General features: G+C 41.1%; 3 protein-coding genes across 3 annotated transcripts; 2 read left to right on the top strand and 1 right to left on the bottom strand.

Moving 5' to 3' along the window:
* Nucleotides 1-24,597: 24,597 nt before the first annotated feature.
* On the bottom strand, nucleotides 24,598-27,027 carry rbis (ribosomal biogenesis factor). The gene is made up of 4 exons (XM_079181489.1): nucleotides 26,973-27,027; nucleotides 25,614-25,729; nucleotides 25,401-25,517; nucleotides 24,598-25,304 (listed from the first exon to the last, which is right to left on the bottom strand). Exons 2-4 carry the CDS (start codon nucleotides 25,722-25,724, stop codon nucleotides 25,236-25,238), a joined length of 297 nt encoding a protein of 98 aa, XP_079037615.1. The 5' UTR covers nucleotides 25,725-25,729; nucleotides 26,973-27,027; the 3' UTR covers nucleotides 24,598-25,235.
* Nucleotides 27,028-27,090: 63 nt separating this feature from the next.
* rad51b (RAD51 paralog B) lies at nucleotides 27,091-28,259 on the top strand (the record flags this gene model as incomplete). The annotated part of the gene is made up of 1 exon (XM_079181486.1): nucleotides 27,091-28,259. Exon 1 carries the CDS (start codon nucleotides 27,168-27,170, stop codon nucleotides 28,257-28,259), a length of 1,092 nt encoding a protein of 363 aa, XP_079037612.1. The 5' UTR covers nucleotides 27,091-27,167.
* A 2,266-nt stretch (nucleotides 28,260-30,525) lies between these two features.
* LOC306712280 (carbonic anhydrase 1) lies at nucleotides 30,526-37,032 on the top strand. Its single transcript, XM_079181488.1, has 7 exons — nucleotides 30,526-30,666; nucleotides 30,932-31,129; nucleotides 32,868-32,986; nucleotides 33,300-33,392; nucleotides 33,518-33,580; nucleotides 33,675-33,830; nucleotides 35,461-37,032. The coding sequence occupies exons 1-7, from the start codon at nucleotides 30,633-30,635 to the stop codon at nucleotides 35,578-35,580; spliced, it is 783 nt and encodes a 260-aa protein (XP_079037614.1). The 5' UTR covers nucleotides 30,526-30,632; the 3' UTR covers nucleotides 35,581-37,032.
* Nucleotides 37,033-60,948: the final 23,916 nt, after the last annotated feature.

Below are 60,948 nucleotides of genomic sequence, written 5' to 3'. Positions count from 1 at the left end.
CTCTGGGAGATGCTCACATGCTCTGTAGACATTTGGATAGAAAAATGGATCCCGTCCAAAATGTGGATTAATAACCTGGATAATGGTGTTTTGTTTATGTGTAATTGTTCAACGTTTCGAACACAATGAACAGAAGTCTATTCACCCTTATTATCACAAAAGCTGGGCAAATGAAACCAAACCAGCAGGGGTCATTAAGGAAATATTGTTTTGCGATTTGGTTGGAATGACCCTTTAAACCGAGAATTAATTAAATGTGAAGGAAAGGTCGCCTTGCACAATTTCATGAACACAACAATCAAACCCGGCAGTTCTGCCTGAAAAAAAATGAAATAAAAAGTCTGTCCAGCAGCTCCTTCAACATAAGTGTCTGGTGAATGATGATGATGTGTAATATTTAGCACTATTTTTGTACACAAAAACATGTTTAAGGGAAATGGCTCTGCTACATGTTTATCTTTTTTGCTGGTAGCCTGTTATTTAATAAGGTGATGTGTCAAATATTCTAAAAAGAAACCCTCATTGCTTTTAACTGTTGTAATTTATCTGGGTCACTTTAAAACATTTCTGGCTCGACATTCACTTTTAGTTTGCCCTGTAAATAGTCCTCATGTTTATTTCAAACACTAATCGACTGAAAGAGACGTTTAAAACAAAGCGGGAAAAAAGGTATACTGACAGTTTGTTGGGGTCGTTGCAGGTTTTAACCACAATTGTAGTGCAACTGACAACTGTTGTATAGAAATGTACATTTTTTTGTAAAGATATTTTTATCAAAAGGCATGTTTACTGTAACTTTGTATTTTCAGTTCATGTATAAAAAAAACCCGGTATATTCCAAAACTGTTGTAAGGCTAGAAAACCCATCGTCATTGTAGATAAATATTTGTGTTCTTATCAATCAATAAAATGTTTGTGTCATATGTTTAACTAGTCAAATGTTTCAATGACCAACACTTTATTTTACAAATAAATATGAACTGAAGGACAAAGAAACCTTTTGGCTTCATTGTAAAGTACATAAAGAGCAGACGTGATAACTGCTCGCAGGTTGTTGACAGACGTATGTGTAAATGTTTGGTGCGTCATTAAGGCGTGCCTCGTAAAAAATCCATCCTCTCCTCTCATTACCAGGCATCTTCTGTCAACACAGACTGCTGATTTAATTATGATTTATATAGTTTAGCATGCAGGGCGCTTGCCATCAAGATGACACGTTAACAAGTTACACGGCAGAGTGTTTGAAAGCACGTCAAATTAACGTCAGTCAGCAGGGAAGTGGACACCATAACGGCAGCTTGTCATCTGGCTTTTTTTCCCACTAATGGCACCGGTCTCACTGGCTGCCACTTGATATCACTGTGTGCTTTTAACTGCGAGTCTTTTTCTAATACGATGTGTGCAGCATGTCCGGCTGTGGCAGGTCATTCTACACCTGACTGACTGTGGATGATAGGAATACATCAATCAAATCAATCAGTGTCTATCAACTTGCCCTTCTTGGCCAAATGTACATTCAATTGTTTTTGTTAATTGAATTTCCCGTTAACCAGAACAAATGTTTTTGCAGTGCTCTTGAACGAACCTATAAGGGATATTTGCCCCAGTATTTACATGTGTGACAGTGTAGAAGGATTTATGAAATAAAACTAAAAGAAAAACATCAACTATCTTCATGTTGTTGCTAAACCATTATTAGTTCATGTATTTTTTAAATGCACTGAAATGTAGCTTCTTACTGCTAGTGAAGGGATCCCACATGAACCAGACTGTTCATGGCTATACCCATGAAAAGCAATTTGTATTAAACTCACAAAATCATGTTGTATGTATATCATACACACAAATGTTAAGCAGGAATAATAAAGAGCGACAAACTCCATGTAGGGAGGAGGTCGGGGTGGATCCAAAAACACCAGACTATCACCCAGGAGACCATCGTTTGTGTCCCGTGTGAAACCAGAAATCAGTGTTGATTTATTTGTCACGTAACTTTCTTACTTAATGTCATTATTTAAACCCCAAATATGATCTTTTCCAAAACCACACCAAGTACTTTGTTGCCTAATCTCAAAGCTATTCTACAAAGAATTTACATTTTTGTGTTGGCGGTAGTGTTCCGTAAATAAATAATCTAAATGTTTTTTTAGACATTATTAGCGTACTTAGTCATGAACGTTTAATATTAAAACAAAGATTTCAACACAAGTTTTCAGGGGCTTTCACAGGACAACAATAGTCAAACCTTCCACAAAGATTTGCAATCGTGTCTCTCTTGACAGTCAGTACAGTAGTTATGGGGGGAAATGATCGTGGTGTAAATATGTAAATGACGAAGATTTATGAAACCACAAAGTGATCGTTCCTTGACATACAGGCCTTATGAAAATGTTTTTGACAGTTTAACCAAAATGCAGAAAGATTTAAAGTGAGATTTGTATTTATCGTGCACAGAAATACAGTTATTGGTTTCCACCTTTAAAAGAAGATCAGAGTCCAGGATCACCTTCATCACACAAGTGCTGGAGAATCACTGCCACGCTTTATGACCCTTATGCAGGACACACGGGACTTGTCCTCTGGTGGAGCAGCCGTCTCCAAAGTCATTACACTTGCCCTCGGTCCGATTAAGGAACAGTCCAATGCCTGTGCTTCACTTGGGAACACACAACGTGATCGAGAGGCTGATTGTGACCCTGATTCGGCCTTTGCTTTAAAGACCGCGCAGAGTGTGCACTTTACTGTGCAGAAGTCAGCAGAGCAGCGTGCACAATCAGCCGACATTCTCCAGAGCTGTGAATTCAACAGCTGGGACCAACATTGTTCTGGTGAATAGCAACGTCCACTGAAGTCTCTGTTGTGCGAGTCGGTTTGATGTGTGACGCACAGCATTTTCACAGTTGGGTGGATTGTTATGGTCCACGTGGACTCTTCTGTTTTGATTGAGTCTCCTCCTGAAAATCAGTTCTTCACCATTTTGGACAACGCCTTCACTTCATATAAGAAATAGATTTATGCTGGATGTTTTCAAAACATCAGGTGCTTTGCAGAGGATCAAAACCAGAATAAAATCCTAAACTCAACAGCTGCTGCAATAAAAACAAGAACCATTAGGAGACAGGAAGCCAAAAGCAACAATAAAGCTCCTGACTTTAAAGCCAATCCTTTCATAAATGAGGGTTTATAGTGACTTTAAGGAACCAGTCTGAGCTCTGCAGGGTTTTGTGTGTGTTCATTATAGAGACTACAGCATTAATGTCCTTGAAAGGTTTCAGTATGTCACTTCCACTCTGTTAGCCAGTCTGTAAAGGTAGCTGGGCGGCAACAGATGGCAGCTTTAAAGCCACAGTAAAAGGTAACGCAGTAAGGTTAATGAGGGCCAACTACAATGCCACACACAATTAGCCCGCGGTATCAAGTCCGCAGCACCAGTGGCTGGCATGATTGCACACAGCTGTTTCCGTTTGACCCACATATGAGAACACGTTTCACCCCTTTTGCTTAATGCACTGCAGTTTATTCATATATACAGAAATGACTGAAGCTGCTGAAGCGAAGATATTCAGCCGTGATAGTGAGCCCGAGGATGAAAGCGACTACACGATTTCACTTCACACAGGAGCCGTTAAGCCTCTGCAATATTGAATTTTTTAACTTTCACAGCTGTGGAAATAAAAAAATGTATTAAAATGATTGCTGCTGCTGGCCAGTTGGTCATCTCAGTAAATGTGAACATATAAATGTAAACCTTTTTTTCTTTTTTTTTTATTTCAACAAATTTAGACTCAATCTGGCCCACAACCATCAGCTCGCATGTGTTTATAGCAGCTGACAGATTCAATTCACTCATTTCTGCTTGTTTCTCTCCCGGGAAATAATCGATTAGTCAGTTAGCGCTCACACATAGATTTGCATCTTTGAATCATCATATGGATTACTGTGGTGGAAAATAAATAAAATAAACCTCATTTGGAGCCAAATTTACAGCAGAAGCAGCGTTTGGAAATAACTCACGCCCCATCTTAACCATGTATTATAATTTGTATCTCTGTGTGTGTTTCCTCAGTTAAAGTTGAAAAAAAAAAAACACGTACATTTTTAAACACTTATGCTGTATTACATTTCACAAGTTGGAGAGCATTTGCTTTATTGGAAATATTCAAATCCGCAGCTCGCCGCACAAATCTTAATTAACATTTTTATTATATTAGCTCAGGGGCGCAAGATGAGCGTATTTTCCACGTCTGATTTGAAAAATATTTAAATGAATCTACATGTGTTGCCAATAACCTGAGTGTCAAGCTGCAAAATAAGAATGAAGAGTCTCGATTTTCATCTCTGCAGAGGCTTTAATGGAATCGGCAGAGAATTTATGGGTGCAGTGACGGATGGGGTGTTGCAAAGTCATTACGTTCGGTTAGAGGCCAGAAGGCTAATGTTAGCCTTTAGCTCTTCATGGTGAACAATATCAGCCTTTTTTTAGATGGTGTGAAATATGCAGTCGGATTATTAATTTGATGTGGTGATTACACACTCGGATGGTCACAACTATTCTGCTCACCTAACCTAAACAGATATGTACATGCAAGATGTAAATGCAGCTCCTTGGTGAGAGCATTTCAATGCTGCAGTGCAGCTTCCCAAATATTATCAATTAGTAACATTGCCAGTGCAATTGTATGCCTATTGGATGATGACACATTGATTCAGGAGCGGGGGAAGAACAATCCCTCCTCCCGTCCCCGAGCTGCGAATGCCATCAGGTTTTTTAGATGACATCCATCACGTGGCAGTTTAAGATTGAAAACAAGTCACGGTGATGTATATAGGAAGGTAGAGCGGAGAGCAGAGTGATTGTAAAGGTTAATCCTGTTAAATCTCAACCTGAAATAGACAGCCTGACTGCGTGTGGGGTTCGGATTTGCCGTTTCAGCAGAAATTAAATGTCACAAGACTGAAAAGCTGGAAGTTTGAAGGAGTGGAAGTAGTAGGACCTGGAAGCTTCAAGAAAATAGAATATAAACTTTAATCAGTTTTTAAATTCAAACTAAAACCAACATCACATTGAATCAATTTCTTAGAGCAAATGGAACAGAAAACATTCAGCAAATTGGTGATTACTGCAGGGCTACTGTATTTTCTAGACATTTCTGTTTTGTCTGTTTTTGTAAGACACTAGAAAAGGAACTGCAAAGTCGTGCAATATTTCTCTCATCATCACCAGCGACAGCTTTCACATTACATCGACTCATTGTTGGTGCAAAGAAATACAATAATATAGAATATGTTACTGTGTTTACAGTGCTAGTAGTGGAATTCTTAGTCAAACATGAAAGGAAAGTAAAAACTTAAGAAGCCAGGGCAAAAACTGCAAAGAGGATGAAACGCATCTCCTCATGCAGCGGAAGGTCTGACTGCTGGAAACAAGAAGGGAGTAATCCTCGTCACCTCTGCAGCTGTGTGGGCTGAGTTATCCCTTCAGTTCTGCTCTGAATCAACAAAACAGTTTAGTCCAAAAGTAAAGTCACTGTACGGATACGAGAGAGGCGACACATTTATCTCTGTTTTCCAGAGCAACACATTAGGAATCACTGACTTGAGAGAGGGTGAGACAGGCGGGCAGACAGGACGAGATAAAGGGAGAGGATGCATTTTGAGTGATCTCTTTTGAAGCGGCGTGTTCTGTTTTTTTATTTATTTTTTTTGCTACATGCCTTCAAGGTGTCACTTCATAATTGAATCCCCTCTCCTTTGTGATGCTGCAGCCTGAGGACGGCGACGTGAACACCTCCAGGGCCCGCAGGCCATGGTCCCCCCCTCCCCCACCCCCCCCCCCCCCCGCTGATAACACTGCGAGCAGTATCGCCCCCTGATAACTCTCCATGGAGACAGACTCCTAATGGAAAAATAGTTATTATGCATCTCAATGGGGAAATGATAGCACAGTACAGAGAATTGTCACATTATAATTATGAGCGGTGAATGGGTAGAAAAGGAAGCCTTCGGGCTTCGTGACTGAATCCGCTCCTGCTCCAATTACGCTGGGGAGAGGCTGCCGTCCATTCATGCACAGCCACAAATTACTGTCATTTTGGTCCCAACTGTCATAATTATCACTCACGTTGTGTCAAAACTTTAACCCTGCGCTGCACAGATTATGTTTTTTCATTAAACAAAACTATTTCATCCGGGTTTTTTGATGATAGTTTCTGAACATCTATATTGTGAAATACGTGGTTCATTCATTGGCAGTGAGGTTAAAGTGGCTTATTGGCATCCACTTGTACAGCATACAGATTTGACTGCTCTACAATAACGTCAAGGATATCTTTTGACAAGAACTTACTCGAAGAAATGGAGCGGGGACATGATCAGACATCGGGTTGGAGAAGTGAAGGTGTTATCACTCCAGGACTATTTTTATGCATCTCGCACCTGATTCTGATACCTTTCCTTGAAGGTTGCTTCCCTCAAACTCCCTGTCTTCCTGATCAGAGGGTGAGATCGCAACTTTCTGATTTAGCTTTCTTTCATTTACAGAATGAACCTGCAGCCATTCAAGCCGCCAGATGGTTTGTTACACAGAGCCATTTCTCAAATGGCAGGCAAAAAATACATGACAGGTGATTGGATGAACCTTCCGTCTCTCAAACTCAGAAGAGCAAAAACATTGTTTACATCGAGGGACGCCTTCAGTGTCGTTCTTTGCTCTTCTTTCGTTGAGAAACACTCACCAGTTATGATAGAACTGATCGACGCTAAACTCTTCAGGAGCCGCCATTATAGTTTGGATTAAACAGTCGCCTCTCAATGCCTTAGTAGCTCCTCAAAGGACGCTGATTGGTCCGTGCACAAACTGATCACATGTGATACGGGATCCCACAATTGTTGCATGATCTTGTGATATTACAAGTCCTTCATTGAGCACAATACTACTCTGAATAGTAACCTATATGCACAATGTTGCCCTGAATCAGATAAAGAGAAACCTTTTATTTCTCAAGCCTATAAAATGTGCTTCTTCAGAGGTTCATACACATGTACATATTCCTTCTTGTAAAAGCTCTCTCTGTAGCCATGTGGAAGCGTAAGCAGGGCTCATACCAAAACTGCAGTTCACAAAAAAAGCAATCTTACAGTCGTATCTGCTCTGCCAAGATCAGCCATAAACAGCTGATGAATGATTCACTTCTTTATTGTACCAGTCAGGAGAGTTCATCATACCTTTCCTGACTTCTCCAGGCAAAGATGAATTTTCCTTGGTCCATTCCAGCCTCATTCCAAGCCCAAATTGGCTATTGATCTCCGTTTCTTTGTCTATTAAGGGAGAGTCTTGCATGCCAAAATCGGTCTCCGCCGAGACGGCTGCCCATATCTCAATGCTGATTGATTCTGTGCAGGCTGTGGTTGGCCGGGCCAAGCCAAGGTTGATGGGAGAGGGGATGAGGATGATTGTCTGAGGTTGCTGTCGGCCCGGCAGTCGATGCACATGATCAGTAGAGCAGGAATCCAAATGGGCCGATCCTTTTCCCTCGTTTCTTTGGCTCGACGGTACCCGCACCCTCTGTGTTTCTGCCATCAGCTGAAAAAGGAAATGGACACAGAGGGGAAGGTTATTCCATTCATCTGTTTGGAGAGCCTAGATGCAATCAATACTGGCGGAGTGGAATGACGGAGAGGCGGCTTAGGCACTGCAATGACTTAGACTGTGATATTGTAAAAGGAAGCAGAAGAAAGGAAAATCCCCCCACTGCGAGCCAGTGAGAGAACAACAGTCCATTTTCTCTGAGTTTTCAACTGCGCCTTGTGGCTTTCACTGGTTTCAATGAGAGTTGATTGATTTTCCAAAAAACCTCAAAGCTTAAAGCTATTTTTGTTGCTGTTCAAATACAACTAGTTTGGACACATGAAGATTTTCCAAAAATATTTTACAATTATTTTACACAACATATTGCTTTTTAAAAGAAGCTTGGCTCCTGGTAAATTGCAGGTGAAGCTGCAGTCTTAGCAGAACTCCTCCAGCTTTCACGCTCAACAACAACAACAACAACAACAACAACAACCTGATTAATGGTAATGAGAAGAAATCTCATCTCATTCACATTCCTGGTTTGTATTTTATTAATTTCCCGGATACAGAGCCGTGAAAAGGAATCAGCTTCAGTGTTTATTTGATGCACCGGATGATATTGTATAATAACATCAACCTTCAATTTCACTTCACCATTAAAATGTGATGTGTTTTTATCTGGCTGGTTAATGCAATATTCAATGAAATGGTCCTGTGAGGAAAGTGCCTGGTTATCTTACATCTACCATTTTAAGAAACTTCTACTTCACTAAATTCACGAAGAAATATTGTTCTTTTTAATCCAGTAAATCAATAACACAGTAACACATAAATGTTTCAAAAGGAATACGATATTATATGACTTATAGTATAATATACCACTAACAGATGCAGTCTTCAGCATCATACTTGTAATGCTTTAAGAACATTTAAGTGTATTTAGTCTATAATATTTAAAATTGCATTAACAGATAAGCTGTAAATACAACATTGACATATTCGCATTCTTTTTGTTGTATGAGGAACTTTTAACAGAAGCCTGTTTCCACATCCAGCAGACACTCAGCAACAGCATTAGCATCCATTAGCGTTCATTTGGAGTTTCTGACATTCTGATTAATTTAAGTCCAATATTAACTCTTCGTTAGCTCTGTTTTGCTCTCCACCAGCTCCTGAGGGAAGTGTCTGGCTGTAGCTAGTTGGTGTTCTCTGTCTGCTGTTGAGAGTTGATTAGATAGTGTACAGTGGATCCATCAGGCATCAGGAAACAACGCTCACGATAGCCATGAGATTAAATCAAAATGACAAAGTTGCGGGCCTTAAAACCAAAACAATGAGCTCAAAGGCGCCAAAACGCTGTGCAGAGTTGAAGGGAACTGCAGAGTGTAGTGATAATTATGATTCATTTCAATGTTAATTAAAAAACATATTGTTTAGGGCAATTTTAAGCCATAGCTATCATGTCACGTTTTCCTGAAGCTATCAAGGATTTCCTCGTTTCATATTCTTTGTTGAGCTATTGTGATGGAACATATTTTGTGAACCAAAGAGTTTATTTGTTTTCTTCCCAGGTTGTACATAAGCTGCTCTAAAAACTATCAATTGAAAAAGTGCAATTAAAAAGCTGTCATTGCAACGTAGCCTTGCTCACAAAACACTCAGCAGGCATGAAGGACGGTTGTGGAGAAAAAAAAACATGTTTTGCTACTTTGAGATTCATTTTTTTTTTCAATTACCACATCTAGTAAATTCTTGAACTACAGCATTTCATCATTAAAGAACATGAATCACCAAAAATACATTAAAAGAGTACACTGCTTTGGAAGGCAAAATGTTTCTCCTGTTCCAGGTTTGGCGGCACGTCAAAGAAAGAGGTTATTTCATTCAGTGATGGCGCGTGCTTGTCGAAGCAAATGGGCCGTTTTTGAAATGTCAAGTGAAACGGTGCAACCTTTCAAAAGGTTAGGCATAACAAGGGAAGTCCTACTATACAAACCCCGCTGCCTGACAAGCAGTGTGGCCCCCAACACAAGATTAACCTGCCTGCAAACTGACCGGAAGATAATAAAGACATCACAACGGGAGCCGATCATGAATTGAGTCAGGCGAGTCTTAATCGTAACGACAATATTAATGTCTGCTCCAAAGTATCAATAAATCATGAGTTGCACTGAGGGTGGCTGCTGAATTTAAATTTTATCTCCATGCATAATTAGATTTTCCCAAACAGCTGCTCGGGGTAATGTGGAGGAGTTTATGGGAAGGTGATGGAGTGAGCTACACAGAATCCAACGAGGGAGGAGGAATCCGAGACACGGCCGATGAGAATGTCTGGAATACCGGTCAGATTTAATTACTTTTTAAATTAAAGGATGTGGTGTGATCGATTCGAGGCCCACGACGTGTGAAGTGGCTGCTGTTTGCAATGAGGTGGGATTAAACCGCTGTAGTTGGAATAACTGAATACTGCAGTTCAAATACTCGCATTACCCCCTCCGATTTCAAAACAAACACAGCTGCGATCACTTTGCGGTGTCACGGTGGGGATAATGAGGTTTGTTTTCGACGTTTCCAATGCTGTGCTGCCATGTTTGCTAAGCACCTAGTGGAGAAATCAATTGATGAGTTTGGCTCTAAAATGAGATGTTCACTATTTTCTCTCTCTTAAAAAGTGATCAAAGATCAAATTTAGCTAATGGCTCATTCTACAAAACAGGTGGAAGTGCTGTCACGTACTTTTGCAGACACCAAAATACTTTATACAAACTATACAAATGATATAATGCTGAATAATAAAGATTGTCCTTGCAATGATAAAATAGTTTTTTCATCTAATGTTCAATGTTTAATTTTGGCAATGTATTTAAAATCCCTAGTTCAGTGAATTGTCACTTTGATCATATATTTACTTATCATTTAAAAAAAGAGTTTTCATGAATTAATTCTCATACACAATTACATTCAACATTACCAAATAGAAGATAGAAATGGTTACAATATGTTTTTAATAGTTAATTATTAATAACAATGTCATTGGTGTTAATACTACACAAAACACTTTTGAAATACTACACTGAGTCTTTGAAGTTCTTCCTGTCCTTGGAGGAAGTGCAGTGGACAAAGGCATGTAGGAAATCATATGTCTTACTTAATTTGTTTAAAATATCATGATTTATTTAAGAATTTTGAGTGAAGCTTAAAGGTTAAATATTAAATATTAAATAAAAAAAAAGTGACATCATATGTTGTACTCTTTGTCGGGCATGGCAAAATGTAAGTGCTGCTGAAAAGCAAAGATTATCCAGGCAGTGGAGAGATGCAGACCCTACATGTCTTGCCTTGTTTCCAGCTTCAGCAGACAGCTGTTTTTGGCATAAACCGTCTCTCAGAGGAACCTACTGTACACTATCTGCATCAAACAGCAGACAAACAAAGTTAGCACATTGTTAACTGGAGAGCAAAGTAGTTGCGAAAAGGGAATATTCAATTTACTGTGACCAGAAACACTTTATTGCTACTGCTGGATGTCTGAATAGGCAACTGTTTGCTAACATGTTTGCTAACATGTTCACCTAAACGACTTTATAAAGGTGACGGTGTTTTAAGTTTGTGGCCCCCAAGATGGAGGTTTCTGCCAACGATTCTTTGAAGCCTTGAGTTCAGCGATTTCGCCGTCGCCATCTTAGATTATGGACGTTTTGGGTTTTTTTTGCAACCAATGAACAGAAGTTACCATATTTGAATGCGGAGGAGTGACGTAAAGACGTTGTATACGGCTCTGGTAGTGACAGCGACCTGTCAATCAAAGTAAGCCCGCCCTACAGCATACCCTGCTTTATGGTCTGTTTGACTCTAAATGGATCATAAAATACTAAATGGACATCATGCTGTATTGAAGAAGACTTGAAACTAGAGATTGAGACCATAAACTCATGTTTACAATGTTTACTGTGGTAATAAATGGAGAGAGAAGTAGAGTCATTTTCTCATAGACTTCTATACAATCTGCTGTGCTTTTCGCAGTTTTAAAAAAACTGCATTCTCAATTACGTTAAGTCCCCGACCTCCTCTCTATGCAGGCTTTGATTAAATGTATTTGGCAGAATCAGAACCGTTTATTGTCAAGTACGTTACACATACAACAACAAAAAGTTGCCTTGAAACATAATTGAAAATGCAGTTTTGTTGTATTGGAACATACTTTTTAGGAGACCAGGCTGATGGAAACTACAGTTACTGCTTTTAGAGACAGGAAATGCATCTTTCCTGCATTCCTTTTTCCTACCAGACACACGGTTCTCTGAACTGTAAAAGGATTAATACATTTTTGTTGTGTATTAATCAGTAAGTCCTTTGTTTATGTAATTATCTAATACGTTTAGACACCCGATCCTCGTTTATGATACTGTTTTCTTTTTTAATGTAGCTTTTTAAAGTACATTCCAGACATAAGAACTTAAATATTTAATTGTTTTTCAAATAATTCACTGTGTTGGAAAATGGCTTCTTAATGTCCCGTTTACAAAGATAATGCACCACAGCTATATTCAAAATCCAATCTTCAGTCCACATGTCGATATGTTGTGTGAAAAGATGCCACGTTGTGAATCTCACTGCATACAAACGTGTCCACGAGATCATTAACAGCAGAGACGTTGCCAAATTGAAAAAGGAACACAGATGGGTTTTCGCACAGTTCATTACATAGATTTCCTTCTGAGAACACGATTGTGTTGGGACATACAGTGTGTGTGCATTGAAGAGTCATGCGCTGTGTGGGCAACAACAACTGTGCTCTGAAGACCATCGACGGACCGCTGTGAAGCAGAGAGACAGCGCTGCTGCATGAGGTGTAACGCCAATGAGTGCTCTTTGCCAACGCTTTTAATCCAGCTCCACTTAATCGAGTATTTCACACACTGCTCGCTCGTATAAACAATACCTGACACTTTAGACCCCCTGAAGCCTAAATAGCAAAATTTGGGGGGGTCTCTAAGATCTTAGGACAATTATTCGTCCCTTACAATTGTCACTAAAATGTCTTTTAAATGCTCAGTAATGCCCAGCAGTTTTAATTACTCATACAGCAAAACATTTGCGTTTGAGAAACGATTTTCCGCCATAAATGACACCAGCCGGAGCGCAACAGGCTGAGCGAAGCAAGTCTGTCTTCAAGTGTGTTTGTGGACCTAATTGGACTCCACCCCCCCCCCGAGCCAAGTGGCCTAATTGTTAACGATATAAGTATTAGTGATGCGTGTGTTCGGTGCCGTATTCTTCAAAATGCCAAATAGCATGCAAACAAAATAGTGTTATCAGCAAAACAACATCAACCAAACTCCTCAAACTGAGTAGGATTTGTAATTAACTCATATCTCTTATGGGCATACTTTATCACCCTGATACAAGCCCTGTAAAGAAAGGAGTATTAAATGTACTATAATGAAACAAAAGTTGAAAGGTTTTGTATCTTGCAAACTCTTAGAAACGGCTGGCAAAATATGTACTCATATGCAGATTATCCTGCTTATTATCTTATTAATTCATTATTTGAATACCGACTGTCAAACCAGCTAGCGTGAAGATGACGTGCAGGAAACCTGCAGGTCTAAAAATGAAGCCAACGTGGAAGTGCCAAAACTGCAGTTCCTCAAATGGCCACTTGAGGCGAGTCTCTCATGGACCTTTATGTGATAATGCACAACTTTACAGAAAAATTAACATGTTTACAGCCTGGTACAAACACGTTTTTGGTCTCTATTGCTAATTTGCAACTCCACTGGGGTGAATTTTTATACAACTCACCCGTTTAATTTATATTAAGGCTTAAATCTAGGCATAATTGAGGGCGTGGCCACTTTGAGTTACAGGTGGGTGCCGTCTCAGGTCGCTAGGTGTCTCCTCTGCTGCGTCACATGTCGCACCTCAGCTTTACCGATGATCCAACTCTTTGCTCCTTGAAGAGCGTCTTCAATGCTAAAATGGCGACGGCTGGAGCCTCCCACTTTGAGCTTCACAATGGCTTTCATGAGCTCACTTCAAATCACATTCATGAGACAATTTGTCTAATTTCAGATTAGATTTTAGAGGAAATGGTGCATTGTTACAAGATAATTTCACGACAGGTTAATAGCAGACCACCTCAAGGTGTCACTCAGACATAACAAGGACATTCTGATGTAGCATTTCAAAATTAAAGCCCTTCAAATCACATTCATGAGACAATTTGTCTAATTCAGATTAGATTTTAGAGGAAATGGTGTCCCTTTATGAAAACCATAAAAAAGAACATAAAATGTAGTGAACTGAAAATATAAAATGCAGATACTTTTTTTTTCACTATTTCACTATATATAATATTGAACAATATTGTTATGCATTACTGTCAGCAATCACTTCCAATGTGTCTTTTACAAGGTATTAAAAATCACATTTAAAATAGAACACAGCATAAAGACAAATGTCAAGCATTCACAGAGAGGGAAACAGAAAGTATTCAGACAGCTATTTCACATTTCATTTGAGCCTTATGCTAATGTTGCTTAAATTAATTTCCCCTCTCGTCAATCCTCACTCAACACCACATAATGAGAAAGTAAAAGAATCAAATGTATTAAGAGGAAAGAAACTTAATATTCCGTTCAGGGGCCTCCTGTTTCTCCTGATCATCTTTGTTTTGTCTACACCTTGACAAGATGTGCTTTGGAAAGGCACACACTTGTCTATATAAATGTGACATGAGAGTAGCTTGATGGAAAACATGTATTTAATTAAACAAGTCTAGCACAAGGCTGCAGCACAACAAAATGTGATGACGTGAAGAGAACACTTTGAATGCACTGTCAATGGCACCTATTAAAACATTCCACCAACAACTGACCCCATTCTGAATGAATGTCAGCTTCCATTTAGAGAATAAAAGTAAACTCCCCACAAAACAGTCTGCTGCCGGTTAAAGATTGATGGAGACTAATAGTTTAAGCTCATCGAGAGTCATGCTGAAAGGTAATAATGAATACGACAGAAGGTCATTCTGACATGCACAGTAAATAAAATACTTAAAAGCATGTTTGGTCATAAAGTACACATTTTTATGTTAATTATTTTTTTGGCATTTTAAGAAACCACCTGGTTGCACTGTCGAAATTCAATTCTGATCCAATGCAAGTCTAAGGCGGCGGCGGCGGCGGGGGGGGGGGGGGGGCAGTAGTAAGACATTAAACCCAAATCTGCTTTCATCACAGTTTTCACTTTAAATACACTTTATTGTACATCAAAAATGCTCCCACAATACTCCTTTACCCCAACATGTGGAAATCTAACCCTCAGGAGTTACAGCTTTCGGAGCTGATGGAGAGGAGCACGGAAATGTAAGCTTAATCCTTCTTTACTCTTTTTTTTTTGTCACTCAAAGATTCTCCCTTAATCTAAACCTGTATTGTAGAGCATTATGTTTAGCTACTTCTGCTGTCAGTCAGTGTGAAAATTGAGGGGATAAAAGTAATATTTTGGAGGGAATGAGCAGTCATCTTTCCATGTCGCCCCACTCTGCAGCTGAAACGTGCGTTTGTTGTTCGGCTAATCAAACCACTTGACCTAACAGTTGGCGCTGATTGAATAGGGACTTTCAGGTTCTCCGATATGCTTTGAATTACTGTCCTTCAGCTAATGCAGCACAATCAATGTTTCTAGTTTCAATAGTGCTGGTAGGAAAGGAGTGTAACAGGTAGCTTATTGAAGGAACACTCTAACTTCGAGCTGTCAAACACCTCCTTTTGACTTTACACTAAATTTACTAGTGGTGATTATTTAAATCTGCAAAAATCAATATCTTTATTTCAACAATGGATCAAAAGACGACAGATTGTGTAAAAGGGGGTCGCTTGTGTTTGAAGTAACATATATTATTATCGACTTTACAGTTTCTCTCAGCTCTACAGAGCATTTTAGTGTATTTAAGCTCATTGTTTTGGTTCTATGGTGCTCATCCTTAGTGTTTTGATTCACTCTCATCAAAACCTGCTAAAAGCCCAGAATATCCTACCGTCTCAGCATAAAACAGCAGAGCTGGTGAACCAACAGTGAACATCGTGGATGAAGTATTCAAAGAGCCAGATTCCAAAGTAAATATTGCATTTACCTGTACATTAATAAAGTGGACACAAACATGACTCCAGATGAATGATAATGTTGCTCTGTTCCTGCTCGATGTGTAAATAACTCATTAGCATGTTCACCATATCAACTTTATCGTGTTGACAGCTTGTTGTTCTGCAACCAAGTGGCCAATAAACTACATTTTGGATCCTTTTTTAATCATGAAGGCAAGACATATTAATTTGACGGTGTATCGGGGCCATTGTAGGCTAAGCTGTATGTGGAGAAAAAAAAACTTGGGTATTAAAGTGGTACATTTACGAGGAAAAAATCACAAATTTACGAGGAAAAAAATTTAATCAGCAAGTTGTTTTCTTTAAAATAGAGTCTTTAAAGTCGGGATGCTTATGATAATGGGGTGATTCTGGGCAAAAATCCCAAGGAGTTCCATTTTTCTAAATTGGACAGCAAAGTATAATTTGATAAGGTCGTCCACTGCAGACATAATACACAGCTAGTTTGACCAAACCTTGCAAAAGGAAGTGATGTGGTTCCTTGACAAAACAACATCTGTGACTTTAATCTCAAAGATTGTTTCTCACAAATCCATGACTTTACAATCTGGGAAATTCTGGGATTTTTTTTTATTGAGGTTTCTCGTCTTCTTTTTCTGAATCGTCGTCCCGTCCTTATCAGCTTCATTTTGTCTTTGTCGTCAACCTGTGTGCACCTTCCGCTCTCCCTTTTAGTCGTCTCGGTGAACAGCGGCGCTGCTGAAAGCCGTTTCTTCACAACACCTCTGGGCTCCTGGGGTGAGGTGAGCCCGGCTGTCATCACCCTCTCTCTGCATGTCTGAAGGTTGAACATTTCCCTCTCTTATCTGCAGAGTCTGAAGAGGCCTAAACACCAAGTCAGAAAGGCAGGATTTTAAATCTCGCTCGTGGAGGCAAACATCATCCAGCGGAGCCTGACACTTCTGTAAAACAGTGACAGCAACACACACTCAATGTCATTGCAGTTATTAGCCATAAACCCTGTAAAAAAAAAGAAGGAAATTCCTATTTTTGGTTGAGAGGTTGAAAAGCAGCAATCACTTCTCAAGTATCGCCTGTCAATCAAACGATGTGTGCAATATTGTGCAATCTCCCCTCGGTGTTTCTGCCGACGGTTAACTGCTCGCGCTCCTCTTCTATTTATTCCACACAAACAATGCTGCTGCTTCTGGTGACATAAGAAGAAATACTTCCTGTGGACTTTTCCCAGAAAAGATCCACCCATCAGCAAGTATACAAGCTTCCATGTGCTACACAAACAGAAAGCCTGACATGTATTAACAGGATGTGGTTTGATGTCTTCTTGTATTTGTGGGTGAAGGTTTCTTTAACTAAAGGCATTCATTCCATTCCAAAAACTGACCGACAGCATGAATTATTGGGCGACTCATTAAAGGGAAACTACGGTTTAATACAAAATAGGTTTAGTTTTCAAAGCTCATGTCATTGGTTCTTTCAGTTATGGTGATGTTTTGTTGACATCTCCCTACACTATGACGTCACCAGAGGATAGGCCCAATGCCCTATTACTGGGATCAGCTTACTAATGTAATGGTTCTTTCTTGGCCCATGCTTCCACTAATTTTCATGTTAATCGGGTCAGTAGTTTTTCCATCCTGATGACAAGCAATCCAACCGAACCGAAAACGTCACCTCCTTGGCGGTAGGTAATTATATAGGCTGTAAACGGATTGGCTACCACTTTGACTGAGAGCACTCAAAATGTCGGATGTAATTCTTCCCTATGGAGGGTCCCATGGCTTATAGTGGTTATCCACAAAAAAGGCAACAATGCCTCACTACTCAGGAAAACCAACTACGTCAAATACGATGAGTCAAAGTTGAACCGTGAAGTTGAGGAGGAAACTGTGACGGATGTTTGTCACGATTAGGCTTTGCCTCTGTGTTCTTTGTTTTTCTACCCTCCTCACTCTACCTGTCAGTCACTCCCTCAGCCTATTCCCTTCACCTGCCTCTGATCACTAATCAAGCACTTCCCCCTCATCAGCACAACTCCTCTCACCTGTTCTTCCCCCTACATAAACTCCTGCCCCTCAGTCACTCCTTGCCAGATCCTTGTATTGTCTACCCGCCCGTTCGGCTTGTCCTGTTCCCGGTTTTCCCGTCTGTCTTCCCTGTCCTGCTGGAGTTTCCTCCCTCGTCTCTTGTCTGCTCTGTGGATCCCCTGCCGATTCCTGTATGGTCTGTTTTTGGATTATTTTGTTCATTAAAATTACTCTTTTCACACTACTCTGCCTGGTCTGCGCTTGAGTCCTCCACCATGCCCCGTGACAATGTTCCTAACAAACACCTTTTCTAAAACTGAGGATTAGTTTTCAATCACTGAGACTGTTGTCTGTCAATCTCCTCCGCTGCGTTTTAGAGCCCCGTCTGAGAATACATCATAATTCATGTTGATGCATAATGAATAATGTTTACTTTTTTCATGGGCTATTTGGGGATTTTTGGAGTAGGCTTATCGGTGGTTTGAAGAAAGATACAATGCCAACATTATATAATCACAATGGATAAAAAGTTAAGAAAATAAAGCCCCATATGTAAATCTAAATCCTTAAATGTGTTAGCATTAAATTAAATAGACACATTAAATCCTTCTAAACACTGCCAGAAAAAAAGTGTTATTCTTTCATATTCATGTTGCAAGTCTTACATCTTTCAGGGTATTGGAGCGTGACCAAAAATGCATCATAACTACAAAATGTACAATCCTGGCGCTGGGGCTCGTGGCTACAGAGGGAGTTGCACCACCTCCAGCCTCCACATTGTCTTCCTGCTCCTCACTACTCCTCCCCACTGCTCCTGAGGAGCCTCAGCTCCTCCACCTCCTGGATCCCCGACGGTCCGCTGGCCTGTTTACCCCGGTCGGCAAAGCAGAGTCTCCTTCTCTTCCACTGAGACCTCCTCTCATCAACAAGCGCATCACGTGCGGCCCTTTCTCTCCTGAATTACGGCCCTCGCTCCCGCGTTGCTATAGTATACTATAGTTCTCCACCGCCTGCCAATGAAAACCTCCAACAACTGGGGCTGGCTGTGCTCGAGGGAAACTTCCACAGCAGCTGTTTTAGAAAAGGAACATCACAACAAACGTTTGTTGGCGACAGGTTGTTCGGGGAATCTTCACCACAGTGACCACGAGCCCATCATTGTTCAGCCGTGTGGAGAAAGTCGAGAAAGTCGTCAAACCCGGACCAAACCGTAAACATCGGTTCAAAACAAGGCGACTGGCAAAGAGGCGAATGAGATTTGAAATAAAAGCTTGCAGCACCGACTTTGAAATTCAAACGATGAAGCAACTTTTCATAGAAGTTGTGAGAGAAAACAAACACCAAATAAGACAACATTTCACTACGTCTTGTCAACACAGTCGAGCCATGCGTTTAGTCTTAAGATCTTGTTTTTCACATTAAAAAACACAATCTGCCAGCGAGGGAAAATACTTCCATATTTATACTTTCAAGTGTCTACATCTTGAAAATCTAAATGCTTTAAAGCCATTAAGAACTTGGTTTTAAATATGTCTCTGTAACATCAAACATTCATGACTAAAGATCGACAATTAAAGTTGAATTTTAGGGAAAAACACCCTCAGTTAGTATCTATGAAGGGTTTAACTTTTAACTTTTTTCTCGTTTGTTTTCGCCCTTTCTGCCTCTCTTTCCAACCACAGTCCCACTTCCCCATCCCCCAAATCTTTATCATAGTCCTTTTCCACCTGTCCACCAGATGCCGTCGCACTTTCCTCATCCTGGTCACCTGACTCACATCGTCCTGCTCAGTTGTGTCCCGTTTCCCAATCGCCCTGTCATTACATAGACCGGCCCCAGTTTCCCCAGTCAGTTGCCAGTATTGCTTTGTGCCATCTGAACCTGAAACTTCTTCAATAAATCACTCCCTCGCAACCTCCCGCCTGGCACTCCATTAATGTGCTTCATCGGGGCCGTCTGGCTGCTGTTTGATCAGATTTGACTGACAGTGGCGGCAACACAAGAAGACAACCCCACAACCATCACCAGGCTGTGGTTCAAATGTCGTCGAAAGTATCACAGCTTCCACTTCAAACCAGTACAAAAAGCAAGGAGAAAAACACATACACAAAAAAATCTCTCCTTTGAAATGAAACCAATGAAAACTGTTCTTAGTTTGGCAGAAAACTGTGTTCATGTCCATCACTGATGGTAAAGATTGAGAGAATAGAAATAGAGATGTTTTTGAATATTACCAAATGCAAGGCACGTATAAAAACAACACTGTTCACACCAACAGCAAGTTGTTTTTACAGAATGTTACTGTGTATTTTATATACAAACATTTTATTTCTGTGCAACTCGACCATTAAGCCTCTCAGTACCGGTATACAATCCCCACCACACAGTGTCAGATTTGCTCATCTGCAAACCAATGTGTCAGCCAATCTGTGAAATATATTCTCACAAAGCCCTATATGTTTATTTAATATGTCCAAGCCATATATGAGGTAGTGATTAAAAATGAATAATCTCTGGATAACCTTGGATGTGAGACATTCTGCACCCTTTCACTTTTGCTCCAGACGTGCATTTTGTGTCAATTTATAACCACAAGGTTTTTCTGGCGACTGCACGGATTCCATCGTGCGGTAAACAGAGGTGCACTGTGGTTGCACCACGTTCTCCCTGTCGGTGCACGTATGAGTGCATGTGTTTGTGCTCATTTGCGTGTGAAAAACAAAGAGACAGTGACACGGAGGCAGGCAGAAATAAGTGGGCTGTGTTTTGTAGACGGTGGCATCCGATCGGGGAGGAGGGGATGAACAGATGTACTTTGTTCATGTCTCTGACAGGTGTACCAGAAATCTCTCTCTCCACTTTCTCTGACAAGCCAGCCTGCACTCTCCTCCAGATCTCCTGTCCCTCAGCCACAAACCGGACCCGCAGGTGGGACCTCACCGGCGACTCGAGCAACGTGCCCGGGATCCCATTAAAAAGGCAACTCGGTGTGCTGTGTTCTCTCAAGTGTAAAGCCTATTTCATTCCCCACAAGCCCAACAGCTTGCAGTGGCTTGATGCTCGGGTGGTTTGTTGCAGATGGAGAAAGAAAAGAGCTGCAGAGGCTTGGGTTTGTTTGTTCTGGCATCCAGATTTGGTTTGTGGCGTGGACTTGACGGGGTTCTTGACTCAGAGGAGAATCGTGGCTACAAGCTACGACGCTTTGCCCTGTCCTAAACCCTGAAGATTGAGATTCTTGTATGTTCAGAACAAATGGTGGACAAGAGCTTAAAATGCTGTGATGTGATGTTTTTCTTTTGGGATGTGCTATTTGCAAAGTGTTAACTTCTACATGTGGCAGATACATTTTGAACCCGGACATCTGAAAACGTTTGAAACTGGACACGTTGACGTCTTCTCACCTCTGAAACAAACTCAAATTTAGTACCACCAGATTTAAAACAGCAAATCTCTCGATCTAATGTTAGTTACTGAATTTTTTTCCCAGGCAAATATCCAGCAGACACTGGGGTTGGTTCTGTAGAGTCTCTAAAATTCAGCTTCTTCTCTGCATGACCTTGATGCAAAGATGGCAGAATGCCAAATTCCCTGTGTTTCTGAGGATAAAGGAGACGGGGGAAAAAACAGCAAATCAGCGCTCCTTGCCGGCATTAAGATAATTCAGACGATTCAAATTGTGGCTGGCACTTAAATACTTTAACTCAGTGGGGAGCCCTCTTAATCAAGACTTCTTCACCTTTACCCCAGGTGTTAAGAACCGCACTATAACAAGCTTAATCACAACTGTTGCAAAAACACATGAAAAATGAGAATTAAAGCTTGATTTATTCTATAATATTTCTCTAACTGGAGTTCCAAGATGGTAAAGGGAGTGAGATCGGATTGAGGATCGGGAACCATGAAACCTTTTCAGATTTAACATGAATAGCATCACAATGCTAACTCGATAAGTCAGTCAGGGATGCTTTAGGTGTGTCTGTGGAAAAATACCACATGGGTTTGATCTGACCTTCGGAGGGACAGACTATCCATTTAACGGCAAATCGCACTGAGGGCACAGTAGCAGGCAAAAAAAAATCCCTGACTTCAAATCTGAAGATTGAAGCCAAATATACAGATTCACATGAGATAAGTCTGCAGGCGTGAGAGCGTGAGGGGAATTTCTGAACATTGCTCAACTGGACTCTGGTCTGAGGAGCAAACTTTAATCATAATTTGAATCTTGGCTGTCTAACTTGTTGGCAAAAGGCCTTCAAAGACATTTAATAAGGGAGATTACTGGAGGAGAAGGCATCCATTTTTTTAAAGAGAATATATGTTGAAATAAAGTTTACATTTGATAACATATGTATCATATTCAGGCAGATTCATCAGATGTTTATCCTGTGCTGTGACACATTAGATGTGTCATGTCAAGATGACATTTCATGATGACTAATACTTTAATTTTGCCCTTTTTTAAAAACGATAATTGCACATTGCTCATTTCTTTTCTAAATCAAGGTAGCTTTGCTTTGAATGGTTCACCGCGTTCTCTTTTGACAAGACCAAGCCTTCAGAGGACCATCAATCATTCAAAGGCACATTTCATTCAGGCATTAGCCATGACCATGTGCGTCCTTGCTACCTATGGCATTCATATTTATATTTAAAAAGAAAGTGAACTAGAAAGAAGTTCAGAGAAGAGTATATCACTAGTAAGGCTTTAAAACACGCTGACGCCTGGGTTGTCACGACTGCTGCGATCCGAAATGGCTGTGAAAAGCAAATCTGCATCGGCATACACAAGCAGACACACACACACACAGTATCTGTCTCTCTTGCACAGACAAACACAGCGATTCTTATTTCTATCACAGGGAGAAGTGCACGTGGTGTAACCTTTTGCTGCTAGTCCTGTCGGAGTGAAAAACCCAGCTGTGTGGTGGGAATGACATACTGCAAATAGGCCTTCAGCTTCTTATTGGCATTCATGGAGCCCAACACAATCACACACTCTGACACACACACGCACATACAGCTACACTTCCTCGCTTGTCACCGTGCATATTGATAAGCCCATCCAGAGCACCATCTTGTGGACATTTCCAACTCTGGCGGTTGTCTAAAATGTCACTTTTGATTAAATCCAATCAAGTAACCGTCTAATAAAGTCCAATCAAAAGAGCCTGGGAGGTGCTTTTTCTCACCAGACACAATTTTAATTATGAATCTAATTTCTGAAAATCAATTCTCTGTTAGAAAATATAACATCATTAGTGTTGTCCGTCTCTCCTTGGCATTTCTTATATAATCGATGCTTCTTAAGGAAAATGCTTTAAAGCAACAAGCAGAACTATGTAGCGTTTTTTGCACGACTAACAGCGACAAAAAAAGACTGTTTGGCTGACGAACACACACACACACACACACACACACACACACACACACACACACACACACACACACACACAGCCTCAGCCTCACCCCCTTTCCAGCTCGAGTACATCACATTCAAAATTCAATGTGTGGATGATATCCGTCTCCCCGGGGGGTGCAGCGATGCAGCCCCACAGCCTGTGCTGCGGTGCCGCCATCTGCATCGCAGTGGGGAGCACCGGACACCTTAATAATGCATCTGCTACACTTTCCTCGCCAATCGTTTCCAGCTGAAAACCTTCCCCTCCCAATGTCTCTGCCCTAAAGGCGTGGATCTAATGCATTGCAGGCCACATCTTTTCATATTTCTTTTTATTTCCTGTGATTCTGCTGTCGTCTTTTGGAACTTTTATTGACGCCAAAGGGGATTTGCTTTCAGTATCAGCATCCTGCTTCGACCAGTTTACATCTTTGAAGCTGCTCTAATCAATATTTGTGTATAAACAAATGATCAAATTGCTGCTTTGGATGTGAAAGAACAGTTCCCCCTTGGCTTTACGTAGCATTTTAGTATTTAATAGTTTTGGTTTTATGGATTAAAGCTTTAATGTAATGGTTCCCTCTCGTCAGCATTGATTTCATGCTCAACAGGCGTCAAATGGCATAGTGGAGAATTTAGCAGGTAAAGAGTCAGATATTTCCCACAGGAGCTGCTGGAGACTAAAAACGAGTCCGGTGAACTCAAACATGACTCCAAATAAGTGATACATGTTGCTCCCTGACTGCTGGATGTAGAGACACACAACTGTTTGCTAACAAGTTCATCGTATCGTCTTAAAATCTACCTCCACTGGACAATATAATAAATCTTTATTTTAGCCATCCGCACCTTGAGAATCTCCTTCTTAGCTTATTTATTTCGTGGTTTGGTTTGTTTACAAGCCTCACTCCTGCTCTCAGCTTGCTCCAAATGAATTGACCCGCTAACTCAAAGGTCGCCATGAAGACAAGCAGTCAGCTGGGCCTCTGGTACACACATGACCTCTGACACCGATACCGGCCCCCTGCTCGCAGGTGGAGCCGGAAAAATCTATACTTCATCGTCAGGCGCAGTCCTAATAGAAATGACAGTGTGAAGCCCTGAAATCGATGGCTTGTACATGCAGGGCTTGGATACCAGAAACACCCGGCAGCATGATTCAGTCCAGCACGGCAACGCCACAAACTACAACCTCAAAATGAGTTCGATCAACACCTCTCTGAAACAAACACGGCGTTCTTAATTATGTTGGTGAAATTCTCATTTAAATACTGGTTTTGTAAACTTCTACATAAAGTTTTAATGATTTCCATGAGGACGACACGCTTTGAAGCAAACACTTTCATCACTACAAACAGCAGTCACAATGATCTCCTCTGTGACTTCATTTACAGGAACTCCAGAGCAGGAAAATAAAAGGTGTGAAGCCTTGAACTGCTTTGCCAAAAAACTCAAAGAGGATACGACGAAGTGCACATTTTGAAAATGTTCGCATTTAATTGCATTCCACATTCAAGAGGATGAAACAAAAAGGCGCCCATATCAACACTAAACAAAAGTAGAGATAAAACAATTAGTCAATCAAAGAGCAAACTAATTAGCAACTATTTTGTTAATTGATTAATAAGTTCAGCCACTTTCCAAGCAAAAAAAGACAAATATCTGAATCCGTTTTCTCAAATGTGGAGTTTTGCTGATGTTTTTATTATATACGATAGTGAACAGTTAGTTTTTAATAATTTTAATACATAATCATTAGCTGCAGCCCAGAGAAAGCAAACATGTCGACACAAAATACGAATTAATAACTATAAGAAAACTCATTTGTTACTGAAACATTATCACAACTGACATCGAACACAAGTCTGTTAATTGATTACATTTCTTTGCACTGAATATACAGAATGTTTAAAACTACACACACAAGGTTTTCCTAATATGCAATGACCGCAACCTCTACTCATTCTCAGCTCATCTGAAGTCCTCATTCTGACATGAGATGTCTCAATGCATTGGACGTAAGCTGACTTTGTTATTTCATGTCCAACACAGAGAGACAAACAGCTGGTCAGCGTGTTTGTCCTCAGACTTCATGACCAGTTCATGGTCCATTATAGCTGAGAGAAGAGTTGAGCAGCACTGTCAACATTTACAGATTCCTTTGGTGGCTCTCTGACAACCTAAAGACAAAAAAAAACACCTTAGCATTACTAACATCGAGAGGATTACGATGCTGGATGATAAATACAAGTTTTAATTCTTCTTTACGCCCCTACCGTTGTCTGTTTCTTTGGTTCGGGAGCAACAGACTTGGAAATGCTCTTAACTTCCCTCTGGACTTCTGTAAAGACTTGATTGAGTTTCTCCACTTTCTCATTCTTCACTGCATTGATCTGTGAATCCACAAATTACAGTTTGCAGCAAACACTACAAATGAGAATAAAAAAATATATGAAAGAAAGAAAGAAACAACAGAAAAGAGATCTTACGTGTTTGAGCGTCGTCTTAACAGGTTTCGTTCTGTTGTTGTGCTTCAAGTGCTTCTTTTCCACTCGAAAGACGTTCTTCTGTTTCTTCCCCTTTGGTTTATTCTTCCCCATGTTACCTGAGGAGAGAACACCAATTAGCTCGGCTCGGCTCACGGGAGGGATTTCATTTCTAGGTTAATCCTCCCTGCTGCGTTTGCCTGCTCTTAAGTGGTGGTTTACACATTACAGGCTCACCGCCCTACAGAAAGAAAGACAGATGTTGGGATTGTGAGCTCGCTCGTAAAACTTGAACAAGGTCAACAGGTTCAGATGAATGAGCTTAATTTATTATTCTGAAATGCTGCATGAATTGAGGCCAAACACAGCGATTTGGGCATTTTCCAATTTTTCAGCTGATTTCATGCACAACAGGCTCGACTTTTACCAAGAGTTGAAGCAAAAACAAAACAAACCGTCACCACAGTGGTCTAAAATAAGTAAAATATATAAGTCGCTTTAGAGTAAAGCTTCCAAGTGAATCCAATGCACTAGCAGTAGAAGCAGAAGTGATAATAAACATTTTATACATGTAAATTATTATATATATATGTGTGTGTTACATCAAAGGAAATGGCCTACCAACATATAAAAATAAAAGGAGATAAATAGTATTATTAACTTGCCAAAATACAGTCACGTGGATTGTAGGAGAGGATCGTAACAAAGTACTCAATGTAATGCAACTTTATACTTTTACTGCATTACATTTATTTGACAGTGTTAGTTTAGTTATCAGGTTGTAAATATAAATCAACTAATGGATTATTATACATTGTTATGCTGTATGTATTAAGATATTCAGCAGTCTGTAGATTAATTAAAATTAGCTCCACCTCTACCAGCTTCCACGTTAAAGCAATGAGCACATGAACACATTAATAATTGGAATTAAATAATATAATACTTTTCTGAAAAGGGTCGCAGTACGAGTGCTCTTAGTTTGGTACTTAAGTATATTTTGATGCTCGTACTTTTGTACTTTGAGTAAGAATTTGAATGGAAGACTTTTACTCGAGTATTTTTCCACACCGTGGAATAAAAGATCCGAGTAATTGAGTCCTGCTAATATCTAAAGGTAAACAGATAAAGCTCGTAGTCTGTTAGCTGGATAAACATGTAAATAAACATTCAACTGTATACGTCTCCCTCTGGATAAGCAGTTAAAATATAGGTTAACACCGATGTTGTTGCCAACACTGTACATGTGTGTCGCATGAGATATTTTTGTCATTTTCTCACGATGTTGATTAAATTTAACAAACGGGATATAAAACGGTGTTCATAGCTTAGCGATTCAGCCGTAAATACTTAAAAACAAACCGTGTTTCGGGAGCTGTTCGTCGCTGTTGATATCCTCACGTGCTAGCTGCTGCGACCGTTCTTTCCTTGTTACGTCATCTGCGTGCGACGGCTGTTGTCAAAGATGAAGAAGAAAAAGAAGAACACGACCGCCGGGCGAGCGTTTTTTTTTTTTTCTTAAAGCAGTTGATGGAGACACGGTGAGAAGACGCCAACATGGCGACTAGAAAGCTGAAGCGAGCCGGCGTTTCAGACGAGGTGTGTGAGCAACTCAAGCGACATCAGATAGAAAGTTGTAAGGACCTGTTGTCCCTGAGTCCTGTCGAGGTGATGAACGCCGCGGAGCTGAGCTACCGGAGAGCTTCGGAGCTACTGCAGTCGGTGAGCAGATCCGTCGCACCGCCTGTCACCACGGCCCTGGAGCTGTGGAGGCAACACTCCTGCTTCTCCACGTCGTTGCCCGCTCTGGACAGACTGCTGGGGGGCGGTCTGCACCGTGGGACCCTCACAGAGGTGACGGGGCCCTCTGGCTGTGGGAAGACCCAGATGTGTCTGATGCTGAGCGTCTTGGCCACTCTGCCAAAGAGCCAGGGGGGCCTGGACAGCGGTGTGATCTACATAGACACAGAGTCCGCTTTCTCTGCTAAGAGGCTGGTGGAGATGGCACAGAGCCGGTTCCCAGGCCACTTCGGCTGCAGGGAGAGAGCCCTGCAGATGGCCGGGCGGGTGCACGTCTTCAGGGAGCTCACCTGTCAAAATGTCCTCAACCGACTGGACAGACTGGAAGAGGACATCATCTCCACCGGGGCGGGTCTCATCATCCTGGACTCCGTGGCCTCGGTGGTGAGAAAGGAGTTTGACACGACGTTGCCCGGGAACCTGATGCACCGCAGCAACATGCTGGGCCACGAGGCCTCCACCCTCAAGTACCTGGCCCACCAGTTCAACATACCTGTGGTGCTCACCAACCAGATCACAACTCACCTGGGGGGTCAAGGCTCGGATGGTGGTTCTGGGTTCGTGACAGCGGCTCTGGGGAACACGTGGAGTCACAGTGTCAACACACGTCTCATTGTCCAGTATGTGGACGCACGCCAGAGACAGATACTGATCGCCAAGTCGCCCGTGGCTCCGTTTGCTGTGCTGAACTACACCATTGAGAAGCAGGGCATCTGTATGGATGGAGAGGACAGTCCGGGGGCCTTGTATGAGGGCACGGATCCAGGCCTCCAACCAATCAGGGTGCAGACGGAATTCAACTACAACCTGACTGAACCTATGGACCGGACTGAACAAACGCAGCAATGACTCTCCTGTGTGTGTGTGTGTGTGTGTGTGAGGCCAGAGTGTGACACGGTTACTTTATTAAAGCCAATACATAATTTCACCTGACTGGTTTCATCCTCAACAAAAGTTTAGATCTGACACCATATTTTTTGCCAATTGCCCTACTACTAGAATTCCCGAGCTGTAAGAAGTACTTAGATATTTTACTCAAGCAAAAGTAGTACAACAGTGTAGAAATACAAGTAAAAGTCCTGCATTCAAAATCTTAACTTCCAGCTACCAGAAACTTTCATTTTGTGCTGATGTTGGGCTAAAGCACCAGAGTCCCTTTACAAAACTTCTCATTTTACTGCAGCGGGGTGTGACAGTCCGCCTCATGCAGTCCTGGTTCTGGTTCTCCCGTGCCTCCCTTCCTTCCAGCGGGCCCAGCAATACGGCCTGGGCCTCCAGCAGCGTGGTGTCGGTGTTGGCTTCCAGCGGGGACCGGCGGAGCGGCGAGGCGATGCTCAGCTCCTGGCCGGAGGAAGAGACGCTGCTGCCGGCCACAAAGCTCTCCACATAAATGTCTCTATGTGTAATCCACATAAATGCATCAGTAGTGAACTGAGACTGTTTCATAATCTGTTAAAAGTTCAAAATGAATAGCATCAAAATGTACTTAAACTACCAAAAGTTAAAGTACTCATTATGCAGAATGACCCATTTCAGATTATGTATTAAATTATTGGATTATAATTAGTTTTCATCACTTAAATGTTGCAGATTAAGGTGGATAGTTTAATGTAACATATTACATGTTTTTAGTTGATTATATTTTGGGTTCTGTTAAGTAACTAAAGCTGTCAGACAAATGTAGTGAAGAAAAAGTAATATTTCCCTCTGAAATGTAGCAGAGTAGAAATATAACGTAACAATAAAATTGTACTTACAGTACTTCAGTAAATGTACTTGGATTTAGAAGTTAACTCTGGAGAAATTCCAACTCTGTTTCTTAAACACTAAAGCTCACCCTTAAAATATACTGAATTCAATATTATAATACAGAATAATACTTTTGTTCCAGTTGATTTATCTGTCAAAGCTGCATGGTGGGAGAACAAAAACAAAAACCCTGTAGTGTCATTAGCCAACAGCAGGTGGCGCCATAATACCATCACAGCAGTGTTCATTACAGGCTGAATGATTTCCTGATGAACGGAGCTGTCGTTGCACACTGAGCTACTGGCCGCTAGGTTGCAATCAAACTGCTAATTGAAATTTGGGAAGACACGTCATCAACAGAAGGATAAAAGGATTCCTCACCGAGACAATTCATCACTTCTTCATCATTTTTGTTTCTCCATACTTGTTGCATGTTAGTGGCATGTTTAGGTTATTAATATGTGATGATAATGTTGCCAGTTAATTCTCTGTTAATGCTCTCTGCTGCAGCACCATCACTGAGACACATTATGTGCAGAAGGTCTCCGGTGTTTCTAAACGGTCTCTCTGAACTTTGCAAGAACCAGATAACTCTCCTCAACGAACCGTATGGTTCCAAACACACAAGTTATACATTTATGTTTAAACATGTGTGTATGATTTAGAAATAATTCGTAATATTCTTTTTTATTTAGTGGGAGATCCAACTGAAACCATGCAAATAACCAAAGCAAACTCTTTAATCAAACGCCATAAACAACAATGTTGAAGCCAAACAACCATCGTTTCAATTGTTACAGTTTTATTACTTTGTTATTAAGATTCCATGTTTGTTAATCATTTGTCATCGTTTGCATCCCCTCGATGATCCAACAAGTAACAACTGTGCGTATGTATAATAACTTAACATATGACCCATATGAGGCCTGTCTACCTTGCACTGTTACGTCTTTGCGTCGTAGTACTTTATTAGTATATTTCCGCAGCCATTCTTTAGCCAACGCTCAGTTTGAAGGTGACACATATGCTGCGTGCTGTCGCGTAATTCCGTTACTTCCTGACTAAATTAAACCCGTTAGATGAGAGGCGAGAACGCGCTCGGCATTTTACGCAAGGAATACTATCCAACTCGATTGCCGCTTGCAAGTGAGGACTATTTACCACCACAGAGAGCGAGAGAGAGATAGAGAGAGGAGGGGGGAGAGAGATAGAGAGAGGAGGAGGGGGGGGAGAGAGAGAGAGAGAGAGAGATCCTCATTGATCCACAGTGTTGCAACGCTGCGGCGCATCTAAACTCCTCCCGGTCATTGCGCGGACATCATGTGGCTAACACCAGCCCGACACACACACACCGCTCACAGGGGACCCTATATAAGGTCTGCAGCTGTCAGGTGGACGACACTGGCTGCTTTGGGGACGACTCGCTTTAGGGAATTACAGCTCTAGATACCCGTACATCCAAACTCTATAACAATGTCTCATGCTTGGGGATACGCAGCTACCAACGGTGAGGCGCTCATTGCACGTACAGGCTATAATGCTATAATGACATTGCTGAGTGGTGTTACAACCTGTCACACCAGCGGGAACAGAATGAATGGGAAAGCAGGGAATGCACCGGTCACTGCAGAGATTTTTTTTATTCTGCACATTTTGAGGGGGCCTTTTACGCGCGTTTTCAGCGCATCACCATTCTCAAATATGTGTCAATAAAAACTCATATTTTAAGACAAATACTAATACTAACAAATGTATAATTATATCATTTTTAGGACCCGACAAATGGGCCGATAACTTCCCCATTGCCAATGGACCCCGCCAGTCTCCCATTGACATCGTACCTGGTGCATCAGCATACGACGCGGCGCTGAAGCCGCTCAAGCTGAAGTACGACCCTTCCAACTGCCTTGAGATCCTCAACAACGGACATTCCTTCCAAGTGACCTTCGCCGATGACACCGACAGCTCAAGTTAGTGTGCTATTAATAATGTATAAATACTGGCCGCTCAGTGGAGCCCGCACTTGATATCAACGCTCCACAATCTGATTAGGGAGTGTGCATTGTAATGCACACTCTCAACCTGGAGAAAATGCAATATTTTACTGCGTTTTCGATTATTATTGCAATGTTTTTAGATGTAATAGAGGAGCTTTACGGTGATTGGTTTGCAAACAAAGACAATCAATGTCCTCATGATGATTTATGGGATGCAGTAACCTGCAAAATGCGGCATTCAGGTTTAATGCGCTTCTGTGTGTTAACATCATCTCTCCGGTAGTCTCCACCTTAAAGACTATAGAAGTCAAGTACGTTAATATTCATATGGATGCATGGTTAATGCGCACCCGTTTCCACAAGCGCCAGTGATTTCACATTAGTGATCAAACAGACGAACATAGATTTTTCTTTTTCTTTCTTTCTTTATTTTGTGGTTTTTGTAACATGCATTTTTTAAACAAACAAAAAATAAATGTTGGTGATCAGGCTCCAGGGTCTCCATTCAAAAGCCGAGCACAAAGCATGCAGATACTAATTGAATTGGTAATGTAACCCCGAGCAAATATTTCCCACGCCGACTCTTTTCTGCAGCTATAGTGCGGTCAAAGGCGCAACAAAACGAAGGTTCTGCAAACAAACCTTGGCTCTGTAGACTGTTAATGCGCCAAATATGCGTGGTAGTGAGTTACCATGTAAAGATGCGGGGTTGTTTTCCCCCTTCAAAATTGAGCTTGCATTGGTTCATTTCTTTTCTTTGTTAATTGCATTTCTATTTTATTTCAGAAAGAGACGAGAAAGGGGATTTTAGATTTGGATGATTTTGGATTGGTTGTCCTTTAGCTGATCTCATAAAGGATTATGCAGATTATTGTTATCCAGCACAATCATGGATTATTTCTAGTGGACATGCGTCAAGATGAAAAACACAAAAGCACTTTTGCTAAGAATAAGAGCTAGATGAGTTAGAGCCTCTTAAATTCTCCCTTGGTATTTCATCGTGCTTATTCTGAACCCTGCCCTGCTAAATAAAGGACAAGCTAAGTCTGCAAGTCATCGTCATACATCATGTCATGCACCATGCGTGCACAGAGGAAATGATGAATAGCACAGACTCTATATTTATATTTTCCAGTATTCATTTAAACTCTGGCACAACCTCAAATGTCTCGATGATTCGTTTTGCACCTTCTCATTATTTGTAGTCGACTGCTGAGAAACAAATATCCTGTGTGTGTGTGTGTGTGTGTGTGTGTGTGTGTGTGTGTGTGTGTGTGTGTGTGTGTGTGTGTGTGTGTGTGTGTGTGTGGGTGTGTGTGTGTGTGTAAGCTTTTCGTAACAAAGCACCAGCAATAGAACAATATACAGGGTTATCTGCTACTTCGTATACTGCAAATAGATGCATTATGTAACATTGGGAGGAGGTTTGACGTTAACAATACCTGGACATCATTCAGGGCTGAATGTATTTGACCAGAGCTTACACAACAGGATCTGAGTCTGCATTCATGAAATAGGAAGTCTGCTACGGTGACACGAGTGTTTACGTAATATGTGTTTATTTATATACATATGTCCTATTCATCTTTTTAACCTGCTCCTCATGTTTTCATATTTTATATTCAGAAAGTGTAACAAAGTCTCATCAATGAGGCATTACTCAGGTTCAGTGTGGGATGAACTGACGGGTGATGTGTGTTTTGTCCTGCAGCTCTGAAAGAAGGCCCCATCTCAGGGATCTACAGGCTCAAGCAGTTTCATTTCCACTGGGGAGCTTCTGACGACAAAGGCTCCGAACATACCGTGGCCGGGACCAAGTATCCTGCTGAGGTACGGATCTGCTCTCACTCTAACGTTTTTGTTTTTATTTTTATTGAAATACATTTTTTTTTTTAAATGTATTTTTTTTTTTACATTTTTTTAATATTTGATTTTTTTTTAATTTTCAAATTTTCTTTAAAATTATTATTATTATTATTATTTTTTTTAAATTTTAATTTTAATTACATTTTTGCTTGTTCTATATTGTTATTTGCACTAAAGGTTACCAGATCACAAATGACAGGATTTCCGCTGTTCCACTCAATAAGATTACTTTCGAGGGGATTAGTTTTTGTTATTTATCTCTTTCATTTGTTCCCAGCTCCATCTGGTCCACTGGAACACAAAATACGCAAGTTTTGGTGAGGCTGCTAGCAAGCCTGATGGGCTCGCTGTTGTTGGAGTTTTCCTGAAGGTCAGTAGCAACGATTAGAGCATGTTGTTCAGTTTACTGTAGTAAAGTGCATACTTGTAGCCTATTGCAATGTATAATACTGTTGATCGTATAGTTAACTTTATGTGTATTCTTGTTTTTTTCAGATTGGTGGTTCAAATGCCAGTCTCCAGAAGGTTCTTGACACCTTCAGTGACATCAAGGCCAAAGTACGTGTCTATAAAAAAAAAACTATATTCTCCTGAATTTTATGATTTATGACAATTTGACTGACGTGTTCTTCACTTTGTTTGTTGTTTTCAGGGCAAGCAGACCACCTTCGCCGGCTTCGACCCTTCCACCTTGCTCCCTGGTTGCCTAGATTACTGGACCTATGACGGCTCCCTGACCACACCCCCTCTGCTGGAGAGCGTTACCTGGATTGTCTGCAAAGAGACAATCAGTGTCAGTGCTGAGCAGGTATGTGGCTATAGCTCACAGAGCCCATTCAGCGGGAGCAGAAGCCTTGGCTGCATGCCTAGAATAGCCCCGTCTGCAAATCCTCTCTTACACTTCGATCTAAATCAAGGGCTTAATTGTTCAGATTAGCTGAGCGGCTCAAACGAGAAGAAGAGCCCCTCTGTAATGGGGGGAAAGGCAATATGGCACTTTCAAAATGAGACCACCAAGAGAACGAGGGCAAACGAAAGTTCACACAGATGCCGTTTCTCGAGCACAGTGTTTCTGTTTCAGTACGTGGGAGTCAACAGGAAATGTCCACCCCACACATGCATCATTCTGTACTTTAGCTTCAGTCAATGGGTGATTTCATTCTGAGTAACCACAGTATACATCACCTGCATTTGCTAAGCATTTACTCCCAAAATGACCCCTAATCCAAGCACTTGAAATGGATATTTTACTTTTAACCACCCGTTAATCTAAACTAACAGCCTCTTCTGGGCAGGTTTGTCCTCGTGGACTTCAGGCCTGCTCAAATGTTTATTTCATGGCGGCGAGTAGGTGTCTCAAGGGTAAACGTGTGAGATGTGTTGACACAACCTTTAGACTTGGTGCCATATAAGGCAGCAGATAATGACAAAGGAGTCATTCATACAAAGTAATACATGTCATTAGTTAATGCTTTCTCATCAGGTAATACAACATTATATTATTTTGTCACTAATAAATAGTTACCCAATGTGTACATCATGTGGCTGCAGCAGTGTAATGACAATAGACTGATTCATGAGCCAGAGTTAATGTTAAACCCTTTAAAGTAGGTCATCTGACACCCTGCTGTAGCAGCTGACTGGTTCCTCTTGCCGTGTCTGACTTTTGACTCTCTTGGGAATACGCTTATTTGTTTTCTTGCGAGTTCGGTAAGAGGATCGATACCTCTTTCATGTCTGTACGGTAAATATGAAGCTTAGCCAGTAGCCAGTTATCTTATCTTAGAATAAATATTATATGTTTGCTGAAAATAGATTTTTTTCGTTGCTGGTAAAATATAATGCACCATCATATTAAGTAACATTTTAAAATTGGGGATTTTTACAATGTGGTGTTGCTAGGCCTGAATAATTTTGCCAAATACGCTTATTTACTTTCTTCCCGAGAGTTAGATGTGAATATTGATTCCACTTTCATGTCTATGCGCCAAATATGTTGCTACAACCAGAAGCGGGCTAGCTTTAGCTTAGCATAAAGACTACGAACAGTAGATAACCACAATTTGTAGTTTTTACACTTTTGTTTTTGTACAGATTAAACAAATGAGATTTAACTCTTTAATTGGTGAGTTTTAGAGGAGCTGGTAGGCTGATTTAGTTAACTTTGTACTTTAGCTGTTTCTTCCTGTTTATGCTAAGCTAAGCTAACCGACTGCTAGCTATGTCTTCATATTTAGTGCACCGACATAGGTGGTATCAATCTTCTCACCTAACTCTCGGCAAAGCTTCTCCTGAAGCATCAACAATACAACTGCTAGGGCACAACTCTGAATTGAAATCAATGACTCGACGGTGAGACTAGTGATGTGTTTTGATGAGTGACAGTCACAGCGGGTCAGCAGGAATGACTAACGGGGCCGTCTTCTTCCTTTTCACAGATGGCCAAATTCCGCAGCCTGCTCTTCTCTGCTGAGGGCGAGACCGAGTGCTGCATGATGGACAACTACCGCCCTCCCCAGCCGCTCAAGGGTCGCTCTGTCCGTGCTTCCTTTAAGTAATGCCCCTTCCCCCCCTTTTGCCCTTTCTGCCCTGTTGCCCTCTCCCTTCCCCCTCCCGTTAGTCAGAGTTACCTCTTTTGCAGTGAGCCACGAAGCACACATATCTCTCTCCGTCCAATTTTTTAAAGAAATTAGATTCCTGTGGCCCATTGCTTTAAACGCTGGCCATTCTATCTGCGATGTGAAGCACTTGAAGGATTTGCACGTTTCTATGTAAGTTACGAGCCAGCAAATATTCCCTGTCATAATTTATTCTAAAAGACAAACACTTCACGATGACTGCGACACGTTTACTAGGATTCAGCATCTGGTGCCAATGTTTTCGCAGATGTATGACCGGTGTTCGTAGGTCTTCTTTTGTGTCGACAAAGACCACAAGGATGAAAAAAGATTAAGATAAGCTGTAGTCAAAATGGTGCCAGCAGGAAGCAGAACCCATAAGCTAGTCGCAGTGGGCAGGGGGGTGGGGAGGATGAGACTACATCACCATCTGTGAGGAGGGTAAGGTGCAGATAAAAAAGACACACACACACACACTGGACACATACACTCCCGTTGCCAGTCTGTCTGTAATCTCTATCTGACTGCCAGCCTCTGCATCACAGCAGCTTAATGAAACGCTGCAGCCGCCTCCATCACAAACGATTGACTCAGAAAATCCCCCTCTGGCACACACACACACTCACACCATGGCACGCTCAGCCTCGTGCAGACATGATGCCTATCGGCGCTGACCTGCTTATTGATTTGAATGCAGTGCAGAGCAGCAAAGGACATGAGGACGGGCTTCTACTACTGTTAGATACCGAACATCATGACAATGGCTCATTGCTCTTATTTTGCAGCCTCATTTTTAAATCGTTCATGTGTTTGTCATCCTGAATTGTGTTTTTATTAGTATTGTGTCTTTTTTAACCTGACCGCTTATGCAAAATAAGTCTTAAGTGATTCCTAAATTATGTTTTGTAACCAAAAGCTCGGCTGCATTTTGATGCCGTGGTGAAATAGCCAATAGAGAGGAGCGATCCTCCTTTTCTATATGAAATACGTGTTGTTCTGAAACCCCAGCGAGTGCTAAAGCTGAAAACGCACAGTCGCCTTGTGGGCGAAGCCATAGTGGCGGATGCACAAAGCCAAGGAATAAATTACCCTACCAAGGAAGATGGGAAGAAAAGAAGCTGCCAATGGATCAGATTATAGTGTCAGCCTGCTGTCAGGGCCTGTATAGGAGAAGAACTAACAAAAGGCCATGAGAGGTGCTGAAGACCTCTGCTGTTAGCCCTGTATGCATTTATGAAACAATAAAGAAAGATTGCAATTCACATAAAAAGGAAAAAAAAAATGCCTTATGCCAATCTTTGTTAGGGACGTCCTATGAGTATGTGTTGTTGTCATTCTATTTCTGAAGTGGACGTTTTACTAGTGAAATAAATATATTTTATGACTAACAAGTGTCAAGTGTTTCGCTTCTTTCTTTACAATTCAGCAAATCCTCCATATTACCTGTTTGAGTCAATCAGACCACGTCATGTTTGGCATGCAGCCTGTCAGCCGTTCAGTGACTCTATTCTGTTGTGTCAACACCTGAAACCCAACAGGACTAGGATTACACAATCTCAAATGTCATGTTGGTGAAAAATGAATCTGTAAAATTACTATTTTATGTATGCTATATCTAAATAGTATTACTTCTGGGCTGTTTTCTCATATATTTCTCAGCCAAATAATTTTAAAATTAAGGAATGTATCAAAGAGACACCCATGTTGCAGTCGTATGTCTACATGTGCTTGAAAATGTTTAGGTTGTGCTGTCTGGTGAAATTATCTATCACAGCAAAATGTGAAACAGATTATTATTATTGAAGGAAAGTTAGTTCATTTGCATATTGTGTCAAACTAAAATAGGCCAAACACAGGAGGAAATACGTGTCTTTCTTTTTCAAAAGTGTATGATACTTTAAATTAGGACTCATGGCAAACATTTTATCCATCTATTTTATCTATTCAAACTGCAAAGACTGCAAATAGGTGCCTTTGACTGAGGTCCCCTGAAACCAAATACATTTGTATTTAAAAGGAACGTCAAAACAGAAACAATAATATGAAGTCATTAGCAACCAATTGACTGATAAAGTCATGAACAATTGGAAAGATTAAATAAAACACATGTATGTCTCTGGTGCCTTCAGTTGATGGGATGAGAGTTAAATGTCTATAGATAGACGTGAGGTTAAACTTCCTGGACATGCATCTTGTGGTGATCATGTGGTAGCACTGAAACTGAAGTCATTACTGACGAAATCAATTAGATGTTATCAAACTTCCTGTGCACCTTTGCACACATCCACACACTATCAGTGGCTGTGCGTGCAGCATGCAGGGGGTGAAGGAAGCACTGATCCTTTCTTGAAAGGGATTGTTTCACAATGTGGAAACGTGTATTTTGGATGTTTTCTTTCCACTAGTCTGAAATAAGGCATGTTATGAAAGCAACATAGACCAAAGTCTTGCATAAACAATCTATATTTTGGGCAGTAGTGTAGCTCTTTCAGAAACAGTAGCTCCAGTTCGTGGATTTTTTAAATACCTGTGGAAATACTTGCCTATAATAAAACTACCCACAGTCCAAAGTACTGCACCTTCAGCAATGGGGACGGTGTATTTTCCCTGCATTATTAAAGCCGAGCTGCTTCCTAATCCTAAACTATGTGTAATGGTTTTAGCTAATCAATAACCTTAAAACTGCAGACTGAGACAGAGTTAAGTGGGGAAAAATCCGATGGTGGGCGATGGTTGATCATCACGTGTGGGACAGTATAGACACAGCTAGCTGCTAACACCTCAGCTCTCCAAATCTTAATCAGCAGCGGCATTTCGCCCTCTGACAAATGTGAGCGACGCTTGACTTCTCACCTCTTGTGTTAACCCTCGACGGTAAGATGAGACGGGTTTTAATCAACAGAGTTTCTCGACCTCCTCTGCTTGAAGGGTTGGTGTTACCTAGTTTTGTCAGCTGGTCTTGAGGCTCTGTGGAGGAATGTGTGCGTCCCTAACGTACAGGAAAAGTTGTCTAGACCACACAGAGCTCTAATTAAAGCTGGATTTGTCCCCCAGTGGACTCTTAGTCGCCCAATGTGTCCTGAAAATATCAATAGAAATAAAAAACCCTACAATTTCAATAGGGCCTTCGCTGGCCCGACGTTGTCGGTGGCTCGGGCCCTAATGAGAGCTATCGACTGATAAAATGTCTGTCTGGCTCCGAATCAATAACAATTTGTTTAATTAAAAAAACTCTCGCTGACATCCCCGGTGGTGGCATTGGATAAAAGTGTTATAACCAGTCAATCCACAAGGTCAGCCAGCAGCAGGAGACAACAGGAGATGAAACCAGTGATGTCTGGATTCTCTCTGTGTTACGGTACGAACTCCTGCTCTACAATGAGGTCAATCAGTCTGTTTTGTTGTCAGGCTGTGAGGTAAAGTATGAGGAACTGCCGCCTATCAGATGAACTGTCAGTCCAATTTGAGAAAACCTTGTAATCACTTTGTTTCCTGTAATGTCTTGTTCACAGTACAACACTTTAACCCTGATTTTCCCCACACATTTTACCACTGAACTGTCCAAAGACGCGAGCAGAGAGGCTCGCCGGTGCGTCGCAGTCGGATTCCATCATGCTAAATGGAGAGGCGAAGCCATGGGACCTGATCCCGTTTGAATTGTGCCATAAATTACACAAATGATGTAAGTCAATTTAAAAGATAATTTTGCAGGTCTATTGTAAAATTGTTGACACGTAAGACTGTGAAAATATGGGATTCAAAAGACAACACACTCAGAAAAAGAGTTGCTGCATACGACACGGCTCAGATAGCGTTACGTTTGTACATGGAATATAGCTATAAGTTATCTTGCACATGTTGCGAGACGAGAGATGTAGTTCACACAAAACTAAATTAAACTACGACAAATCTATGACAGACTGTGACTTTCTGTTTCTTGACTTTCAATCAGACACCAGAAGGGGGGCGGTACTTCGCCTCTCTGTACCTGGACGTGTCGGGGAGTCTGTTGGGGAGCTACAGCCAATGAGAGCGCAAGACACGAGTTGAGGGAAAACCTAGCGTGAGGGTCGCCTCACCTGTAGCGTACCTGTGTGTGTGTGCAATGTGTTGCATTTGCAGTCGTTGCACCAAGGTTGTTGGATGTTTGCGTGAATAAACATAACATAACACAGTGACGGATCTACAGAAATAGTAGACATGTGGAAACCCACCTTTATGTGACATCAACAAGCGTATCCGTGGCGTGTGTTTTGGTGATAAAAACATAGTTCGGAGACCTCATTGGGAATCCTGCCAGTGAAAAATCGTGTAGTTTGTGACTCTTTCGCCAGTCAGTCATGTGATGTGACTGTAATGTCCTGATTACAAAACAGCAGGTTGTGTACTGTGAACAGTACAGCGGTCTTTGAAAGTCGTGCAGTGGCTTAATTGATCGCTTGCTAAACCCCACTTAACCTTATTAGTTAGTGTTGCTACGTAGGTGGAGCTTTCTATTCTTGCACGGCAGATAAGCAACTTACAATGATAACGGTGGCAGATTCAACCTTCAGAACTCGTATACATTTAATGAACAATTGGACTTTGATTTTAGAAAGTTGAAGACAAATGCAGGCTCTCGGTCCTGGATGGACTGAAATGACGACTGTCCTCCCAGTTTTTATCAGCAGTAGCCAGCTAGCTAATTATGCTATGCTAAGAGTTGGTTTGAAACGCTTTCTTCGACTAACTTAACCACAATCTTTCATAAAATATACAGTACACTTGAGGCTACAAACGCATGACAGGCCTTGTTATGGTGTTCATAGTCGGGGTTTGACAAATGGTCAGTTGTTCTGAATGACTTTCTCTGCTCAAACTAACCGAACTAAAAGGTGTAAATAAAATCAAAGATGTCCTTTTGACATCCTCCATGCTGGATTGTTTGAAAAACGCTGGTTATGATCACCTTCATCCCCCCGTCTTTATCTCAGTACAGCTTCCTTTTTCCACAGTCCTATTATCCCACCAGCGCTGCCTTTGTGTTGCATCTTTTCATCTCACTTGCTTGTTGTGACAGCTGGGTGAGAGGAAATATCCTGCTGGGTGTTTACCATCATGTAACACACATGTGGCCACGCTGACTTGCATATTTTGTCTCCCTGAAAACATGCTTTAATAAACTGATCAGACTACAGCACAAGGCCTGGTCCTGGTCTGCAGCAAGGTCAGAAACCTCAATGTCATAACATATTTGCATTAGTTACACTTTGCTTAGCCGCACATGGAATACAGGAGAGGATGATGACGTATTGTTGTTTAAATGGATTTTATTGATCATATAAGTGGAAGGCAAACTAAATTAGGGCTAATTCTTTATGATCAGCACACGGTCAGCACGTCACACATTTTTCCTCCAGGCTTCTGACCAGCGTGTTGCATAATCAGGGGTGCGAGCGGGGGACATGTATTAATTAAGCACACATGAACTCTACGCACACATAGAAGAGAGAGGGAGGGAGTCTGAGGAAATGCACACCTCTGCAGTATGCGGTCAACAGATCCGACGTTGCACTTCTGTGTGACTGACAGCCAAGGGTAAATCTAACCTCTAGTCAAAGACAGGGACGTCCATCAAACCAGCAACCTGACACAGTGTTAGTTAATTTAATTTCAGTCAGGATGGTAAACACTAACTACATTTTTAAGGACTCCATGGAAGACAACACAAGTTACTAGATGGACTTGTGCTGGGATTAACAATGAAAGTTAGTGAAACTACTCATCGATTTGTGACGTACTAAAGGGCAACATGATTTCAGTTTTCTGTGTGGAGTCAGAGGGCCCCGTTAGGACCAAATCACACAACACAAACTTAGTATTGATGCGGTTTTGTGTTCTTACAGTACAACCTCTTGTACAGGAGCACTCCTCAGTCTGCCTAAGGAAACGTGCAGTTCTGTGATATTCCATTGCGTGAAAGGTTTCACCAGCTTGTGTTACATATGGGTCCAGCTGCTGGGACACAAATCAGGGTCTGGACAATCCTGGCTTTTGTAGGTCAACGTTTGTTTGTTGTTTTTACCAGTGTAACCAGTATGATGGTATTTGAATGCCTACATTTCTGTCATTTCTGGTAGGGATGTGTGTTTTTCATTACGTGCACTGATTGATCAATCATGTGACAGAACATGTGTGGCTGCTTAAGGAGGTTAATAGGCCTGATGAAGGACACTATGTTTGAAATGTCGTTAGGTCGAATTTGGTGCCGATAGGCTATATTGGCAGTAAGGGCTTTCGATGCATGGAAGTCCAGTAATTCACTTTTTGTAATTGTGTGTTTTGCATCCCATGAGTCCGTCACTGAGGACGAGATGGACAACGGAGTGCTGCAGGAATAAGTCCAAACACCTGGAAATGCGCTTTGGGTCTTGAAGAATGTTTCTTTTTTAAAGGATTTTTGGTTAGATGGATATATATATATATATACAAAATAAGCTTTGGAGATTTTAAAGTATTGTCAGATGGCGTAAAATACATCCGACACTCCTCTCACTATAACACCTCGTCAAGTTCCCATAAGTTATGTTTTCCTTGGTTTCACGTTTATGTATTTTTCGGGTTGCCTGTTTTATTTTGTCATTTACCTCTCCCTCTGGTTTCAAATAACTTGACTTTATGCCCTTGTGTGATCACCTTACCTCGCCCTGATCAGCTTCCCCTGTTCCCAATTACCTCTCCTCCTCCTCCAGTATTTAGTCTCTGTGCTCCACTTCGTCTGAGTAACCAGAGAGAGTGTGTCTTAGTGTCGCTGCCGGTTTGCCTCACCCCTGTTTTGGGTTTGTTTGCATCTGCTGACTGCCTACCTGTTTACTGAACCTCTGCCAGTAAAGACAATGTTTTTATAACTGTCTTGGTCTTGAGTCGTGCTTTTGAGTCCTTGCCTCAGCGGTGGCTTCCTAACACTTGCTCCCAACTTTTAAGCTTTTACAGGTCTTAGAAAAGGCTAACAAGTAGCTAAATGAGACTACTAAACATCATCGCGCCGACTAGTCTGCGCTCCTCGCACTCATGTGACCGTGGTGTCGTTCTTTTATAGCTTATATATGAAGTTCTGGCTTTTAACTTCTGCAGATTGCATTCAAGCTTCAATCCTGAAAGTGGTGTTAATCTGGAAGATTGTCTTGCTGAACAAAATGTCTAATTTAAAGGATAAATCCCTCTGACTTTTCGTCTGGCGAAGCTATTGGCCTACACAAATGCCTGCAGCACTTTATTATAATAAAAAGAGATGTGGGTGAGAGTGAAGTTGGGTTAAACCGGATGGAAATAAGATTGTGGATGAATTGGAGTTCCAAGTGCGGTTTTGTTCCTGAACCTGAACGCGGTGTCCGTACTGCCATCAATCCATGTTGTTTCCTGCTATTCGCTGCGGTTACTGTTGAGGACATTCTTTAAACGACAAAGTAAAAAAGCACCATGAATGGTATATTCATTTCATATCTGCTTCTGTAGCAAAACTCCTCAATCCCACATCTACAAGTCATCAGTTCAAAGATAGTGTTCAGGAAGCCCTCCACTTAGCTCGAAGCATTTTTCAAACTGTGAGCAAGAATGGCCTCACGTAAACATTTCTACAGCAAATTTCCTCTGTAATTTCCTGCTCTTGGTCTTCATTGCCATTTTATGTAAACACCCACCTCTCGAGTAGAGTGTTTCACTGACACAAAACAAGTGTGCGTCATTATACTCTCCCTTATTGTTTGATTAAGAAATAAATGTTTCAACACACTCTGGCCTTTAACCTAGAAATATAAAGCATGAACTAGATTGAAATTAAACAAATGTATTACTTATCAGAGCCTAATCCTTTGTATAAAGCACATGCAAGTGTTTACTTTGTTTCCCAGTCATGCAAGTATTAACAAACACTGACCCTCAGAGTGACTCTCAAACCTCTACAGGCAAAGTCACGGTGTAATCCAATCAGTGAGTTGAATTTAAAGGAAAATAATTTGGAAATGATATTGTCTGTTGTGTATGTTCTTGAAAAATTGAATGAATTCATCAAAAATGCATTCCGTAAATACAAAGTTTCATTGCTGTGTTTGCGGTCAAGACAACAGGATATTTGCCTCAAACACCAACAGCAGTGTTTTTACAAGTTGATCCATGGGGACGACAAAATATGTCAATATACAAAGTAAAATTGCAAATATTCATTCAAGTGGAAGCACTCTATTTAGTTTCCCACGAGCAAAAACTAACAAACACAAACATTTCTTTTAAATTGTGTCCATTAACTGAAAGCCTCGATATTAATCATCTCCTATTGAGGCCTATTTATTTTCTCTTAACGCAGTTTATTTCAATGTCAAGGTCTTTTTGAGACCATCAGTATGGTTCTGCATTACATCCATATACTCGTCTCTAACTTTAATGAGATCATGCTAACTGCAGGGTCACGCTGCTGCTGAACCAAACTATCTCTGACGCTTACACCGTGGGTCATTACACACTGCCGTGACACACTGTTTTCAGCATATGTTTTGTTAATTAATCATTTGGACAGGATGGATGATGATGAGTGTGCATTTTGTGTGTCTGTTTTAAACCTATAATCCACAAGATGCTTATTCATTTGATGCCCGTTGGCCTCATTGGGCAAAGCAGTGATGCTGTCTTTTTCCTGAGCTAAGTGTTGCAAATGGCGCCACTTTTCCATCCCACGGTGTGTCACGTTATTATTTGCTCAGAGAGGCAGACACCTTTTAATGGTCAAAAGGACACTTGGTTGCACATTCCACTGAATGCCAGCAGCAGAGTGGGAAGCCAGTGTCCCTCAGTGTCCCTCACTGGCTTCACATCCTTTGTCTCTGCACCAGTTACTCGTCCTGGTCTGTTGGGATTAGATGTGGGAGAATTGGAGTGAACTTTCGTGCACTTTACACTCTCTCACTGACTCCCAGGGGGAAAGGGAGCAGCTGTGACTCTTTCGACACACAATGTCGTACTCTACATGGACCAACATGCACCATAGTGTGGAGCCTTGGAAGACATTAATGCTATTAGGATTCCCCTAACACCTTGCTCGCAAGTTGAACCTGTGCCATTTGACATTATAACATTCACTACCAACTATAGTCAAAATACAGACTTAGTCAGTGGCCCTCAAACTATGAACCTCTTGGTAACCTTCTAGTTTCAGTTTTGGACGCTTGTACATTACATGCATACAGTCTCTTTTCAAAATAAACTTCCAATGTAGGTTGACTTAGTTTTTAGGCTTTCTCGTGCAACAAAAAAACATCCTGGTTTGGTTTGTTACATAAAATAACTTCACTTATTGTCATTAGTAAAGCCGGAAGTTACGTAACGAAACTGACGTAAAATAAGTCAACGTTGACTTGGTTTCAGACGGGACACAAACAGCGGTCTCCTGGGTTAAAGTCTCGTGTTTGTCTGTGCATCAGTATCAGAAGACGGGAAAAAATTACAGCATTTAGTCGCATCACGAGTGAGACCCAGTAGTAATAACTCAGTTGGAGCTGTGTATTTCTGGAGTGGTGTAAATGTTTCCATGAGGTCTGAAGTTAAACAAACTTGATGATCTCAAGACCTCAGCATTCCAAGCAACAGGAGTACCTTCACGTTGTCACTGTAGGCACGAAACTCACGACCCCTTAATCAGAGAGCCTATAGCTGAGAGCTTGAGCCGACACAGTCCATGGGAAAGCCATGTGACATAACGCAAAGTATCGACCATGTGCTGTTTGGAGTGAAGGTTCCCTCATAATGATATCTCCTGACTAACATGACAGTATTTTCTACTGATAACAGAGACATGGGGGTTGATAGCAGAGGGGTGCGTCGCCTTTTGGAGGCCGCCCCGCTCTCCTTGTACGGCTGGGGAACAACCTTATCTAGGTCACCTACACAGAACCTCACCTCCTCCTCCTCCTGCTGCTGCTCTGCTGGCCACGCTGATAAGAAGAATGAGTCTATTCAACGAGGCTATCAGGCCAGTGAGAGTGAGCCAAACCTGTACCAGCTCCAGCCATTTCTTTGTCCGTGGGATTGTTGGTTTCTTTCTCTCTCTTTCCCTCTTTGTTCCTCACTTTTTCTCACACATACACACACAAGGAGACAAACTTATTTTGAAGTGGATGGATGTGTCGCCTGAATAGATAATAGCCAGTTATTCACTTTCTCATTCCTTCCGTCCTTTGTTTTCTATTTTTCCCAGTCACTCAGCGGAAGAAATCGTCTCCTTCTTCTTCATGTCATCCATTGATTTCGCCCTTTCATTGCTCCTGACCACAGTCAAATTAAACCACCCATGGGCCGGATTTCTGTTCATGCTCCCGTCATCTCTCTCGGTTGCATGCTGGCTAGCATTACCCATGGGGAGTAGGGTTTCCTGTAGCGCTGTGGGGGGGGCATGTTTCTCACATTACCACCTGTTTTACAGCTGTTATATATACATATATATATATATATATATATGTATATATATATACATATATATATTTTTAAAAAATGCATTTCATTTTGTAAAAAGTCCTTGATGATGTCACAGTTTTTATAATTACTTTGATGTGAGTTCAGCTATTTTACTTTGCGTCATAGTTAAATTCATGCGGTCGGACCATGACCGCCATCCGTATTTAAAGGTCTGTATGTGTTTGTTTTGGATTACGTAATAAAGATCTAATGTTTGGTTTACCTGGTGGTTGAATTGCACCTGCTATCAGAAGATTACTGTAATCTTTTTTTTATTCATTATCCCTCTTTGTAAATTATTTGGCAGCACTTGATTTAAAGATAACGTTGAGTAAAATACTGACGTCAAAATCTGCCAGTGGGAGGCGAGTGATTTATTTATTTAGTGTTTTATTACAATCATAAATGTTCTCTTGCAGTTTTCTTAAAACAAGAAGAAAACTATTTCAAACAAGTTGAATTTAACATGTTAGGATTAAAACACATGAACAAAGGAAAGTTTGAGTGAGTGTTGACAGTTTACACCCAAAGTTCATTATAAAAACTGGATATGAGTTTTAAAAGAATATCATATTGCTTTCAGTTTATGTATTTATGGTCATAATGTATGTAATAAAAGACAACTAAAAGCAAAATGGCAGCCTAGAATGCAGCGAAACATAACATGATAAGAGGCACAGTAAAATGCTAAGTCGATTGATTTTCCCTATTCAGTTGCTGCCTGAAAATGCTTTGTCCTCGATTACACATTGAAAACGTATCTATGAACACATCATTCTGTGCTGAAACATAGCACAATGTTCTCTCCTAAGATAAAGACACATGTCGCACAACGCCACAACAACTGTCGATGTGTCTAAAGAGTCCCGTTCATTTCAAAGGAACACTTGTCTGGCGCCGTGAAGGAAATTCCTTCAATGTAAACAGTGGCAGAGAGAAAGATCACGCCTCTGATAAACCGACGTAGCCTAAATGGCTTTAATCAGAGCATCTAACGGCAGAGGAAATGCGTGCTGCACCCCGGGGTGATGAGGTGATAAAGTGCAGCAGCCGCTGCACGCGGCCCTCATCGGCTTTCAAACAGGCTCAACATGCCAGAGAGATTCTAGAGGTCCTGCGACAGGTGATACACATCACACACGTGAAGCACATGTAGCTTTATCTGAGACATTCAAAGCCGCAATGCAAACGCATACCCACATGCAGCCATGATTAATGACATGCCAGGTGAGCTTTGGCAGCGCTGCGGCTGTTTGTCTTGCCGTGAGAGGATTCATTTACAACCTGGGTCACTCAGTTTACACACTCAGCATTAAGTAGTGCACTTCAACACTGTCTTGTAAAGATTTAGTTAACCTGCTCCGCCAAATACGTGCTGATGTTGTAATTACTGAATGGATTAAGTTGACTACAGTTTACAATATGTGTCCCTAAACTACACAGAAGTCATTGAGATAAAGCCGTGGGGGAATGCTACTAAAGCCCTTTGTTAAGGCACAATGAGTAGGATTTTATAGACTCGTACAAAAGTAATCCCTCTCAATCATCTCTTATGACCCACTAGAGGTGTGTAGCTGTGTCTGTATCTGCAGACATCCTACTCTTCTGCCTGTATTTTGCTGTGTTCAGACGTTTCCTCTATAAAAACATAAAGACCAAAATGCTTACGATCGTAAGCATGCGAAAATGGCGGACACAGCGGCGGAAAAATGTAAATATAGGGTGGTGAAACGCAAAGGTCCATTAGAAACAATAGAGAATCTGAGATTGGCTTTCAGCCGCTAGCAAGTATCCTAACCCTACACACGGTCAAGGGGCGTGGCTTATAGTCGTTGAACTGGGGAGGAGGAGCCAACTTTGAATGTTGATTTATTTTATATTTAACCAAAACCATGATATTTCCATTACATTTCATGACTACATATCAGAAAATAGTCATGCTTTAGTTATCGGTAGCTGATATATTGAATGTTCTCAGATGCGGTAAATGTTTCCTCGTTGTGCTGATTCATACATGTACCAGGAACTTCCCCTTTTTCATCATCGGCCACCACTTCTGTTAATCTTCAGCATCACTACGTCAACTCTCACCCAGAAACGTTGTGGTCATCAACACCACACAGACCAATAAGGAGAGTAAGTGTTTGTTCTCAGGCATGTGGGCACCGAGGGTTTCACAATCACAATGGCATCAGCAGAGATAAGCTTCTTGTTAAATACACTGAAACTGACATTCACTTTCATTCCCACAGATTAAGACATTCACATTTGACATGTGAATGTCAGAATAACTTCTGAACGTTTATCGACAAACAGTCCTGAGAGCATCCAGATTAAGTGACATGGGTGTTGTCGGGGAGGCTGACGAGCACACTTGAGAAACAGTCGTCATCAGACAGAAGGTTATCAAAGAGAATGGGAACAGCTATGTCAATGTAACGCTTGACAAATGTGTTTAAATATGTGTTGTTAAGTTAAATATGTAGATGGGTACTAATTAAAGGTAAAAGTCATACCTGAATGGAACGAAACGGAACATTTGGCAGCTAAAGCTAATTATAAATTGCCATTTACAGATAAAAACTCACAAAATACAGTCACAAAATCACTTGTATTTATTTTTGAAGGATTCATCTATAAGAAAAAACGGTAGTATTGCATGCAATATATGTTCATGTAATTACTATTATACATATATCACTGACAACTCACTGCTTCTGTGTAGTTAAGTGTTGGTTAATTGTTGACCAGGTTATCTTTGTCCACGCCGCTGACAGAGAGTTAATGTGTAACACGTGTGACACGTTTTATATTCTTTAAAAGAGCAACGGTTGATTCATTTTTACAAACTGTGTTCATGCTGCAAAAGAAATGCATCGTATCTGATGCACCAGGGTGCGGCTGTGTTTTGCCTGCTCCATACTTCTGGCACCATATGTTGGTTCTCTGATAATTGAGTTACTCATGATGACGCACTGGGCGTTCTTTTTTGAGGAGACTACTGTGCCGCAAGAGAGTGAACGTGAACACCCAAACCTACTGTGACTGATGAATTAACTGGTTGAGACTGTGGAGAAAGTGCCAAATGCCCCCAAATGGGTTTTATTTGATTTGACTTATTTGACATATATATATATCATAAATGTTTGATTTCTCAACGGTATTGAGTACCTACTTTTAAGAAATCGGTGAAAATAACAATCTTATGTTCATTCAGTAGCTGTTTTGGAGCTTTCAAACACATCTTTTTTAGCAGGTGGAGTTTACCAACAAGCTTTCAATCTCAACTTCAAACCAACATGGAAGTCCTTAAAAGGGCCCTAAAAATATGTTATATCCACGATTCCATGACAACTTGCCAAAGTTCATTTGCCGAGGAAGACGTTTTGTCAGCCCTTTGGGTGCAAATTCAGGAGGCTCATCTTGCCTCGCTGCATGGAGACCCATTCGCAGAAAGACCACGCTTTTGCATTTGATAACGGGGTTCACACCTCTTGGCGTGTTCAATACCTGTTTTCTTCCATTGATGCAGCCATTGCTCTTGATGTTCAGGAAGTGGATGTTACGCAGAGCCTTGACATCAAACCCGGGGGATAATGTCAGTAAATTTTAGTAAAATACAGCCATTGCTTATCCCGTGTAAATGCAGTGCACGAAAAAGAACGTGGGGGGTTGATTTCTAAATCACATGAGGTCTCCTGGTAATACTAGTCCTGTGCAAATAGGGCTTCGGTCTTAAATCTGTTGAACATTTTCACTGTCACGTAATCATACGTTAAAGGTCCTTTCGACCACACGTGCACTTCAATGTCACCATTGACATTATGAATAATTACTGCAAATATTTAAATTCTACAATGCTCCAAAAAATTGCCTTGAATTGCTTGTATAACAGTGGCTGAACCAAATGAGATTTTGCAGCATGTCTGTGCAGCGTAGCAAAAGCTGAATGCAACCGAAGTGCGATCTACCACAGTCCCTCGCCTGCAGGCCCAGTGGCTGTACAAGAGAATACGAAATGACAGCTTCTTTGTAAAACTGACAAATCGTTGGACATGAGGAAGAACTCGGGGGTCAAGGCGGTAAATCTGTGGGATATTGATGCAAGCTTGTTTGTGTGTGTGTGTGTGTGTGTGTGGATGGGAGGCAGAAAAACAGGCCGAAGGAGGGAGAGATACACAAAGATTGCACACAAAGATTGCTCACAAAGTATGCATGGACACAGTGAGCGTTGCTGAGCCGGCACTACAGCTGTCCCAAGCAGGTGTAGTGTTGAACTTCTGACACCAAGACCAGCATATTTCTCCACACGTGCTTTACCTTTTGATGTACAAGTTGTTTCCCAAACCCTCTTGCAACAGATCTCTTGTGCATGTCTCCAAAGGTTTCAAAGGTTCCAAAACGAGTATCAAAACAATTGTTGGATTGGACACAAATTGGACACAAATGGACACATTTCATTCATGTAGGAAAAGGTTAACTGACAATTAAAGGTTCCCACGAGTAGCGCTAGGCAGCAATGCTGTAGCCATAATAGATGAAGCAAAAGAACATGGGCAGGAAACTATAATCAAGAGATCTATATCTTGGTTGAATATGAATGTTAACTTGTGTTTTTACGGTGTTAAGGATCTAACCTTAGCTGGAAACATGTTATCACTGAGCTGAGATTATCAGATTGCATATTGGCATTTACCTCCAAGATTGTCTATGTCAAATGAAATGTCCAATAAAAAGAACATGACGTACTCCGCCACAAACTGTAGTAATGCACCAGTAAAAGGTGGTGAAGAAGACTGTCACGGAAACTTACATTTTATTGTGTTTAAAAATATTTAAAAAACTCTGAACAGTGAGAAAGGGAACCTAAGAAACACTGAATGTGAGTGGGAAACTAAAGATTTAGCAATAAAACGTATAATGTTACAAAAAGTTTTGATTTTAATTATAAAAATATATATTTCTTTAATTATAGGTTGCAGAAGAATAAGCTTTCTCAGACTTTTCCGCATTATTCTTTGATCTCCTGCTTTGCGTTCACACATTTCAGGATGTTACTGCCATGCTCAAGGGATGCTTGAAAATGGGTTCATCAAAAGTGATGTAACAGCAGAACAGTGTGTTTCCCCTCTGCTGCTTTAATGAGTTGATCTGATGTCTTTGCAGATAATGATGATTGCTGGGTTAATTATCATGCTGTAATACACAGGGGCATCAGGAAGCTGGTTGGGCTGGCTGCTGTTTTTCTATCGCCGTGCTTCATGTGAGATGCTGTTCCCAAATCTGCTGCATAAGCCTGCTGACCTGAATTCAGTGTTTGGATGATCGCTTTGTAAAGTGTTTCGACTCACTCTGCTCCAGGGTCCTCAGCAGCAACAAAAACTCACAATTCAGCTCAAAATGGGGCTTGATTTTATGAGCATTTCTTTTATAGGATGTATTCAACATTCATTATTTTGCGTGACATTTCTCTGACCTACACATCTGATGTCACCGCCTTATCTGTACGGCTCCAAAACCAGATACTCGCTGTGTCTCAGTGTTGGCAAAGCAAACACGAATGCCTCCGTCATTTGAAGTAAAAACAGAGAGAGTAAGGCCGGGTGATTAGCATCACGCTTCCTCCCCAGTGAGCTGTGGAGGGGGAGCGACCGGCCTCCTTATGCAACCAGACACTGTCTGTTTGGCACCCACATATCAAACTGGTGTATAAATACCGAGAGAAATGGGTTAACAGGTTTGTGCACAAAAGAAAAAGTCAAAGGTTTTCATGGATAAGGATCACACATTTATCTGTTTGTACATCACACAGTGCACGGAGTGGCCATCAGAGTTTATGGGTTCATGGGATGCAGAGACACGTGTGTGTGTGTGTGTGTGTGTGTGTGTGTGTGTGTGTGTGTGTGTGTAGGGGTTGGACAAAATATTTAAATGTGCAATACCTGATGTGTTTGGCAGTAAGGAAAAGATCACAATTCGACTTAGCGTTATTGTTTTTGCTACAAAAGATGTGAAAGTCAGTGATTAAGTCTGACCTTTGGCATTGTTCTTTTATCTGTCTTGTCATTTTTTGCCATAATGTCTGTTTACATCCCAGGTTCAGCATCACTTTCATGTTGTCAAAGTGCATTTTTCTATTTTAAAATTCAAAATGATGTGAAATGCAGTCAAGCATTGTTTCTTACAGCACTCAAATAAAGGTGCATAAATAAAATGAACACCCAATAATGAAGGGAGAATTGTACTTGCCCCAAAAAGCTAAAAAGGTGTTTCAGAGGCTAATATTTGGATTATGGATTACATCAGCCAATTTCCTGCTTCTGCACAATCATTCCCCTTAAGATGATTATCAATGAACAAAGGTCTGCATTTACTAATGATTAAGCCATCTTAAAATGTGTTAATTCAGGGGTGGTTTGCACCTGAGGCTTAGTTCTGGTTGTGGTTCAACACAGCACTCCCTCATCACTGACTTTTTCTTTAAGAAACAATGAAAACCGTTGTAACAATGTGCCGAGCTGGTGAGAGTCTCGTTCTCAGTTATGGGTCAAGGTCTTTCTTAAGATCCGTCCTTAGAAAGTAGATCTCATTATCTTAATAGAGCACACAGCAGCTTTAATCCAAAGCCTCAAACTCACAGTCGCTGGCTGTAATTCTGTTCGACTGCATGCTCACTGATCATTAAACATCGGAGGCAGAAAGGTTTAATAAGATCTCAATTTTCACCTCAGACTTTAACCCTGATTCTGTCAGTCAAACAGGTCTGAGGCTTGTGCGAGTTTCCCAAAGACCTCAATCCTTTGAGCAAGCATCAATATCAGACTGGGACATTACTGGATCAGATAGGAAAACATGGCGAAATGACATTTCATGTGATGTCATTTGAGGCAGCAGTCGGTTGTGGCTGAAAATGTCAAATATATCTGGAGGTGTGGAGTCAGAAAGGGGTGAGTTTACCAGATATCTGTAGCCCGCTCTTTATCTCTGAATACAGCTGGCTGCTCAAGTCTACAAACAGAACCGTCTGCCGTCAAGTTGCATTGTGGGTAATGGAGGCAGCTGGTTTTGACCAGGAAGAAGACTGCATGGAATTGACAGACGATATCTCTGGTTCTCCTACATTGATTTCGCCCAATTTCTTTTATGAGACCGACAATGTTGGAAAAAGGCAGAGTGCAATGCTGAACTAGTGTAGCACTCTTATAAGGGACAATGGGGACATAGCTGTCCACATATGACAAAGAATACAAATGCTTTTTATTCTTTCCCTCTCTAGAATATGGGACCTTTAACTTTTAATCAATGTCTTCTTTTATTTTGAAGCAGGTGCTAAAATACTGTGACAGTATCAAAAAGCTCAAAGCACAGAGAAAAGCACTCTTCAGTGTTTATAAAACTGTGCCTTTTAAACGAGCCGTCAGGACTTCCGTAAGGTTGGGATGTCACAACAAAACGGTCACCAGATAGACGAGTCGCAAAACTGTGTGTAGAAGACACACACAGTGAGTCCCTGTCTGCAGTGATGCTGTGAAGACGGCGACAGAAGCTGATTCAGAAGATCGCTGACCAATCAGAGCAGACTAAGGGGGGCTTAAAGAGACAGGCACCAAAACAGAGCGTTCGAGACAAAGGGTGAAAACTGATACATGCAGACAGACAACATGAGGAAAATAGAATGTTCTTTGAACATTAAAGCAGGTGAACACGTTCGACTAGAAAGCCTAAAAATGAGCACGATATGTCTCCTTTAATGTCTCGTTTAATGACCGTCATGTTATTAGGTTACGCCCTTTCACCACAATCTTTTGCCACATCATGCTAATGGTAATAGTGGTTAGCAGGTACAGTACAAAATGAAGATAAGATATGATGAAACATTATCAATCAGTCAAGAAATGAGGTCATTGCAGCAGTAAAAATGTAGGATTCGGCAGTGAGGAAACTTGAGTACACAAGGAGCATGAAATAAGCAGAAATAGCATCTGTGGTGTTATGGAAACCATGGAGCAAAAAGTCACAGAAATGGATGGATTTCTTTATACTATCACTGTTAAATGCTATTTACTTGATTAAAGGGCTTAAAGAATGTACATATTTAAAATTCCTCCCAAAATCGTTTTATTTTTTGCATCCTCTACGTATTTTCAAATAAATCCTTCTGGGTACAAATCATGAACAGTCGTGAATACCTGGGATCTGCGTGCTTTAGATTCATAAGATTATTGTACCAGTATCATCACAGGGGCTGATTGTGTGACTGGTGCATTGTAATATAGTGATTGAATCCAACCAAAAGGGATAATCCATCATTTTGTAGGATGAACAATAAAACAGGGTTTCCAGGAACCTGGTGACCTGCAGTCGTCGCTCTTCACTCCTTTTGTTCATTTCTCCGAGTCATAATTCATCATCCGTCCTTTAAAAATGTATGTACCATATGGTAACCATCCAGAAACTCTCAGTACTCTACACATCCCAAATATCATACCATATAGACCGTATAATATAGAAAATGACAGTGTAGTAATACAATAAAACCCACCGTAGCAAATCTTTGCAGATAAGAAAATCCAACAAACACTAGATTGTATCACATGCCTTTTGTTGCAAAGTCTTTTTAAGGAATTGTACATTTAATATTTTCCTTTCAATAGATGGTCTTGACAGATGGAAGGTCTCCCACCTCACCTAAGGAAAACCATCTGTCTGTCAGTCACGTGCACATACAATGAAATAAGACTTGCACATGTGCTATTCCTCCCCAGTTTAGTCCCTGGAGAAATCCAGCACAAGCACACAGACACACTCTTGTTTGGCTCTTGGCTCTTATAGAAGTAAGAAGGCTTTCTCGCATGTAAACCAGGGGGAGATGGGTAGCTGGGAGGTGTGGGGGATTCAGTGTAGACACTCTATGAGCCAAGTCTCCCCTCAAATAACATTGTTGCACGTCCTATAGGGGAGGCACAGAAACCAGGCCAGCTCCCTATTGTGTGCTTCCCATCTGAAGCAGGAGTGACTGAAAGCCGGTTGCCTGCAGTGACAAACAATTCCCTCAATTTCCCCTCAATTTGCAGTGTATGGCATGTGGGGAGTAGCAATAGAGCCTTTGTCTATGCATAATGATTTCAGCACCGTTTTAGCTTTTCTCCACCACCTGCCACCCGTTCATCTCCATATGGGTGAGTGTGACAATCAAGCAAACAAAGGATTTTAGAACTCTACACACATCTTCAACAGACCCATTTACCTCCCTACACTGTAAAATATAGTACAGAAAGTGGTGGAATCATCTCATCTTTTGTCATTAACCGTAATATATGTATTATTTACCTCCATACACACATATTGAAGTCAGTCCTTCTGCCCAAACACTTTAAAATCAACAGAGTCACTGTTTTGTCTTTGCACACGCTCAAACAGCAGCAGCCTCAGCAGCAATGTCTTTGCAGCAAATGAAGAAATGTTTCCATGGAAACGTAACAGTTGTTGATTCAACTCTTCTTTAGTTCATTCGGCTCGTTTTCACTTGTTTTTACTTTGATGAACTCATGACGACCCAACACATTGTTCAAGTTGAGATGTCATTTCCAATGAGAAATATAGAAATACTATTTTTGTATTTGGGAAATCTCTTGAAAAGGGAATTTGTGAAACAAGAGAAAAACCACGATGAATCCATAAGGGCTTGTTTCTGTTAGTCAACGTGTATCTTTCTTGGTGATGGTGTTAAACATCTGCTCAGACCTGAAATCCGCTCGGGGACAAGCACCCGAGGACATGAATGGAATATCAATAGTGAAAGGCTGAACCGTTTTAATTCTGCCAGACTGAAAAGAAGCGTCGAGGATCACAGCTTAAACCCGGCATGTCACTCACTCATTCAGATGCATATGAACCCTGCGAGGCCCTCTCTCCGCCATATGCTCTGGCTCAGTTTTCTTTTGAAAGTCCAGTTTTCTGTCCCCCCCCCCCCCCCCCCCCCCCCCCCCGGGCTCTGCAGCTCATTTTTTTTGTGAATGTGTCCGGTGAATAGCAAAGAGCTCCTTGGGCTGCTTTTGTAACGGACCACTTCTCCCCTTTTGACAATGACAAAACTGGGCAGAGGAGACGTGCTTTGCATGACAACGGTGGGGAGCATAATGTATTTCAGTCTATTCATAGTAGCCATTCTTCATCTTCTGCGTGTAAGATGTCGAGTATTTTCCTCAGAGTTGTTGATGACCACAGAGCAGCTGGGAGGACAGACATTCTGTGTATGTATGTACAGTATGGATGTGTGGTTTATATATGTATGTTTACAGTACGGTGCAGTGTTTAACATAACGCCTAGTCGTGAATTCACCTCAGCGGAGAAATATGGCAAATTTCCAGGTTTTTGTAAGCGAGGCTGCAAAAAAAGCAAGAACAGTGCTGCATTTAGGTCCTTGCGTATCTCTTTAAATACATTATTCAAAAAACAAATATTAACTTCAGTAACATGCTGTTTTAAAGTAAAGTAGACGGATGGTGCTGAAACGTGGTGGCCCACTGCGGTGTGGTTTTATGTTCAGCCTGTGAGCACTTTTTAATCCACTTGATCAGTGCTGAAATCTAGTTTAAATACAAACTGTGATTATGTGAAGTCTTACATAACGTAATCCCTGCAAGGAAAACAGATGAAATCAAATCTGTGTCATTGGATCTTCATTTTAAAAACTGAACTCCCTAAGAAAGGTTTAAAGAAACAAGTGGATGCCGACATCATTATTTATGTAATTAACCAGCTGTCAGTGAACATACTGGACCAGATGTGCAGAGACTTTACTGTATTCCCTCCCCAAGAGAACCCAAAGGAAAAACAAAACTCTCAACTTAAACATCCTCTTGATGACCTTTACAGTGCAAAGTTTCTCCCCAAACACAGATGTGTGTTTCGTCGTCATTTGTGTTCTGTAACGTGACTCCACTCCGATTGCATAAAACAGTGTCCCCAATCCAGTTGCTCCAAATGAATCATCTGGACTCACTTCATGTATATTTTGGACGCCGTCTGTCAGAGAAGCCTGTTGGGCACAGGAAGAGGACATAAGAGGTCAGAGCTGTTTTATGTTGTAAGAGGGAGCCGCACCGTTATAATTCCCTGTGTCAAATGTTTTTGCATGCCACTCATCCATCACAACCCCTGCCGTCAGACCAAATGTGCACCAAATGTCTCTGTGTGTGTGTGTGTGTGTGTGTGTGTGTGTGTGTGTGTGTGTGTGTGTGTGTGTGTGTGTGTGTGTGTGTGTGACTGCAAAATGACCTTTCCCCCTCCCCCCAAAGGCACAGGATGTACTTTGTTTCTGTGTAATGACATGATTAATGTAAGCGAGCAATTTCTTTGTACAGTCTAAATTGTAGCAGGTGAATAAGCAAGCTGAAATATACATGAAGAAATCTATGACCGAGCAATACAAGATGTTTTAGATTTAGATTTAGTACGAGACCGGTTTCATTTTTCGGGCTTCAAATACCGACTTTTTCTCACGGCGCTCAGCGTCTCATGTTGAAAACATATGGCGAGCTTCAGCCTCTGAGACACTCCAGGCGTTCTCCAGTGTTAAATCATCCGCAGCAACATTAAGCGCTCAGAGCAACTACTCTGGACGTCAGGGGACATAGTATAGATGGACATAAGGGTCAAACAAACACGGGACTTTCACTCGGGAGACCAGTGTTCGTTTCTTTTGACCAATGCTGACTTAATTGAAGTTACATAAGTACATAACATAAAGGACTCAACTTATATCATGTCAAATTACTAAGCCTATGAAAAGAATACTTATTTTAACCCAAACCATGGTCCTATACTAAACCTAACCAGGTAGGTAAGTTGCCAAAACGTGTGCCTGTTTCCTGACGTAATACAATTGTGAAACCAGATGTATGAAGTTGTTGTACATTACATTACATTACATTACAGTCATTTAGCAGACGCTTTTATCCAAAGCGACTTACAAGAAGTGTATTCAACATCAGTATTCAAGAGAACTACTTGTCACCAGAAGTCATAAGTGCATATCCTTTGCTAAACAAGTATCTAAGAGCATAAACCAGGGCAAACGTACAGTGCAGAAACAAACATACAATAAGTGCAACGAGCAAACCCGCAATACAATAAGTGCAACGAACTAATGCGATTACAATAAGTGCAATAAGCTAATACGAATAAAATAAGTGCTAAGTGGAAGGCTCAGGGTAGCACTTCTTGAAGAGTTTTCACATTGAGTTTGTACATTGCTATTCCTCAAGACCAGTAAATGATGCGTTAAATTGTTGAATCTCGCCTTAACATAATGGTTGGATGGCAAAACAAACTAAAGATACAGATATAGACAGACTGAGGGTTAAGATCAAATGTATCAAGGATGAACATTGGCTTTATTCATTAGCACACCAAATAAAACCTCAGTACTTCCAGGCCATGCAAAAGCATCCTAACCAACAGATAATCATTTGCTTAGTTAGATATTCTGGTACGAATTTGAATGCCTTTTGATAATCCATGAAAAGAGGCACACAGTGATGGATCCTCCCAACAGTCTTCACAGAGTCATGCATCAGAAAGCTTGCAGCTGCTCCTTCCATGTGGCTCTGTCTAAACCCTGAATACTGTGAATACTGAGGCTACAAGATGAGATTCTCTCATAGAAACACAAACGATTGCAACTGAATTATTGATTGTTAATTTCAGGCCGATATGACAAGTAAATAATAGTTGCTAAAGATTGAGATTGAGATTGAGTTGCTTTTTTTGAGAAGAGATGAATAAAAATATGACATAATGGAGAGTAACATGAACAAAGACATTATATGTTTTGTTATTTGTGTCATTTACCACCTTTTTGTTTTGAATCTCCAGGATGATGTTAACTTTCAGAGTGGCACAATAAAAATGTAGCTATGCTGATAATAATGTAAAATGTTTAAATTGCAGATAAACACAAACTTTTTGATTTCAAGTCTCTTGAGGGTCTTACCTGTTAGTTCCAGTACACAATGCACTGCTTTTAAACAAGGCAGATAAACACATAAATAATCATAAAATAAAGTTCAAACAAACTCATTTCTCATTTTCTCACAGCCCTGACACGAACAACTGTATCATCCTCCATTCATTCATGCACTTATTGTTTATAGCCACTTATAAATACTCCGGATCACACGGGTCTGTTTGCTAAACACAAGGCTCAGATGATGCAGCCTGATAGTCTCTCTGGGGCTGATGGGCTTGAGACCAGTTGCTCAAATGCTGAAGGGTCAGATGGATTGTTGTTGATCACCTCACACTCAGTACTGGATAAAGTTCATACTTAGTTCTGGAGCTGCATGTCTGCAGAAGGAGGAAGCTGTCACTGGATCGAGCCCCGAGGGTTACACTTAAACAGCAATAAAAGTAAAGAGTATTGATAAAGTGCTGGTTCCTACTGGTTGATATATTATATTTGCCCGTGTAAAATAATAACTTAGACTGTGAAGGCTGAATGATATGAGTGTGCCGCTCCCACGTAGAGCATTTGGCAAAGGTGACATCTGGAACGACAAGGGAAATAAATATGTCGAGGAGAGGGCATGTAAAGATAGTACAGGCTCAGTTACCACACATGCTTGTGAAATGGTACAGGAAAAATCATTCTCCCACAGTACGAACATCATAAAACAATCAAAGATCCAACAAGACGTCATTTAAAGAACAAAAAAGCAAGAAGTTTGCAGCCAGATTGCAAAGAATTACTGAAATATGTGAATCTCTCATACAAATTAGACGTCCCATATGTGTTGCCTCACAGCTATAATAATAGAAATATTGAAACAAGAGTTTAATGTGTAAAATATGTGGGGTTCCCTGGCTTATCAAAAATAACAATAAGAGAAAAGACCATTTCTGGTGTTTCGGCACCCTGTTAAGAAACAACACCTGCCAGCCGATTGGCATTTCAAACGCTCCCTGACCTACTTGCAGCTTGAGCAGCTCAAAGATGGAGGGCAATAACATGAGCGAGCACGTTTCTTAAGACAAAACAAAGGAACCTATAGAAGAAGGAATTCTGCATTGGTGCCAGACTTTCAAACCATCATATCTGGGTTCTTTTACCTTTGACTGAAAAATACTTCCACCAAATACCAAACACATTATGTGATGTTGACTGATGATCTTATTATTATAACTGGTTGGACTCAACGATATGGCCTCTCAGTGTTTGGTAAATATAGGACTTGACCGTATGCTCAATGCCTGCAGGTTGCCTCAGTGATTCATACCACGCATATCATTAGCCAGCATAACACGTAAGTGTTGACAGCGGGAGAGGCGATCAACAACCAATACTGCAGCTTTCTGTCTGTTTCTTTTACATCTTTCTGACTAACGTTAACAGTTTATCTCCAAGTGAATGTAGGACGTTGTCAACAGGGATTTTACTGGCTAACGTTAGCCAAACAAAGTGCAAATGCTAACCGAGTTCACTGATGAACAAAGTAACAATTATTAGTAATAATTAATGGACATAAAAGGTCCAGATTTATAGAGGCTGAACGTTATAAAATGTGGTCATTAGCACTGCCTCTAGTCAATGACAGAGAGAGCTGGCTAACATTAGCCTCCTTATTGATCAGCATTACCGGTTTGATGGTTGTTTAGTTACTGATAACAAAGATGCTCTATCACAATCAAACGCATGAATGCTACCTGCTATCAGTGACTCAATGACCCTTCGTTCTTTCATATATTCCTTGGGGCAAACAGAATTATAAAGATGCGACTGTTATATGTATGCACAGGGCATCACAAGCGGCACTGGAGGCTTT

The sequence above is a fragment of the Pholis gunnellus genome, assembly GCF_910591455.1.
Source record: "Pholis gunnellus genome assembly, chromosome: 20".
In the NCBI taxonomy this organism is placed as follows: Eukaryota; Metazoa; Chordata; class Actinopteri; order Perciformes; family Pholidae; genus Pholis; species Pholis gunnellus.
This window is presented reverse-complemented; position numbering and strand designations above follow the sequence as displayed.

Bases quoted from the DNA above. Each gene is read 5' to 3' on its own strand.
- rbis (XM_079181489.1), bottom strand. From the start codon at position 25,724: ATGGGGAAGAATAAACCAAAGGGGAAGAAACAGAAGAACGTCTTTCGA. The intron at 25,518-25,613 runs GTAAGATCTCTT...GTGGATTCACAG, and splicing joins TTAAGACGACGCTCAAACAC to ATCAATGCAGTGAAGAATGA. The intron at 25,305-25,400 runs GTAGGGGCGTAA...TTTTGTCTTTAG, and splicing joins AACCAAAGAAACAGACAACG to GTTGTCAGAGAGCCACCAAA.
- LOC306712280 (XM_079181488.1), top strand. From the start codon at position 30,633: ATGTCTCATGCTTGGGGATACGCAGCTACCAACG. The intron at 33,393-33,517 runs GTCAGTAGCAAC...TGTTTTTTTCAG, and splicing joins TTGTTGGAGTTTTCCTGAAG to ATTGGTGGTTCAAATGCCAG. The intron at 33,831-35,460 runs GTATGTGGCTAT...TCCTTTTCACAG, and splicing joins TCAGTGTCAGTGCTGAGCAG to ATGGCCAAATTCCGCAGCCT.